This window comes from Numenius arquata, chromosome Z (genome assembly GCF_964106895.1).
Source record: "Numenius arquata chromosome Z, bNumArq3.hap1.1, whole genome shotgun sequence".
In the NCBI taxonomy this organism is placed as follows: Eukaryota; Metazoa; Chordata; class Aves; order Charadriiformes; family Scolopacidae; genus Numenius; species Numenius arquata.
The window spans coordinates 71,259,176-71,331,264 of NC_133616.1; the positions used below are offsets into that span (position 1 = coordinate 71,259,176).

At 41.8% G+C, this 72,089-nt stretch overlaps 2 protein-coding genes across 2 annotated transcripts in view; one reads left to right on the plus strand and one right to left on the minus strand.

The window, feature by feature from the left end:
• Positions 1-5,042, plus strand: part of ACO1 (aconitase 1) — a 25,538-nt gene extending 20,496 nt beyond the window's left edge. Inside the window, exons 17-20 of the mRNA XM_074165830.1 lie at positions 1,213-1,360; positions 1,768-1,890; positions 2,871-3,056; positions 4,335-5,042. Of these exons, the coding sequence (XP_074021931.1) occupies positions 1,213-1,360; positions 1,768-1,890; positions 2,871-3,056; positions 4,335-4,448 (571 nt within the window). The 3' untranslated portion in view covers positions 4,449-5,042. The remainder of the gene's footprint in view (positions 1-1,212; positions 1,361-1,767; positions 1,891-2,870; positions 3,057-4,334) is intronic.
• Positions 5,043-7,289: 2,247 nt separating this feature from the next.
• On the minus strand, positions 7,290-32,433 carry RIGI (RNA sensor RIG-I). The gene is made up of 18 exons (XM_074165858.1): positions 32,328-32,433; positions 32,050-32,181; positions 30,042-30,220; positions 28,544-28,694; positions 26,461-26,586; positions 25,558-25,671; positions 24,439-24,592; positions 23,272-23,530; positions 22,386-22,548; positions 21,864-21,965; positions 19,539-19,696; positions 19,082-19,217; positions 18,099-18,247; positions 16,728-16,818; positions 15,845-16,015; positions 14,184-14,335; positions 9,305-9,451; positions 7,290-7,586 (listed from the first exon to the last, which is right to left on the minus strand). Exons 1-18 carry the CDS (start codon positions 32,431-32,433, stop codon positions 7,290-7,292), a joined length of 2,787 nt encoding a protein of 928 aa, XP_074021959.1.
• Positions 32,434-72,089: the final 39,656 nt, after the last annotated feature.

Sequence of the window (72,089 nt, forward strand, 5' to 3'; positions counted from 1 at the left end):
GAACTTGCATAGAGTGTGCATGTCTAGTGCACTGAAAAGCTGAAGACCTTTGTATGGAGAGAGGGGAAGAAGATAACTTTCAGGCTAGTGTTTGCAGTAATTCTATTCATAAACAATGAAATCAGGATTGTCTCCCTATTGAAGCAAAATGATCACGGGCCTTAATGTGGAAAGTTGGTTTTATACTCACCTCTTCCGGCTTAGGTTTCAGCCCAGCTGTGAAAACTGGCAAAGCTGTTGTAGTTGGGAGTCCAGACTGCAGTAGAATGTTGGTCTTTTTTTATGGCCAGCGTGTCAGTTTAGTACTCTGGGTTCAACTTAGGGCAAGACTAGGACTTGCTGAGTTGCCCTGTTCAGTCTTCACAGAAAATATACTACTTCTATTCTCTGGTTTAGCACCTCTTACAGCTTCAGTGGTGTTTTGAGGAACAGCACTGACATTATTAAAAAAGAAATATTTTCACTAGACGTAATAATTATGGAGAGGAAATTGATTAAACCAGTGTGATATACTGAAAACTATCTGCTGTGGACTCCTTGGCCCTCTTCTGTCAGTTACTTTGAAATCTAAATAGTCCTACACACATTACAAAACCAATGTTGAATGTCATAGCTGCTATTTGGATGTAGCCCAATGTAAACAGTCCAATTCTCTGTCACATTCCAGTAGATGTTTTGTTTACTGGTTAGGCTGGAGTGTCCCCTTATTCCCATATCTCTGCAAATGAACTCTTTCTTTTCTAGTTCTAACTTGCAACAGGGGTTCTCCCTGCCTTTTGGACGTTTAGCACCGTGGCGTCTCTACCTTTATTCAAGATGCTGTGGTAATATAAATAACAAGGAGGATTTTCAGTAGCCGGCTGTTAAGAGAATAATTGTATTGCATCTTCTGACCTAATATGAATTGTATCTTTGCATCACTATCAGATACTGTTTTCTAGGACAAGGGCTGAGAACACTATGGCAGCTGCTTTCTGTGACCAAGTTGTAGGCAGGCTTCTTTCTTTCTTTTTTTTAATTATTTTTTTCCCTTCAAAAAAATCTTAAAAGTAGAAGTATCAGCTAACTGGGTGCTACTGCCATGATGGGAACTATGTGCATACCTCCCTCAGAAACACCAGTTCATTATTTACATTTTTTTTAAAGCCCAGAGTGCTTCAGTCTAAAAACAACACAGTTTCCTTTTTAGTTTGTTTTCTTTTCCCTTAATAGCTTGACTCCTCGAGAGTTCAATTCTTACGGCTCCCGCAGAGGGAACGATGCTGTCATGGCCAGAGGAACATTTGCAAACATTCGCTTGGTGAACAAATTTCTTGATAAACAAGGACCTCAGACCATCCATTTCCCTTCTGGGGAAACTGTAAGTATACATGTGGCTCTGAACTGAGGCTCATTGACAGTAGAGTGGATTAGTACTGGCTTTCCTTCTTACAGCTTAGGTCACTTACTTAATTGCCTTTTAAGTAGAGCTAATGAGGGGACAGGAGCTGTACTGACCTAGGGAAGCAGGTCACACGTACTGATGTAGTGTGGCGCTACCAGGCGTTATCAGTGGAGAGTGTAACCACCTTCTGTAGGTGCAGGTTTGTGTTGCGAGTGAGATCTGGTTAGAAGCCACAAAGCGCTGTATGGTTAATATCCTTAAATATCCTGTTTGGCGGAAAGTGTGGGCTTCAGTTTTTTATGAGGGGACACTTTTTTCTGTTTCCCTGGAACTATGATGCCACCCCCAAAAAGTATATGAAGCATTTGGCATTTTCGTTCCAGCTGGATGTGTTTGATGCTGCAGAAAGATACAAGCAGGCTGGCCATCCTCTGATTGTGCTGGCTGGAAAGGAATATGGTGCAGGAAGTTCCAGAGACTGGGCAGCTAAAGGACCGTTCCTCTTGGTGAGTATGGTAAACTAGGAGGACAATACTTAAAAGTGCGTTATTTGTCAGGAAGAGTAGTTTATGACCAACATCTTGGGTAGCTCTTGCTACCAAAAGTGTGAATGAGCTATTTTGAAATCTCAGCTGTCTCCAACAGCCACAGCAGAGTTGCAAAAGCTATTTAAATATTAATAGATCCTGTTCAGACTGGAAGCCTGGACTAATCTCCAGCTAGAAATCCACAAGGCTACACCGGAAAGGCCAGTTTCTTTACTTCTGCTTCCCATAACCCCATAAACCTCGGGTCTGGTTCCAGCTGCCTCCTTCAGCTCACTTTGCAGGGAGGATAGAAAGTGTATTAGAGAAAATGAAATTTATCATGGCTTCACCATGCAAATTACAGGGATGTTTAGCAGTATTGTTATAGGAGCCTAATAGAAATCCACGTACAATGAGATACCTGTTTCGTTCTTTGTCTGACTTGTCCTACACAGCTTACCAGCCTGAACTCTGATTGAAGCTTTCTTGGTATTGAATTTGTGAAGGCAATAGTATGTGTATTGTTAAACAAAGATCAGAAGAATTGGTGTTTAAAATTACATTTGTCTAAATTTTCGTGGTTTTTTTTTTACCAGTGGTCATTTTTTTTGTCTTAACTGTATTAACATGTAAAAATTCAGAAAGTAATTAAAATGCATCCCTGGAGCTTGTAGTGTAGGAGGGCAACACTGAATTAGCAAGAGTTACAGAGATGACTAGTGGGCGCTCTACGTGAGACCTGTTAAAGGAGGATGCAGGATTCCTGAGAAAGCGTGTGTAATTTTTTGACAATCAGACTTGTTTTCTTTTAAGGATGTTTGAAAGTTAATGTATAATCAAGTCATCCTGGACAGTGTGCTGTCAGACAGACCTGCAAAAACGTGCAAATTTCCCTCCTATTAGCACAGAAAGACTATCTGGAGCCACGAAGATAACTATACCTGTTGTGTATTTCCCAGGGTGTCAAGGCCGTACTTGCTGAAAGCTATGAGAGGATTCACCGAAGCAACCTAGTAGGGATGGGAGTGATTCCTCTGCAGTATTTACCTGGAGAGGATGCAGGGACTTTAGGACTCACTGGACGGGAGCGTTACACGATTATCATTCCTGAAAAACTAAAACCGCAGATGAACATCCAGATTAAGGTATGAGAGACTTAAGGGCTGAATTTTCTCAATCACTGTAATTTCACTCAAAATTAACCGTCTCTTTAAACAATGCGCTTTCATATGGCAGTAAGTTTCTCTCACTTGAGGAAGGGGGAAGAATTGAGATGGTGAAGGGGATGAAAAGAGTCACTGTAATAGGGACTTGCTATAATGGGATATAAAAGCAGCATGTCCAAACTGTTTTATTTAGCACAAAGTAGTCCTGTATTTTGGAACAGTCTTTCAAAAGGCACTATAAATTTTCCTGTCTCAGTTAAATATTTGAAAACTGAACTGTAAGTATGAAATTAAATAAACAAATTTATTAAATGAACTTAAAGAAATTCATTGAATGCTGCGGTGTACTGTATTCTGTCAGTTGAATTGTCAAAGTAAAGTCTAAGCATACCCAGCATAAAATCTAGCTAAACTTCAGGCCCTGTATTTGAAAGACTGCTTTTTGTCTAGCTTTGCTTCCAAGCCTGCGCCCCTTTTTCAAAAATATTAGTGTCTACAACAAAAATTTTGTTTATTCTGTAGTGGAACATCTGTAAAACTGACTAACTTAATGAGATAGCACCAAAGTCTGCTTTTTTACTGTGGTTAGCAAAACAATCTACTTACTGCATGTTCATTTAATTCAGGTGGTCTTCCTGGATTAGTTTCTAGTGATAGTTGTTTACATGTGCCTCATTAACTGCCCTGAAATGGAGAAAGTATATCCCAAAGAGTTGGTCAGCTTATCAGTCACAGATGAACATTCTGCGTTCATCTGGAAGTACATGACTAGGGGAGTCTTCAGTAAAACACATGGGTTTTATTCACTTAATGCACTTGTCTTCCTGCTTTTCTGATTCCCAAACAATAGGCCTCAAAGAAGGCTAATGAAATTAGTATTGCTGCTATACCTAAGCCAGGAGAATGAGTACATACAAGAACATCAAGAATTAGTATAACCACTTGAAAGGATGGCCATCTTTCACGCCTCTAGGCTTATATCAACAATAAATCTTAATGAGGCAAAGCAGAAAATGCCATGCACAGAGACTCCATACCATGTTTATTATGGTTTGTTTTAAACCACTTTACTTTTAAGCAGCTGGCTGTAGTCTAGTGTGGAAAGAAATACTGATGTCCAGTGCCTGTTCACTTTAGCTTTCTATCATGTTTGGTTAAGATGGCAAACAATTGTAATAGTCCTTATTTTACTATTGTAAACGTCACGTAACAGGTGAAAGGTTCTGCTGCTTGAATGACTTTCTTTGACCCCAACAGCTGGATACTGGGAAAACCTTCCATGCCATCATGAGATTTGACACTGATGTGGAGCTCACTTACTTCCACAATGGCGGCATTCTGAACTACATGATCCGTAAAATGGCATCCTAAGCAAAAACATCAAGCAAAAACGTCCAGGTACAAGCCTGCTTCTGGTGAATGCAATAAAACTATGGTAATCATAAATTTGAAAGCGTGAACCATAAAGTGAACAGTTTTTTCATGGATTGTATTAGAAGGCTTGTTTACAATGCTGAATTATTCTGTGTATCAGGAAACTAGACACACTTGCCCAATTAAAGTGAACAGCATTTATGATTTGTTTTTTATGGTGGTTGGCTTGACTTACCTTAGAATACAGTGCAAAAGTCATTAAAATACTGCTGGAATATGTGAAACTGTTTAAGATCATGTGCTGATTTCATATATTTGGTCCATTTAGTTTGGAGTTAAGTTCTATGCTCTATCAGTGGTCCAAAAATTAACTGACAGTATAAAAAATAATTTTTGTTTCTTCCTGATTACCTGATATTGACTTGCTTTCTTACTCACTTGACCAGAATCTGAATCTAATACTGAAATGAATTATTTAGCTGTTTATTCACTCTAAAAAATGTGAACTTTGTTGTTTAAAATCTAAGCCTTTGTGGAAAGGCGGACCTATTGGGGATAATATTTCTAATGCATAAAATTAAATTTATTTTCAAGAAGTTTGGTGGTTTTTGTCATGTTGTCCTCAGTACCGAGATGCAGAACAAAGCTTTGAGTTTAAACTCTTTTCGTTGCCCTTGTAGGAGTAGAGTCATACAGGTTTTGACTTCTTATATTTTAATTCTTGTTTCTTTGAATAATCTGCATGAGACAAGATGAATACAAATACTGTCAGATACTGGCAGTCTTCTGTAACCCAACAGAATACTGCTGTGATGTACTTCCCTCAATTTTGTGACCTCAAGAAGACAGTCTAGCACAACTTCAAGATCCTTGTCAGCAATTTTTATGGCAGTTAGCAGCCAGGGACTACACTAATGCATTCACTGAAGTCAGTGACAATACCACATGAATCTTTTTACAGGGATAACAAATATCTTTTTACTCAGAGATAAACGAGGTTATAATACCAATTCTTACTCTTAACTTTATTTAGAGCAGCTGCCACAACAACATAGTGGAGAAATTCTTTCAAAGTAATCTCCTAATGTATTTTTAGTGCAGTTCACTCCAGCTGTATCTGGAAAAAAACAATGAAAATAGTTCTGGAAGAAGTCAAGAGGTTTAAGGAGGGGATAGAGATTGCTCTGTTCCTGCAACAGGCAATTCCTGCTTGATTGCAACAAATGGAGCTCCTTTAGCGTGTCCAGCAGAGGCCCACTAAGATGTTGCAGGGTATGGAGCATCTCTCATGAGGGCAAGCTGAGACCTAGTATTTTTGGAGGGGAAGCATTATCCAACTATAAATCATCTTTATCCATTGTTCTGTGTTTCCTTTTTGGAAGCAGCTATAAGAACAGCAAATTTACTAGGTAAAAACTAAGCACAGAGTAAGTTACAGTAGGACTAAGATTAAGGCTTCCTGTAAAGCGTGTACAGCTTTCACCATAACAGACAGACAGGGGTGGAACATGAAGCAGTGCTTAAAAAGTTGTTTTGCCTTCAATGCCACATAAGACTGCTTAAAAGAATACCACAAGTCTTGTTTACTAGGGTTTAGGTAGTTTAAATAATATTTGGGCTCTGAGTTAGGTTCCTGTTCAAGGTGGTGTGTTTTCTTCAGTTCAGGTGTTTCAGACACAATTCTTCTACATACATACCTCACTACACTATCAAATGCATAAAGTGAACACAAAATACATTTTATCTTGGGTCCAGAAATATTGAAGGTTAAGCTCTTTGAAGATATGTAGAATCAGCAAGTGCTTTACAGTTTAACTGTTTCATAACTGTGTCTGTAGCAATTTCTGGTTTTCTGAGAGAAGTCTGGGATCTGGGTGTGGAGGAGGGATTTAAACACACTAATGCCTAGACTTTGTTCCAATGCTAGATCGGCTCTGGCAGGAAATCTGCAGAATTAATATTAGCGTCTTGAGAGATTTCAGATGACAATTCATGAGACAGGACACCAGGGTAAATGCTAACCACTAGCTAAATTAAGCCTTCACCCACCTTACAGGGCCTTGCCTTGTCCCCGTTGGGGCTTGTTCAGTTAAGTAACACATAGAAAGGTGTCCATTCTGCTACTTCAGCAACAGCAACTTGATGAATGTGCAGTGATAGAAGAAAACAGTGCTACCATTTTAATCTAGAAGATGCCTCCTTCAAGAGGGCTAGGTGAAGCCCTGCTGCTTTTCTCAGACTGTTGCAGAAGCATTCTCTATTAAAGATGGATTTACAAGATGCAGTATCTTCCTTGCAGAAAAGTTACCGGAAATTTTTTCTCACTTTTCTATATACCAAATTGCCTAAAGCTTTAAAAGTAATTTTTAAAAAGCTTTAAAAGTAGCAAAAGTAGTAGTTAAAGCGTCAGTATGCATAAGCAATGTTGTCTGCTTGGAGGTACAATCTAACCAGAAGTTACCAGTAACAAAGAAGATTCTGATTCACACAGAAAAGCTTGAAGTTGTAGCTTACCACCTAAAATTAGATGTTTATTTAGTCATTCAACTTGATTTTGGTTTTTTTTCAGTACCAACTTCTTCATAGCAGCGAGGGTTAAGATCTAGATGCCTAGGCACTTGTTTGTCTCTGCTTATATTAAAACGTCTAGTGAAACATTTCATTAGATAGCAAATTTTTTTTAATGGCCATATTAGCCTTTTTAAATCTAACCAGATGCTGATGAAGAGCCTAGCATATCAGGCAGAATAGAGAACAAAAATTTTTTCTACATGGAAACAGATCATCTGCTATTTCAGCTTAGTGCAGTAGGGTGATACACTCACTAAACTGCTGAATTCAGCTGGACATTTCTTCATCAAAGTTCTTCAAAGAAAAATTAATATTTTTCCATTTCTGAAAGTCCATTTGTGTCCCAGTTTCAACATCCTCTACTACAAAGCTTTTGATTTTGATCACTGGTAGATTATCAAATGTCTTGTACTTCACTGTGATTCCCCAGTCATGCTGGCAACTAGTATTTTGGCAATGCATCTTGCTTTTTTTCTCAAAGCAATCAAAGTGGATTGCTTTGTGGTGAGGCTTTGTTATGTAGCGCTCCTTGAACGCATCTCCTAGGACAGTGTGATGTGACTCCTGAAACAACACAGGACAGAAGCACTTAATAAGTAAAAACACCATTCCTCCTTTATTTTCCTGACATTCCCTTTCCCCTCACAAATACTATTTTCCTGGTAAAGTGCATCCTGTCGTTCAGGAGGCTCACCTTCCAGCCCCTTTGGTGCATTGCTCTTTTTTCCCCCTACATTAAACACCAGGTACTAGAAAGGTCGAGGCCTGGACTTACCATAACCAAAACTACTATATATCACCATTCACCATCTTAAACATATTTGAACTTATTTAGCTTCTCTAAAACACATGCTTGCAGTGTTTGAACCTTGTGCATAAAACTACTGGTCATCCAGACAACAGACCTTGAGAGACTCCTGCTTCCCGCTGATTTTAACTGTCTGACCCCAGCTTTCCATGAGGGGTGAGGCAATTATTTTGGAGTGGTAGAAAAAGTAACCCTAAGAAGGTAAAGGAGTTACAGTTGTTTGTAACACATATAGTCAAAAATTTAAAAAATTAACAACTTAAAGCATATGTACAAGTTGAGCTGAAAACGCTAGTTCCTCCTGGAAATGCAACTTCTGTTAAATATGTAGGCTAAACTATAACAGAACTCAGTTTGTAGGGATTATTTAAAATATTGTGAGGGATTATTTGCAGAGTACTAACCAAAACCTCTTTTTGAAGAGTTTTCTGAATTTTCAGGTCTATTTGTACAGGTATAGGTGATAAGCCAGCAGCATAAAATGGAGTAAGGGTCAGAGGTGCGCGTTAGGTATCCCGTGTTACTTGTAAAAGAAATGTAACTAGGTTTTCACAAGGCTGAGTTATACCCAGCTCCTCGCTTGTGGACCTTCCCTGTGCAGAGGAGTAGTGAACTCCATCTACATTCCAAAAACAGCTGGTAAAGAAAAGAGGATTTTCCTGATTAAAAAGGGAACTGCCTTAAGGCAAGCACTCTGCAATGCTCAGCTGTGGCCTAAAGCCCCTTGTCACATCACAACTGCACTTTTCAGAGTAGCACAAATAGAAGCAGCTCAAAAGAATAAATTTCAGAACTAGAAGGCTCAAAGTGCCCAGAAAAGGCTCTCTTCCATAATCACTACTTTCCGTGTGTAGAGTATTGGGCCGACAGAGAAATTCTTCAGTTCCAGAAAGAGTACAATAAAAATGTCCCCATGAGATACATAGAAGCAATGTGAACTACCTAAAGAATGGAAAACAAAGTAATATTGAAGAATAAAAGGGCTCCTCATGTAAAACTATGGTCTGCCTTGCCTATCACAACTGAAAACTGGCCCATAAGCCAAGGAACTAAACAGTGAGCTGATGTCAGTACTTTGTACAGATAATTTTCAGTCAACAGAAATGGTGGAAGAAATCTCTCAGCTGCAGGAAGACTTCCAATCTTATGCTAATTGAGAAAGTAAATATCTAGCAGTTACACCAGTAGATTATGTCATTGAAGATCACGTGATTTTCCACAAAATTCATCAATTTCTAGCAGAAGGGGCTTCAGGAGAACTGAAGTGGTGCCTATCATATCACGTATTTACACACCTTGGACATCATCAAGAATACTTCATATATCTATACAATATATAGTACACACTCAGAATTGTTTTATGCTCCATTTTGCACAAAATAGCCTACTTTCCACACAGATAATCAATGCTGTTAGTTCAATAATGCTTACTTCTCTGGTGTTCATGGATGTAGGTTTCCATACAGAGACATACCTTTATAATTCTGATGTCATCTGTACTGCAGGCATATGCTTTGCATTTTCCACACAGAAGATTTTTCTTCCCTTTCACTACCTTAGGTCTTGTTTCTTTCTTCCTGGAATCTCGTAATACCTTTTCCTTCATTTGCAAGTCATGTATCTTTAATAAAGAAAGAAAAATCAATATGATTGTAAAATTAAGAGAAGCCCCAATGTCTGTCTAAACGTGACTCAGGATATGTAACATCTGGGAATCGATTACTTCAAAGCAAACAAACGAAACATGCCTTGTTCTAGCAACTCATACCAAAGAAAGAGCATGGTATGCTTGTCAGGTTAAGAATGCAGGGCTAGAATGAGACTACACGATGGACAGCATTTATGTCATCTGTTCCTTACCCCCCTCCACCCCACTATGGCCCCTTCGGTCATTATGCTATTAAGTCATTGTGAAGACTAAGTCGTATGAGACTCCCTATAGCAGAAGCATCTCTGCTGCTCTGGGAAGATCACCATTTGGAAAGTAGGCTCCAGAGACCACAGAAACCGCACTCAGAGAAAGAGGCAACAGCCACAGCCTGGAGCTGGGAACCTGCAGCTCATGCAGAAACAGAACCCTTTGAAAAGAAGCAGGAGGAGCCAAACCAAGTCTTGGAGGTGGGAGAAGAAATTTCACAAAGGCTAGAGGGCCTTGGACATCCTTTGTTGCACAGCTCAGTCTCTCGCCTGGAAACATGGAGTGATCTGCAAATCCACAGGGATATGGCAGAACTCTGTACAAAGCCTTTTTACTTATATTGGCTGCCACTGGCTTATTTCAGTCTTCTCTGGGAAATTTGTTACAAAGGTCTAGGAAGACAGAATCATAGAGTCATATAAGTTGGAAAAGATCTTTAAGATCATCAAGTCCAACCGCAAACACTGCCAAGTCCCACTAACTGCATCCCTAAATGCCACGACTACACATCCTTTAAATGCCTCCAGGGATAGTGACTTAACCACTTCCCTGGGCAGCTTGTTCCAGTGTTTGACAACCCTTTCGGTGAAGAATTTTTTCCAAATAATCAATCTAAACGTCCCCTGGCGCAGCTTGAGGCCATTCCCTCTTGTCCTATCTCAGCCTCCTTTTCTCCAGACTAAACAATCCCAGCTCCCTCAGCCACTCCTCAAAAGACCTGTTCTCCAGATCCCTCACCAGCTTCATTGCCCTTCTCTGGACACACTCCAGCACCTCAATGTCTTTCTTGCAGTGAGGGGCACAGAACCGGACACGGCACTCGAGGTGGGGCCTCACCAGTGCAGAGTACAGGGGAACAATCACTTCCCTACTCCTGCTGGCCACACTATTTCTCATACAGGCCAGGATGCTGTTGGCATCCTTGGCCACCTGGGCACACTGCTGTCTCATACTCAGCTGGCTGTTGACCCACGCCCTCAGACCAACCAATTTTTAACCCAGCAAAGAGTACTCCCATCTAAGCCATGAGCAGCCAGTTTCTCCAGGAGAATGCTGTAGGATACTGTGTCAAAGGTTTTATTGAAGTCTAGGTAGACAACATCACAGCCTTTCCCTCATTCACCAAGCGGGTCACTTTGTCATGGAAAGAGATCAGGTTTGTCAAGCAGGACCTGCCTTTCATGAACCTGTGCTGGCTGGGCCTGATCAGCTGGGTGTCCTGTATGTGCTGTGTGATGGCACTCAAGATGATCTGCTCCATAACATTCTTCGGCACCAAGGTCAGGCTGACAGGCCTTTAGTTCCCCTCCTTCTGACCCTTCTTGTAGACGGGAGCCACATTCACTAACTTCCAGTCAGCTGTGACCTCCCTGGTTAGCCAGGACTGCAGGTAAATGATGGAAAGTGGCTTGGTGGCACATCTGCCAGCTCCCTCAGTACCCTTGGGTGGATCCCATAGATTTGTGTGTGTCTACATGGTGTAGCAGATCGCTAACCATTTCCCCTTGCATTACGGGGGCTTCATTTTGTTCCCCATCCCTGTCTTCCAGCTCAGGGGACTGGGTACCCAGAGAACAACTGGTCTTACTGTGAAAGACTGAGGCAAAGGCGGCATTAAGTACCTCAGCCTTTTCCTTATTCTTTGTCACTGTTTCCCCTCACATCTAATAAAGGATGGGGATTCTCCTTAGGCCACCTCTTGTTGCAAATGTATTTATGTAAATATTTTTAATTGTCTTTAATGCAGTAGCCAGATTAAGTTCTAGTTGGGCTTTGGTCCTTCTAATTTTCTCCCTCCATAACCTCAAAACGTCCTGAGTCCTCCTGAGTTGCTTGCCCCTTCTTGCAAAGGTCATGAACTCTCTTTTTTGCCCTGAGTTCCTGCCCAAAGCCCTCTGTTCAGCGAGGCTGGTCTTCTTCCCTGCCAGTGGGGTATGTCCTGCTTCTGCACCTTTAAGATTTCCTTTGTGAAGAATGTCCAGCCTTCCTGGACTCCTTTGCCCTTCACGACTGCCTCCCAAGGGACTCTGTCAACCAGGCCCCTAAACGGGCCAATATCCAGAAGTCCAAGGTGGCAGTTCTGCTAACCCCCCTGCTTACTTGTCTGAGAACTGAAAACTGTCATTTCATGATTGCTCCGCCCAAGATGGCCTCCAACCATCATATCACACACAAGTCCCTATCGGTTCTCCAACAACAGGTCCAGTGAGGCGCCTTCCCTAGCTGGCTCCCTCACCAGCTGTGTCAGGAAGTTATCTTCCACACAATCCAGGAACCTCCTAGACTGTTACCTCTCCACTGTATCGTATTTCCAACAGACATCTGGTAAGAGTCCCCCACGGCTAGGGCTATTGATCCTGAGACTTTGGCCAGCTGCTTATAAAATATTTCATCTACCTCTTTATCCTGGTTGGATGGTCTATGACAGACTCCCACCTTGGTATCAGCCTTGTTGGCCTTATCTGTGATTCTCACCAATAAACACTCAACCCTTTCATCCCATTGTCAAGCTTTAGACAGTCAAAACACTCCCCTACACACCTCTACTTCCTTGCCTATCCCTTCTGAAGACTTTATAGCCACCCACTGCAGCCCTCCAGTTGTGAGTCATCCCACCATGTTTCCATGATTGCAACTTTATCATAGTTTTCCAGCTGCACAATGGCTTCCAATTTCTCCTGTTTGTTGCCCATGCTGCGTGCACTGGTGTAGATGCCCTCCAGTTGGGCTATTGGTCCCACCACCTTTTGGGGGAAGAAGCCCTAATTCCTATGTGAGTGTTCTCGGGCGCTACAATGGTTTCTAACACGTCAATAACCCTTGTGTCTTTGCTGCTGCGTGGATCTCTATCCCCTTCATCACTGAGATGGCAGACCAAAGGACCTCACTAGCACACTGTCCCTCAAACATTGGTGTGCCGTCCCCAGGCTTATCTCTAGCAAGCCTGGTTTTATCCCTTTTCCCCTTCAAATCTAGTTTAAAGCTCTTTCAATGAGCCCTGCTGATTCCTGTGCAAAGATCCTTCTTCCTTTTTGAGACAGGTGTACCCTGGCTGTTGCCAGCAGGCCTGGTGTCGTGTAGACCAACACATAATCAAAAACCCCAAAATTCTGCCGGTGACACCAGGCTCAGAGCCAGGTATTGATCTGCTGGCTCTTCCTGTTTCTTCGCCATCATTCCCTGCAACTGGAAGGATAGAGAAGAACACTACTTGTGCTCCCGATTCCTTAACAAGTCATCCCAAGGGCCTGAAGCCCCTCTTGATTGCCCTCAGACTTCTTGGTGCAACTTCATCACTGCCTACATGAAAAATCAATAATGGATAAAAATCCGAGGGCCATACCAGGGTAGGAAGTCTTTTCTTCACATCTTTAGCCCGTGCCCCACAGAGGCAGCAGATTTCCCTAAGAGGTGGTTCTGGTCAGCATGTTAGGCCTTGTGTTCCCCTTGGGAGAGAGTGTCCTATGACAATGACCCATCTTTTTTTCTTCATGGAAGTGATTTTGATGCAGGGCATAGACTAACTTAACCTTGGCGACACCACTAAGCTAGATGAACCATTGTCCTTGTCATTGTTTGATTCCACTTGCAGAGCCTCATACCTATTAAACAAGGACACCTGGGAAGGCAGGGTGGTCACGGAGGAGACATGCCTGCTGCACTAGGCAGGAACCTGTCTGACCAGAAGTCCACCATTGGCTTAGCCCGAGACACCTCTTGCATATCACCTCAGCACCAGAAGTTCTTGACACTTCCTTCCACACTCATGATGTTTTCTGATCACACTGAATGTGTGCTGAGGTGTTCTACTAGGCTTGTTCATTGTCCTGACCTTGCATGAAGCAAAGATGAACAGTACTGTAGGCAGTACAAAAGAAGTCACCAGGAGAAGAGCACATACAACCCAAAACGTCATCCTATTACTGTCCCAGGCAATGGTTTCTTGAAATCTCCCAGAAACCGCTGCTCTGAAATAAATAAGCACTTCGCATGATGACAAATGACTTTAGAAAAGCACTTGTACTGACCTACAGCAAAGATAAAGTGCTTCTGAACATGAATATGAATGGACATATTACCACCATCTGCACAGCTTCCCATCTCCCTGTCCACTATCCCAAGCAGGCACAGCCATATTTTCCTTCCAGTGCACAGATTAGTTTATATCTTATTTCTAAGCTCTAAGAAATATTTTGTTTCTAAGTTTATATAAATTCTACCTCAACTTTTAAGTATTTTACAGTTACAGTACAGATGGCATTCTGCAAGCTAGCATTACACACTACCCCTTCTCTGCTGATCTAGCCTTGGTCTGAAGCCAAATGCAGTGAAGACTTTCCTCAGGTTATTACTTTGTCCTAGATAGAGCCCTAGCAGATGAAGGCCGATATTATGCCTGTAGATTTGAGTATGAAAATTCCACAGAAGTACCAACCTTTCTTAAAAATGTTGTTTCATCCCAATTCTGTAGCTTCTCAATAGCTTCATTCATCATTTCTTCCTTATAACGGTTGTGTTTCTCGTTCTCAACCACTTCTGTTTTGCTTGTCACAAGGATGCACTTGCTCTCTCTTGCCCTTCCACGACCTATACAGCAACACATTTATCCTCTTTAGTTACTCTTAACAAGATGTGCAAAAGCAGCAGCTCTGCCATAAAAGAGCATTAAGAACTTTCCGTATGGCTGCTTTTGTTTCCTACGTTCAGATTCACATAATTCTGCTTCTAAATAGCGTTCTCTCAAGCTCTTTCTTCTTTGATCACAAACCAGAACAAGATGCCCCCTTCCAGGTATCCTCATGGATATTCCCCAGCCACTGCTGTACTGCCTGCTTCTGTGATGTGCCTCAGTTCGGCTCAGGCACACTCGACACTTCAGTTATTGTACAGCATCTCGCTGCCTTATTGTGGAAGCAAAAGCCAGAGGAGAAAAGCTCATCTTTAGTCTTACTTTCTGCCCTGCTAATTGGTGTTTGCTAAAAAAAAAATAGTAAATCTATCACAAAAAATCTGTGGAACTGGAAAAACAATGCTGGCAAGAAAAGAGATAACAACAGCAAGTGCCATCTCTTCCACCTGTCTATGCCTACTGCCTGCCTACTCTTTGCTGCTGTGACACAGGCAAACTAAGAACTACAGGGATCTCATACCAGTTTAGAAGTATTTCAGTTAGAAAAAATGCTCATATTTGCCTTTGAGCTCCCATTCCCTCCAAATCATGACTTTATGTGGTTTAAAACTGACACAACCTATTTTCTTCCCATCGTTAATGGCTTGTTAAGAATAAACACTACCCTTTCACTCATAAATGTGAATTCTGGACCAACTATTTCATTGTAAGACAAAAATAAGAAAATCACAGGACGCAAACCCTGAAAGCAGAGGACTAAGTACAATGGAGATAACTGCCGTCAAATTATGAAGTTAACTGCTCGGGTGATATGATAAAATATCGCAGACACACCCCTGAAAGATTTAGGCAGTTTTATGACATTTAGGAATGTGAAACAGAAGCCAGTATTTGGTCTGGCTCTTCATTCCCCTCTACTGGCTGTATTGTAAAATCACCAAGATTGAAGACCGAAGTCTTTGGTTTGGTTTTGGTTTGTTTTTTTTTCGCCTGCCTTGAATGTTAGAGACCTAAATGTGAAGGCCTCGGGTACCCATGAGTAGCTGGGATGGGAATAAGCCGCTGGGCAGAGGTAGGTCTTCACAAGCCAAGGCAATACATGAAAGTCCATTGCAGGAATCCTTTGTAAATTGTCACAGTCAGAACAATTTGTGCTATTTCTGACTACAGCTCTTCCAGCCATACTTCTGCTTATATGTACAGTGATCCACTTGAGGAATCAGTACTCAACAATTCAATAACCCTGTGCAGCATGGCTAATTTGCATGGCAAAAGAAAAGTCACACAATATCAAGGACTCAGTTCTGTGAACAAATTTGTCATGTCCGATGCCATCATTCATCTGACTTTGCTCAGCAAGACATGTACATATTACTACAATATTTGCAAAGTGTCATTCAGTAGCACTTTACGTCTATTTCTAGGCCAAAACAGGTTTCTAAAGTAATAGCTCTGAAATTCCATACCTCTGACTTGGATCATTTTGGTGACGTTACCAAAGTATTCATAGAGCACAACAAGGTTGCATGCAGAAATATCAATGCCTTCGTCAGCAACAGATGTGGCAATTAGCAGTCTGCTGTCCTTGCTGGCTTTGAATGCATCCAGTATCCCCTTCTGCATTGGGAGGGTCATACCTACAGTACCAAGAAACTGTGTCAGGAAGAAAATACTGAAGAATTCCTTGAGCCAGATCCCTGCATTTGCTCTTACTTAAGTGATTAGAAGTGAGCATGTCATTTTGATCTAGAAAAGTACTTTAAGTTTGAATATCCAGCTGGCTGCATGCTATACCCACTGCGCAGGAATTACTGTTGATGTACCACAAGAACTGTCAGCCTGGGAAACACCATTGCAGACACAACACTGAGCTCATTTTTATTAGAGAGACCCATACAGCCTAGTTATTTTAAGCCCAAGCTAAGTCTTAACTTAAGTCATGCATAATTCATTTCAGCTCTAGCTTCCATTCTACCTTAAAATGTCTTTGTGCCACCAAACACAAAATAACAGAGGAATCTGTAAAAGGAACAGAGAAAATACCACTAGAAGTAATCACAATAAGCCAAACAGTTTCTAAACTTCTTTTGAACTAGGGAAAGAATCCTGCAGCAAAGGGTCACTGGCAGTGTTACTGCTGCTTTAACCAAAGATTCTGGACAGAAAAAGCAAGCATCTCCTTAGAATTGGTTAAAGGTCTTCTAGATATGGAAGAAAGCATACTGCAAACTTGCATGGCCTTCCTCTGTTCAAGAGAACAGAAGAGGAACACAGGAAGAGTAGAACAATTTTGGCAGCATGACCACCACAGGTCTAGCAACCGGTATTCCTCAGTGCAAACCTGCATACTTGTTTTTTGATCTCTTCTTCCACGACCCATCAACACATCTGGCTTTATGTGGCTAAGTAGAGGGTTTCCTTCTACCCACTTCTTCAAAGCCTGGAAAGCAAATCAGGGAGTTAGACCTCTGTCCAGATGAAATGCTAGTTTGGGATAGAAAGGTAGATCCTGCCCATGATTGCCTAGACAATTATTATTTCTAAGAACCAAAAGCAGAAAGGAAGGTGGAAGTGTGCGTTGGGAGGGAACATCTACTAACAGGTAAGAAAGCACAGGTCACAGCCATGATGCCAGATCCAACCATGCCACAACTGATTTCCACTTTTCCCACCCCTGCAACTTAAAGGCTGGCTAAAGGGCAAGCAGCCTTTCACTGATAAAAAGTATGCCTTTTTCTCTTGTAAATCAAATGCTGCACCTCTGGGATCTAAAGGAAATGAGCTGCTATTTACAAACTGCACTTCATCACTGCACAGTGAAAGTAGCACCTTCAAACTGCTCTTACCTAAGAATAAAATTCAGCCAAGCTACAGTAGGCTTCCACATCTATAATGGAAAATTGCCAGCAAATGCTTGGTGTTGTCAGTTTGGACTTTAGTCTGCCTTTAATTTTTTTTTCTGGTTTGCAGTTCTTCCAGCATTTCTATACACAAGGATAAAATGGGGGTTGGGACTCTCAGCTGATAAATCTGTTTACAGTAGCCAGAGACTGTGTTACCTCACAGTAAATGTTTAAGAGCTGCTGAGGCTAATGATTAGCAGCACACTTACGTCAAGCACGGGCTTTTTCTGGGAACAGGGTATAGAAAGGGAGAGAAAAGATCATCCAGCCTAGATCCTTGATCCTAGGCAACTATGAAATAGACTAGTGCATCAGAAGGGTCCAGAGAACATATGCTCCACAAAGACTTTCCTTTTTCTTGATCAAGAACACATGCTAGGGAACAGACCTCCTTTGGGCCCATAGGAATCGTCTGGGAAACCTCTAAATACCTCCTGATGTGCAGTAAATAATAGAGCAGAGCTGCTGGTTTGTAACACTGCCACATTAGAGCCAAAAACCTTGTAACACATCTTGTTAAAACTGACTTCAGACCTAAAGTAAAAATCTGAGGGCTTAGTGATCAGCTATGATATGTAGCAAGAAGAAGGGATGAAAGACACCACCCCTGTAAGGCAGTTTTTAGAAAAAGAAAAAAAACCCGCATCCTGTCTCAGCTGTCTCAGTGCTTAGGAAGACATAGAAAGATAAGTATTTTCTTAGGAAGGTCAAATACATGCATATTTTTGTATTTCCAGATCAAAATGCGAAGGGTAATAGATAAGGCATTATATTCTCTCACTTTCCATTTTAGGAGCTTTAAAAAGAAATGTCTTACAGCTACTAAGGCTCTCGTCTTAGCAAAGAGAAGAGTGCGAGTCTGTGGGTTATAGCGGTATGCTTCATCCAGGATGCAAGCAAGCTCTTCCAGCTTGGGATTCTCATTTGATTCGTCTTTTGAAAGGGCAGTCAGTTCTGGTTCTTTCTCTGGAAGAAAACAGCAATGTCTTGAATAATTTACCTTTTTTAATGCAGTTCTCATCCAAACCTACTTTCAAATGCCACCCACATTCTCTTTAGAATCTATTTTTATTTTCTATACCATTCTTTCAGATGGAAGCAAAGAAAGCTATGGGTTAAATGCCGCAAAATCTCCAGGAGATAAAAACCACCTGAATCTCTCCCATTTTGTAGCAAACTGAAAGGAGAACCTCTGTAACATACTGTGCATCGGAAGACAAAACAAAACAAGCTCAGTTCTTGCAAAAAGTGGTGCGCTTGCTTCTTAGGAAACAACTGCCGCTAGAGGGCAGACACCCCCGTGATTTAAAATTGCAGTCAACACTGCAACGCAGCAGATCACAGGCTGGTTTACAGCACACTGCTGCTACATCAGAACCTAGCCAGCCCAACCCCTAGCTTCAAATCAGAAGCATACAAGGGATGCCTGCTTCTTCCCAGCAGTTTGGGATTTGTCCAGGAGCACTGGGCAGGAGGAGGCTGGGCAGTGCACTGTGTTGCCGTATCTAATGCTGGAGCAGCCACGATTGTAGGCCGTCCCCCTACTTAAGGACACCACCGCTTTATCTCCAAGACAGGCATGTAAGAACCTACTACAGCATCGAGCTATAATACTACTCCTTCCTTAGTTCCTGCACTAGAAGGCTGATGTTCCCCCCTGCCTACCCAACACTACATTTGCACCCACAGAGACACCAGATCTTCTGAAAAGTGTGTTTCTGGAAAAACAACTGCACTTACTCTGAAGACTTAGATCATCCTACCATAAGCCCTCTTCTCCCCTGCAACTGTGTGAAATACCTTGAAATTTGGCTGTCAGTTTCTTCTCTAATTCTGTATATGGTCCGTTTTTGACATTTGTGAAAAATTCAGTGAGGTAGGCTAAAGCATCTTCAATGCGGGCATCTTCGCTGATGATGAGAGCATCATTGAATTTCTGCTCAGAAAGAGAGACATACACATTTAAACCTCATTTTCCATGGGGCAGAGGATGAGCGCAAATTTTATTTAGCTAGATTAAGTATTACAAACTTGTGTTGTTCTTCCATTTGCACGACAACACAAGCATTACAAAGTCTCCTTCGCACTACATTGTTCTTAGTGAGTACCTTAAGATGCAACTCCTACACGCTATGCTTTAACCTGTGCCAAATAAAATTATTAGGTTCAAAACTTGCTCCTAGGTGAATACACCTATGTCAGAAGGAACATACAGAGGCTCCACCTCTGTATGGAAGGAAAGAGGATATAGACTTACCCGCAGGTGTTCGGTGCAAATGAAAAGGTCCCTACAAATGCTGCTCTCCTTCTCCTTATCTGTCAGTTGCAACAGTCTGCATTTCTTTTGAGTTGCAACTATCCACTGTTCATATTTCTGTGTTCCAAAATCATTCTTGTTGATTTGGGAGATAGTATCTAGTAAAGAAGGAGTAAACAAACATTTTTTTCATCTTGACTTACAAATAACCAGAACAGTTAGCTAGAAAATAACACATTTTCCATGAATGTTGGGTCTAAAAAGCCTATGCAGAAGAACACTGTATGATATAATCACAGAATCACTGACGCCAGAAGGCACCTGTGGAGGTCTTTAGTCCAACACTGCTCAAAGCAGGGTCACCTAGAGCTGGTCGCTCAGGATTACGTACAAATGGATTTTGAGTACTTCCAAGGATGGAGACTCCACAACTTCTCTGGGCAATCTGTTCCAGTGTTTGACCACTCTTACAGCAAAGAACTTCTTCCTATTAAGTATTCCTGTTTGAGCCCACTGCCTCTTGTCCCGCCACTGGGAACCATCTGAGAGGAGTCTGGGTCTGCCTTCTTCACTCCCTGTGTTTCAATATATACTCAGATGTTAGGCTGAAATTAACTCAGTACAATTCAACTGAGGACCTGTGTACATACAAACATCTGCAGAGCCTTTAGCAATAAAATTGGAGCTCACGTATCCTACTAGAAGCCTCCAGTACTCAAGATGCTGCATGTGTGTTGCTCCTTGAATTACCAGCTACTCGATAATTAAGTATTCATTTGCTAAATGGTCCACAGTACTTAAAGGCATGTTATCCAATGGCCTGTTCTTGAGGCAGAACTGGTCAGTACCTCTTTGTCACATATATACTCTGTCTCAGTGCTTCACAAACTTCAGTAATCAGAGGGTCCACACAAGGGAAGCCAATGGCATTCATGCAAGAGGAACAGCAATGCAGAAATAAGCTTCAGAAGTGTTTGCTTAATTTAGAGTGCAGTTTGAAAATCCCACTGTATTTGTTCTTTGTTGGCATTTCTTGGGTTTTAGTTTGGGTTTTATTTGGGTGGCTGGAGTTTTTTTGTTTGTTTGGTTGGTTGGTTTTGGGTTTTTTTTTTGTTTGTTTGTTTGTTTTGGTTTTTTTTTTGGTAATTTTTTTTTAATTCTCCCTCCCTGCCCCAGAATATAATTCACTCTCCGATATCTGGAAAGTGTGTGTGTGTAACCTAGAAAGTATAGCACTGAGGTGAACAAGCCTAAGGCACCCTAGTCAATTTGCAAAAGCCAGTCTAAGCACAGAAAAAAATTCCTGTAATTCAGAGCTGGATAGACCAAGGCTGATCCTGAGCATAGCCATCCCTGGGTCTCTGCTCTGTATCCCCTGTAGCTCTCAAATTTATTGATAACAGCCATTTACTGGACACCACTTAGGAACTCTGCAAAAGCAAAAAAGATCAATTGATTTCTGCAGAATTAGGTCTCATGAAAGTGAGACCTATTCTCTTCTCATGGCCATGCACCTCCCTCTCGGCAAACCTGCAGCTCCTGAGGCTGGAATCCTACAGACAAGTGTTTCCTTTCTTAGGCAGCCATATCTTTTCTCTGGTGGTCTTCATGTTCCACAGGTCCTTCTTTGTAAAATTACCTTAAATGCTTTTCAGTAGGAAATAGAGAAGACCTGGTAAACAGTGGAAATAGGGGTACCCACAGGTATAAAGAGGACAAAATGCTGTCCAGAAAAGGTCGTCAGGGCACCCCTAGAAATAACTCCGAGCACAACTCAGAGAGGCCAGAGAAAATATGAGAAGAAGTGTCAGAGCAGCAAGAGTGAAAGGAAGCTTTTGCTGAAAGGAAGAAATCACAACATGCAGAGTAACACCAGAACAGAGATCCTTTTTGTTTTCCTTAACATAGACATATTTAGGTATGAAGCATTTGGAGAAATGTTAAATAAGAACATAGAGGTGTCTCTCATCAATGAAATCCAGCTTATTGCATTTTGAAAGCAAGCCTTTTGGTAGTCTTGTTTCAGATTCTTTAAACATTCAAAGTGTTTTGACACTGTCAAAAGTATACCATCCTTAGCTGCATGAAACACAAGTAGAAATCCAAGGAAAAATATTTGTGATTATCAAACTAATCACATACAACAGGAAAACAGTTTACTCTTCTACCTGTAATCTCTTATTTAGGAAATATTGGCTAAAGGCAAGTAAAAACAGAGGAGGAGAAAGGAAGTGGAAAAAGAGTGACTGTTCCAGCAGCCAAGAGGATTCATGCTGATGTAATCAAAGACTGAATCCCAGTTACAGGAGTATTACAGTATCTTACCCACTGTGTAAATCTTCCTCATCAACACTTCTGTCTCAGACATCAGAGCTGAGATAATGTCTGCAAAGTGATTCTGAACTCGCATTTTAACCCATCTGACATCTAGAGACAAGAAATGGAAGTCAGTGGCTTAAATAAGTAAAAACATTTCCCTGGGCAGCGCACAACAAAATTCTTGTCTAGAAGAATGCTACATGTGGTGCTCTATACAATCATTATAGTGTTTATTGTTAATGAGCATTACAGTTGCAGAGAAAGGAAGAAACAGCCCTCAATCTTCACTGGCAGAAATGAATAAAAAGAGATTGTGGATCTCAGGAAAGACAAAATTTGCCTGAATGTGCACTGCCTTACTGTGGGACAACAATGAAGCACACGCTTAAACTCCTTTCAAGCTAGCAGCAAGCAAAGCTCCAGCTTAGATTTAAGCTTTTAGCTTCACCTGACCATAGGGGAATTGTATTGTTGCCTTAATTACAGTGCTTTGCATCTCATGGGAAAATAAAAACAAAGAGTGCTTACGTGTTTCTGGCTTGTTGCTGAATCTCTCCAGGTCCTCTTTGTTCTCCCTGACAGTGGATATGGCCTGTATGTCAAGGTAGGAGCAGAGGGTACAGATGTGCTCGATTGTTTCCTTTATGTTCTTGGCATTACCAACTCCAACAGAAGCAGTTAAACCTATAATCTGAGCACACACATGAATAGCAGTGGTTGCTCCTTTGTCACAAATGAAAAAAAATAATCAGGAGACATTGCTAGGAATCTCCAAGTTGTCACCGTCCTCAAAAACAAGGAAACAGAACAGGCATGAGTGCAAGGACTAAATCATGAGAGCCAAGCCTTGTCCCCACTCATGCCCTCTCCAAGGCATTCAAGCTTAGAGTATTCAAACTGGAAATACATTATCCACCCACTAAAATCCATAACCAGCTGTATTTGCCAGTGCTCATCATACACAGAAAGAGCAAATCCACCCCCAGAACGGTCCTCCACATTCATTCAGAGGAGATGTCTTCTCAGCTGGACCAAAACCTCCTGCCAGTGGAGGCAGTGGCCCCATTTTGTTGTTGCAGAAGACGGCAACAGAGAGGTGACAAGAAGATTACTAAATTCTGGGGCACATGCTTTCTTCCCAGCCCAGCAATCCCGTGTGCTCTCAAGTACTCCAGTCTGTCATGCTTGATCAGTCCTTCTTGGCAGCTGGAGAGAGGACGTAACACGGGAAAACAGCCTGGAGGTGTCCAAGAAGAGAGGAAAGAGTTTTCCAGATGCTACCGTTTCAACTTGCAGCCATTGTTAAATGGGAGTTTGAACTGGATTAACACGAAAGGCAGGAGTTCAGGCCTTGGCAACTGCACTGCAAAATATTTTTCTCTAATGTTTCCACCAGTGACAGGCTGGGTCTTACCTGAGGCAGCTGGTTTGCAGGGGAGTCAAATTTTTGTTCCAGGTATCTGGTCATCAACACATTGTAAGGGTGGTTGCCCGTAGTGTTGTGGCACTCATCAAATATCATCAGAGTGAAGATGGAGAGGGAGCTAAGGATCCCTTCCTCGATGCTATTCACAAGAATCTGGGGTGTCAGCACAATGATGTCACTGTTCTGTATAACCTTTTCTACGGAGATATTTGCAACTGTTTCACCACTAATTCCTTGAACAGAATATCTATGAAGAAGAGGCAAAAAATAGGGTATGAAAAAGGATGTCTTTCTGTGCAAAAAAAAAGCTAGAAAGATGGACTTTTGAGCAAGCCTGAAGGGTAGCGACTAAGTTCAAAATGTCAAATTGTTGGGGCTGGAAGTTTGACCCATGGAAGCTGAAAAAAAAAAACTGCTGAGGGTAAACGACTGGATTTTCATTGCCAATTAACTAAAATATATTAGATTTGAAGGGTGGTGATTTTGTACATTTAAGCTGCATCTGTCAGTTCACAGTATTTGGAGATCGTGCCCTTGATCCCTCTTCTGTGTATGCCTGGCAGCACGGAACTGCTTTCTGTCCAGCAACCTCATTTTCCCATAATTGTAAGGATTCATATGTGGATATTCAGTAATCAGTTGCTATCAGAAGCCGTATGTTGCTGATACTCCCCTAAATAATTTTCAGTTCCATCTGAGAGGTGGACTGTCATTTTCTGACTGGAGGTTGAAAAACCAAAGAAGTTTGGGTCCTTCCATTTGAAAAAAAAAAAAAAGAGAGACTCTGCCATTTGAGAATGGCAAGAGGAATCCCACTTGCTGCTGTCTGAAAATGCCTCGTCTTTTGGAAGCCAGGCTGAAAGGAGTCTCAAGAGAGAACACCCTTCACCCTTTTTGAGAGGCAAGCACAGGTATACTTTGGCCATTTCCATCAACGCTGCACAACCAGTGCCTAAACTCTCCAAAAGCAGACTCCAGACTCTCCAGACAAAGTCTACCCTGGTAACTTGCCATTCTTACCACTAGGCATCACCCTTATGTTAATGCCAAACACTCTTGTCACCAGTAAACCCATTACATTTTGCCCTAGCCACAGCTGACCTAGAGGGCAGCTTATTTTCTGTGGAGGAAGCCACCAGGTTGAATTACACTTACCCACTTCTTTCAAAGTGCTGCTTGAATACAGTTTTCTGTTGTTCATACACTGGCACTTTAGTTGCAAGAAAGACAACTTTCCCCTTTCGTCCTGCAGGCATGTTTTGGAAATGGTGTTCACAAATGAGAAGTGCCACAAAAGTTTTTCCAGATCCTTTAAACAAAGAACATGAAAGTCAAAGCTCTAATATGAAGGGGGGGATCTTTGTGAGCAGGAGCCTGTGTCATCCGGATGCCCTGTAACAACGGGGAGCTGACAAGGCGGATGTAACCCTTCAGACTCTCTGGGGACAGATTTGAACACATGCTTGCTGCTTACTCAGGTGGGTAATCATCCCTTTCTCTCTCGCTGTCTCAGTCTGTAAAGACCATATGGCAGTCACCGAGAAGGAAAACCCACTTGCAATTTTATTTGCGTTCTTTGAAATCATTGAGTCTATTTCTGCTCTGAGAGTGTGCTCCCACATCAAATCAGACTATGATACAGGCACCAGGCACTTTCAGTTCCATCCTTCCCCATGCAGCCTTGCTCCTCTCACGTTTCTTTTCCTTCAGCGCTCGGGCTGGCTGTGTGGGCCACCCAGAGGTCCTCGGTGTCCCTGCCCCTGCTACCCCACCTGCTGGCAACATGGAGAACACAGGTGGAGAGAGACGATTCATCTCTTTCGCTGCTGAACTTCAATCATCTTTACTCAGTCCCGAGCTACTACAAAAGTTCCCTGTGCTGTTCTGATGTTGCGGGCGTTGCAGTACAGAAGACAAGGGAGTCTCAGGGCAACTCATCCTATTTTTCCTTCAACTCGCAAGCTCAATTTCTTAAAGATCTGCAGAGATCAGCGAGTGATTTCCACTCAAAAATCCACTCTGGGAAGTGACAAAGCAGAGGTCAGAACATGGAAATCTGAATACAAGCACCGAAGTGCCAAGAGACTCATCTGTCTTGCTCAATCGCTGTGCTGCCCTTGGTCATTAACTTCAGGTTAGAGCTGGATCTACTCCTGCAAGGAAGACTGCTTTTAAAAAAACAGCTAGGAAAGTTTGACTCAACCTTTACCCTTCCCTATTCTTCATAGCCCTCTCCACCAAGACAATTTTTCTAAGAAACATGTGTTTTCTTACCTGTGGGGGCACATATCACTGTGTTTTTCCCACTGATAGCAGGCTGCGCAAGTTCCATCTGGTAGCTCCGAACCTTCTTTGGTTCATAAACAGGTGAAGGCTGCTCAATCCCTCCTAGGAGAGAACCATATTTTTGTGAAGAGTGCTGCAACAGAAATGCATAAAATATATTGCACCCCATACAGTTGCTATCTAAAATGATCAAGGTAGAGTCCTCATAGTCCTCACACAAAGCATTCTCTGAGAGACAAGTCTTTTAACAAGACGTATACACCAAATGAGTTTTGTGTAGCTTTGATGTTACTACTCAAGTGTGCTTCCTAAGATTTCAAGGTCTTGGCTGACAGCTCTCACCTCAACCGGTCATTTTCAACTCAGAAAGAAACACAAGGGCTTATTTTCCCCCAAATATATGCACCGTCTTCTGCTCTACAGACTTTTGAAGTTAATGTTATCTTAAATTGTGGTCTTGTCAGAGGGTTCGCCCTTATGGAACAGGAACTAGACACCACTGGTGGAACAAAATTTGCCATATGAGACATGACAGCCACTCTACAGACCTTTTGCAGCCAAATTCAGCTCTCTAAACTGGCTAATATCAAGTCATGTGAACTAGTTATATCAGAGACAAGATGCATCAACAACACTCTGGTGTTTGGAGATCTTTTTGATTACATGCCAACAGAACAACTTTGCACTAGAAATGTGGTAAGTGAGGGGGAAGCCCTAACATTTGCAATGCCCAGTATGAGAGCCATTAAACCAGAAGACAGTGAAATCAAGTCAGAGATTCATACTAGTTCCTCAGTACCTTCCTTTGTGGCATACTGCATCCGTGTCCTTCAGGAGTCAAAGGAAATGGAGAATTCTCGCCACAAACTGTTTTAAGTTGCTAAGTCTTACCTAAAGCTGAACAGAGATTTTCACTGAGATTATTATCACATTCTGCTTCTTCAGAAAATGTCATCGTGGTTTCAAAGGTGTTCTCAGAGGCATCTGTGATTTCACCATCAACATCTTTGCCGTTATCTGTACAAACACAAAAAAAAGAAACACATGCTGTTGATCCTTTTGATTTCAAAATATTGTATTTGCTGGGATGACAAGGTGAAGAAGTTGGTTGCTAGCATGGAAAAACTACATCAAATGATGCTGCATACAGACTCCCTTTCCAGTAAGATGGATAGCACCAAGTCTTGGGTTTCAAAGACTCAACACACATTTATCTATCCCTTAAAAATCAAGGGAGATAATAGAATGGGAGGAAAGTTATATCATCTGTGTTTAGTGACAAGGTTACAGACTGAACACGGGCATTAACCACAAGCATGAAAAATACTTAGAGTTCAAAGAAGCTCTGTAAATTTAAGACTTCGTTCTCCCTTCCCCTCCACCTTTTGAAGGACCTAGAATTTGTTAGACTATCTCCATCCTTTATCTTACACAATAACCAAGAGAGGTTCCAAAGGTGCTTGCTCAAATTTTTTTTGGCCCTGTAATTATTACCTTCTCAAAGAACCGTCACTGGGCTCTGCATGAAGAGTCTCATTGCAACAGATGATATGATTACAAAGTGCTGCTTTTGGAGAGGGAGAAAGAGCACATTTACACCCTCCAGAAAGCACACAGTATCTCAAATTAACTTCTACTAGCAACACTTCTTAACTGCTGGCATTAAAATGCTTCCAATATGGACAACGTTTCTTCAGTAGACTGACTGTGGCTTTTTTAAGTTGGATGTTAGCAGAAGCTGCCTCAGTTATATCTTTATATTATATCTTTAACTTATATAACTGTTAACCAAATAATATGTAGCCACCACATACATGAAATAGTATGTATATACATAAGTATTATTCTTATATATATGTAATTATTTATAAATTGATAATTAACTAAATATATATTTTTATATATATATAATTAATTCTCCAGATAAGAAATTACACAAATTTGACTACAGCAATAAAAACATTTCAAAATAAGAAACACTGCTTAAGAAGCCACTTAAAAATAGCTTGTCCCAGTTGATGATTAAAAACCATTTAAACAATCACATGGTTTGGGAGAAAGCAAATGTAGATGCAAACAAACACAATCCAGTTTATCTAAAATCACTTGTCTTACACAATTATTTTTTAGTAAAATACTGTAAGTACTCTAAATTCTCCCATGCTGCAGAGTACTCACATAGGTATTTTTCAAGTGGAAAAAGGTAAATTCAATGACAAAAGCAAAATCTTATTAGGGGAAATTTTGCATTTTTTGCAAAAAGTTAACATAGTCACTTAGTCACCCCTCGGTGAACCCAGGTTGACCATTCCTGATAAACTTCTTTTCCTCCACATGCTTAGAGATGACATCCAGGATAAGCTGTTCCATCTCCTTTCCAGGGGTGGAACCAGCCTGTAGTTTTCTGGGTCCTCCTTCTTGCCCTTTTTGCAGACTGGAGTGACACTAGCTTTCCTCCAGTCATCGGGCACCTTGCCTGTTCCCCAGGACCTTTCAAAGATAATGGAGAGTGGCCCAGCAATGACTTCTGCCAGCTCCCTCAGCACTCATGGGGGCATCATGGATTTGTGGGTGTCAGATTTCCCTAAATCATCTCTAATCTGATCTTTCTCAACCAAGGGAAAAATCTTCCTTTCTCCAGACTTCTCTTATCTCCAATGTCTGGGATTCCTTAGGGCGGGCCTTAGCAGTAAAGACTGAAGCAAAGAAGGCATTCAGTAACTCTGCCTAGGAGTCATATGGGAGGAAAAATACCCAAAAAATAATTTCTGACAGTTTGTAGGGTAGTACCTATATTTCATTTTATATAAAAGACATTTTAATTGAAAAAAAAAAAAAGGGTTTTATTTTTAAACAACAATGACCAATGCAGTCTCACGGTATCCTTTTAAATTAGTCTTATTGTCCTGAAAAAGAACTTACTGTCTGGCAAAAGAATTGGAAAAGAGTATCATAAAAACAATTCACAGTTTACCTTCTCTCACATCCCACAGTTCACTTGCATTATAATATCCTGTGCAATCCAGGGCCAGTTGAAGGCTTTTCGGCCAATTTTCCTTATCCGATCGACAGAGGCATTCAATGAGTTTAGTTATCCCAGCTGTTTTGCTTCTGTATTCACTAATCTGCATACACAACAAACAGAAGTTGCTGTAGATTCTGAGCAATCAAAACCACTGTTCTTTTATTGATATTTTGATTTGTTCTGTCTGATGTTCATTTGAAAATTACATCTTGTTATCACAGAATAAAAGGTTTCCAATAAAATTCAGTCACTTACCTACTACTGCTGCAATTCTGCCATAACAGGCATACACAAAATTTAGCTGCACTACATCAGCAGGTGGGCTATTTGCTCAAATATTCACAAGGTCTGTCACATTGCAGAGCTATTCTGTGCATTTCCATCTGGCAAGGTCGTTATAATAAACTGTATCTGCCACAAACCTCTGAGGCCAAACTGATTAAAAAACATTCCAGAATAGGAAAATGCAAAAGTACAAAATTTATGGCAGGCCTGATGTTTGGTTAGATACAATAGTTTTCCAAATGTCGTATCTCCATAGAGAAATACTGCTTTAAAAATAAAATACCTGCAAACAATCCTTCTCAGGAGTCACCAGGAGCAAGAACACCTAAAAGACTCCTTCACACAGCATCAATAACCTATTATTAACCAGTCATAAACGATGAGTGATTGGTAATATCACTTGTTATCAGTCATCAATAACAACACCGAGCTAGAACTGGGTAACAGTACAGCGGCTGCACATTCAAAGACAATGAAAATATTGTTGTTCCTCTGTCATGCAGCATTTCGCTAATGACTCCTGTCCAGAAGTTTCATTTCACTCTACGACCATTGCTTTGGGTGCTGACAAAACTCAAAGAGCCACACAAAGTTTCTAAGGGTTGCCACAGTTAAGGTACTAGACTATGTCAACTCCCATGACAAGCAGGAATCAGCCTAGGCAACATCTAAACACCACTTTGCCTACTTCCATCTCTACTTCTTGGAGCATTAATGCAGCATGAACGCTCACAAAAGGATTCTATTTCAAAGGCATACCAAAGCACTCATTTCACTGTAATGTGGCACCTTCCAGAGGCCCTGAGGTCTCCTCACGGGACCCTGGACTCTGCAAAGATGTACAGCTGAGCACTGTCAATGCCAAAGCCACGCCATCCTGCCTTCCTGCCTGCAACCCTTTTGCATGCTGCCTTATCCATCGAGCTGGAGGAGTGAAGAACAAGAAGTGCAGGTGTCACAGACATCTGTAGGAAGTTGCAGCCACATGGCAAGGCCTCCTCTAAGCAGGAGAAAATGACTTCCCTCCCTGGGTGACCGTGGCTGGCTATCCTCCTCACTCAGCAGCCTAACGGATGGGCACCAATTCTTCCCGCAAGCGAAGCAGCTAGCACTTTTCTGCAGCAAAACAAGGCAAGCGCCGGGATGTCACCTTTAACCGTACCTGCAGGATCTCATCACACTCCCTTTCTATCAGGCACGTGTTTATGTGGGGCATGAGTGCCACCGGATCAATTTCTAGCATCGTTGCTTCTATCCGCTTCAACAGCTGCCTGTGCAGCTCCAGTTTTTCCAGTTTGCTGAAGTCCCAGTTTTCAATGGCTTCTGCCAGTCCAGTGTAACCTTTCAGAAAAAGAGACAAATTGTTACTATGAATTCAATCTTTAGCTAGAATAGGTAGGAATAAACTGGAAAAAACACTTTCTCACCCACACTGGGGAAATAAAAATTATTTTGACCTGTAAATGACAAAAATCTAGGTGAATTGCATACAATTTTTTAATTGACTGCTTTCCTTCACAGCTACATACTTGTATGTATAATATGGAAAACCCTATGCTAAAAGAGCAGTAACACCTGTGAAGGGAAAAAAGAGCTACACGTGTCACAGCTCACATCACCCAAGCAACCGTAACAACACCCTTCCATACAATCCTTGGATCCCTGCAGGCCATGATATTCTTCCACAGGAATTCCCAGAGCACAGGACACTGCTCAGAATCGCAAACACCTTTGGTCCCTTTTCTTTTATTTACCAGCTCTTTACCTTTTAGTCCTGTCCTTGGCTCCACCCTCCTTCAAAAATCCTTCTCATATTGGATTCAAGACAGTCCCTGACTGAAAGCAACACCTGCAGACACCTGCAGCCTAGACAGTCAGCAAACGGCTGAAAATACTGTCCTGGAACAGACAGTGGCAGGAGTCTTATTTATAGGGCTTGTGTGATTTGCTGTGTAGGCTCCAGAGGTGGAAGAAAGCAGGTCAGGGTCCCAGAGGAACTATGGGCAAACAGAAGAAATATGCTTAACTTTTTATTTTCTTCTGGAGGAGGAGAACTGTAGACACTTACTACCACAATGTCTATAATCTAATTATCACCTATCTCTGCATCTGCCAAATATAAGAGTAATGTTATATTCTAGTCTCAGGCACAATTAATAAGTACTTGGGCTAGCACTTGGGAGTCAGCAGGTTAAAGTTTTCAGTTTTCTGCTGAAGGTGCACCAACTGAACGCTATCAACATGTTTAAAGAAGGTATTTTTGCAATTCACAAATTAGGACTGTCACAGGCTGGTATTAGGACTATCACTGCTCTGAACCTAGTATTTGCTTTCAGGGGAGAGTGGGCTACATCAAAGTGATATGAAATTTTATAATAATTGCTCACTGAGATACGGTAACTATCTGTATTTAATAGTGAGATGAGATTTTGGGATTCAAGCTACCTAACAAATCACCAAAAAGATTCTATGACAGAACCTACATGTACAGAGGGAAGATGGCAAATCCTGGTAATTTCATGCCTTCACAATCTCTTCTGTCACATTTTGGAAAGGAAATTGCATTAGGACCTAACACATCAAGCAGTCATAGCTACTAAGGATCATCTCATTTATAAAGTATTAATAGTTTCTTACTTCTTGAAACATACGTCTTTCAAAAGCTCTGAATAACTTTTAAAAATCAGTTTCTAATTTAACACTCTGCCCTTGAATGAAGTTATCCCATGCTACCAGTTAACCCCCTCACAAATCCTGAAACCCATTTGGCTTTCTCTTTCAGAGGATTTAGCTTCCTTTAACTATATTTGGTGAGAACAATGGCTAAGAAATTTCTTCTCTAAGTGCCCCAAGATGGACAAGTCTCCCCTCAATGAGGCTTTGTTCTGTAGCCCATCATATTTCACTGACTTTCCCCATAAACAAAATTGTTCAGCTGCTTCTCAGATGGGCGCTTCCCCGTGGCTTCAAGGAGTTCTGTTTCCATCCTCTGTCATCCTACTTTTTCCCACCATCTCATCCGACGTGACACGGTCTGACAGCAGAAGGCCAAGGATAAGGGAGAGATGCTTCGCACCCCAGGCGTGCTTGGCTGGTCTGTCCAGCTGAACACGGGCCTGGCAAGGGAAAGGGAGAAGGGGAGGAGAGCACGCTTGAGAGTGGGAACTGACCTGCTGCAGCCAGGGCGTCGATGAAGCCCCGGAACCACCCCTCCATCTCCAGCTGCAGGATGGCATCCAGAAACAGCGCGGCGGCCGCCGTCACCCCCTTCTCCTCTTCCTTCCGGATCCTCTCCTTCACCTCTGGCAAAAAAAAAAAAAAAGGGAACCAGGCAAAGACTGAGGGAGGGGGGCAAAAGCAGCAGCGGCGGCGGGGCGAGGGAAGCGCCCCCCCCCGGCCCCGTCCCCGGCCGGCAGCGGGAAGGACGCGGGCGCTGCCGGCCCCTCACCGTCCGACAGCCACTCCGTCATGTTGCTCAGGATGTAGACGGGGTTCAGGCTCTTCTCGATGTACCGCCTGTAGCACTGCAGGCTCCTCTTCTCCTCCGCCGTCATGGTAAGGACGGCTCCGCACCGCCGGCGGCACCGCTCCCGTCCCCGGCTCCGGCTGCGTGCGGGGCGGCGGAGCACCCTGCCCTGGCACCGGGAGAGCCGGCGGGGAGCGAAAGGAAGCTCCTCTGGGCTGCGAGAGGACGGGGAAAAGAAACTTCAGGCCAGAGGGAGAATGGAAACCGAAAGCGGCCCCGGAGGGATGGGGCCGGGCCGCCGGCGGGGGCACCGCGCTGCCTTCCGCTGGCGTCTGCCCTTAGAAAAAGAAACCGGGGGGGATGGGGGGTAAGAAACAAGGAGGGGGGGGGGGGGGGGAAGGCAGCGAGCATATGCGCATGCACAGGGTTGGAAAGGCTGCGGCCAGCCGCCTGCGGATGTCAGGGCGAGGGAGGGCACCGCCAGGTAATACGAATAAAAGCATCGCTCTACGCCCTCTTCCCTTTTGCCCCCAGAAAAGCCCTGAACTGGATTTGCGGGCTGTATCCTGGTTTTTAAAAGACTGAAAAATAACTTTCTACAGCAAAGCAAGTCCGCTGCATGCTCTGAGCAAGTGTTTGCTAAGCTGCTAGCATTAAGTATAGCTTGGGAACGTCAAAATGAGAAGGTCTGTCTGACTGCCCTGGAGCAGGAAAGCGAGCATCACAGGGTAAGGCTCACAGAGGGCCAGCAGGTTGCAGGGCTGAAAGCACCCACAGTTCAGAAGTGCTGCTAAACATGAAAACTCTATATCCAAACCTCCCTTTAACCATTAATGCATAGCGTGGATGCTTCTGGCTGTTTGCAGCTTCAAAATCTCATATTCAAATAGACCACTAGCAGCTACTGGCCCCAATACAAGATACCTACTTTCTAAAGCCATGGTAACACAAGACCGCTGAGTGATGGGCTTGCACTGGAAGGATGGGGGGGAATGAGGGGAGCAGAAGGAGGCACTACCATTGGCACCGCATTTTCTACTCTGTTCCCATCCATCTTTACTCTCAAGTATTTGATATTCTTACTTTTTTTTCTCTTGAGTCTTCTCTGTCGTCTGTCCCACCCCGTTCTAAAGGAATTATAGGAAATCTCATTTGAAACATCCCTTTTACCACCATGATGTAGTATCATTTTCCGTTGTCCTCTCAAAGGGCCCTAGGATGAGAAAGACTTGCATTTGGACGTTTAGTATTAAGCCTACGCATGAAATGGATCAGGGAAATGTCACACTCACCTGAAGGTTATCTACCTCTACCTGGGGAAATGTCAAAAAACTGGGAGAGGACAGCTTCTACAGCAAGACAGGTGAATAAGGCCTAAATGGCACCATCAGTCACCTCTCCGTTCTTTGTACTTCCCTCCTGAGTGTCTCTCCTGCGTTCTGAACAAAGCAGGAGCACCAGGACCTCACTGTGCCAGAACTCAGCTTCCACAGAAAGGCACATCAGCCCTCAATTACAGAAGAACAGAAATAACAACTGGTGAGTTTAATATTAAAATGAGCAAACAGGTGCGTTAAATTTTTCCCCTTGATCATGCCTTGTGCCTTCCCAGGGGAGCACAGATTTCCTAGAACCTAGAACTCAAATCTTCTCCTCCAAAACTCCCAAAATTATTTTTCTCCCTTCAACTACCTGCAGAGCCAATATTTCCAGCCAGAGACCCAGCCCACCCTGCTTCTTAGCTCTGTGCATACCCCCAAGCGCCACATCCACACCTCAAGAGCACATAGATGGTTCAAAATAAATAAATCATATAAACAATTACAGAATTAGTCTGGGATTCTGGTTTGACATTATACCTTCCAGCTCCTTATTTAGTGAGGAAAGAACACTGACCCTTCCTATTCACCTTTATAAAATAAGTGAAGTTGGTGATTTTGCAGCCTAATGATGTGGCAAACCTGAGGAACCTGATGAACTTCAACAAGGGCAAGTGTAGGGTGCTGCACCTGGGGAGGAATAACCCCATGCACCAGTACAGATTGGGGGCTGACCTGCTGGAAGGCATTTCTGAGGAGAAAGACCTAGGAGTCCTGGTGGACAATAGGATGACCATGAGCCAGCAATGTGCCCTTGTGGCCAAGGCGGCCAATGGCATCCTGGGATGCATCAGAAAGAGTGTGACCAGCAGGTTGAGGGAGGTTATCCTGCCCCTCTACTCTGCCCTGGTGACGTCCCATCTGGAGGACTGTGTCCAGTTCTGGGCTCCCCAGTTCAAGAAGGACAGGCGACTGCTGGAGAGGGTACAGCAGAGGTCTACAAAGATTAGGGGCCTGGAGTGTCTGTCTCATGAGGAAAGGCTGAGGGACTTGGGTCTTTTTAGTCTAGAGAAGAGAAGACTGAGGGGGGATCTGATCAATGCTTATAAATACTTAAAGGGAGGTTGTCAAGAGGATGGGGCTGGTCTTTTTTCAGTGGTGCCCAGGGATAGGACAAGAGGAAATGGGCACGAACTTGAACATAAGAAGTTCCATCTAAACATGAGGAGGAACTTCTTCACTTTGAGGGTGGCAGAGCACTGGAAGAGGCTGCCCAGGGAGGTGGTGGAGTCTCTGTCTCTGGAGACATTCAAACCCCACCTGGACAAGTTCCTGTGCAACCTGCTCTAGGTGGACCTGCTTTGGCAGGGGGGTTGGACTAGATGATCTCCAGAGGTCCCTTCCAATCCCATGCGATTCTGTGATTCTGTGGTTCTGTGAAACAGCCTCCTTTGATTTCTCAGGGATCGCTTTTAGTTTTGTTTACCCATTCTGTTGCCATAAGTGGATCCTGTAGGGCTTAATTTCCTTGTGTGTACCACGGTGGAAGTGTGTCAGCCTTCAGGCTGACCACCCAGTTCACCCTGCAGAGTGCAGCCATTGGATGAGCAGTAACAGACACAGCAGAGAGCCTTTCCTGCTCAGCAGCTGACTTCAAAGCTGTTATCACTTTCACCCAGTGACAAGTGATTTTAGCCCTCAAGCTTTGTCCAGCACAGAGAGAGCACATTCTGAGACCCAAAAGTCAGTGGTGCAGGTGGGTAGGAGACACCCTGCCATGCAGAAACCCAGTTGCATGCCTTGTATGAGAGCAAGAGGGAAACAAGCTCCTTACCTGATGCTTCTCCAGCCTTGCAAATTGACACGCTGCTCTCACTCAAAGCTGGCACACACTTGCCTACAGGAGATGGGATGAAACCTAATGAGCAGGGTGGGTCCCGCAGAGAGTGTGGGCCAGTCCCACCAGGCTGGAGATGTGCCTGGTGAGAGCAGGCAGCTCTCCCAGGTTTGTCTCTGCCTTTACGTTTGCAGGGTGGCTGTGCAGCGAGTCGGGCTGTGTTCTGTTGACCCTCTCACAACCATGTCCATTGTGGCTGTTTTATGGTGTCTGGGTGCTGCACTGAAAGCGGTGGGGTTGTGGCAGCTGGGAGGGTGCTGCAATTGTGTCCTGGGAGAACAAACTGTGGTGCTGGAAATGCCTTAACCTGCTCATGCTGCTGCAAGGCATGGTGCTGAGGAGTTTCTTGGAGATCTTTCTAGGCCAGGCTGTAGGAAAAGTATTAGTCTTTCCCTCTGAAGCACTAGTTTCAGGGATCTCATCCAAGAGCCTCCATTCAACGTATATTATGGAGATAAAGGAAAAGGCAGCAGACATAAATCCTGTGTGTCAGCCTTGTTTGCTGATAATTACGCTCCTTGACACACGTTTTTGTACGTAAGACAAGCACTCACAACTGGGAACTCTAACATGGAAGAAAAATTTCGAGTAACAATGTAGAAGAGACACCTCCCGCTCTGCAGGTAAAATAATCCCAGTTGCAGGGAACCGACCTGGGCTGGAGATGGCGCTCACTTTCTGTGGGTCTTTCCAAGGTTTGACTACTGCTGTCCCCTGCAGGACCCAAAGTCTATAAAGAGAAATGCTTTAAAATATTGTACTGGCTAACGTTAATAGGCAAGAAAAAAGCCTAAAGCAGACCTCAAAGTTCAGCTATCATGGGTGTTCCTCAGAAACTGAGATTTCTGCTGAACATCTGTTGCATATCTCCCAGGTGTCAGATGCTGAATGTTCCTGCTCAGAAATCCAGAGCCCTTCCCAGGACTTGTCCAAAGCAGTCACTTTCATAGTTAACCCTTTCCTGACATCGTTTTGCCTCCAGGTACCCCTGGTAAAGTTCCATTGACTTATCAGAGGTGAGAGCCCATCCCATAATATTTTAGTACCTTGCCTTTTCTCATTGAAATTGAGGTCAGAATCAGACCTGAAATCAGAAGAGTTTGGGGTTTTTTCCCAACTAGACTAGGCAGCAACAAAACCTTGATGAAATTCACTAATATAATGGCCAATACAAACCTTAATAAAGGATGGGAATAAGAATTAAATATTGAATCAGAAAGAGGTATTGGTAACATTTTCCATTTGTAGATAAAATATGACAAATATGCAAAAACTTGCATATTTGCATACAAGGAAACTTGCAACCCAAGACACAGTTCAGTACTAGGAGGTGTTAAGTAAGTTCTGCAAGTCTTTCCCACGCTGCTCAAAATTGGGAAAAAAAAAATCCATCTTGATCTATTAATTTCTAAATCAAGTGCTTTTGAATAATGACGGAAATGGTTTTGTTCAGAAATAGTATATACAAAGGAATGGATGTGTTCTCTGCATAAAAAGTAGTTAAAGTGGAGTGAAGGAATTAATTACTTGGAAATATGATTTAGATAATTTTATACATTTGAAAAAGCTAAAAATCCTACATAGAGGCCATACTAGGAGCCCACAGCAGAAATGAGCAATACAGTGCCATCTTCTAAATTAGAAACTTCAAAATGACATTCTGATACTTCAGATTTGACAAGCTAAACAGAATCTGGGTCCTAATGTTCAGAAAATAAATCTTCATGGCTTTGCGAAATCTCTTGTAATAAGACACCCAAATCATGGCAGCCAGCCTTCCCAATGCCTTCTCAGAACCTTCATTCCCATTCCTCAGCCTCAAGGTTAGCTGTGTCTCTCTTCTGAGCTCCTCAAATTATTCCCATAGACTTAAAACACATCACACCACTGGAAAATGGAAACTCAGATTTTCAGTGTGTTTATTTGGAGTGACAACATTTAAAGAGGTAGATGGGGGTGGGGGAGAGTTAGCTTATCATTAAAACTGAATGATAGAGTACAGAGATCTTGTTACGTTATATAGAGAAAAAATTAGGAAGGCAAAAGCCCAGCTGGAACTCAACCTGGCCATTAATATAAGGGACAACAAAAAAAGTTTTTATAAATACATCAACAAAAAGAGAGCCAGGGAGAATCTCCATCCCTTACTGGATGCGAGGGGAAACATTGCGACCAAGGATGAGGAGAAGGCTGAGATACTTAATGCCTTCTTTACCTCTGTCTTTAATAGTCAGACCAGCTACCCCCAGGGTGTTCAGCCTCCTGGGCTGGAAGATAAGGATGGAGAGCAGAACAACCCCCCATAATCCAGTAGGAAGTAGTTAATGATTTGCTTATGCACCTGGACACGCATAAGTCCATGGGGCTGGATGGGATTCACCCAAGGGTACTTGGAGAGCTGGCGGGAGAGCTCACCAAGCCTCTCTCCATTATCTGTCAACAATCCTGGTCAACAGGAGAGGTACCAGATGACTGGAGGTTGGCCAATGTGACGCCCATCTACAAGAAGGGCCAGAAGGGTGATCCGGGAAACTATAGGCCCGTCAGTCTGACCTCGGTACCGGGAAAGATCATGGAGAGGATCATCTTGAGTGAGCTCTCACGGCAAGTGCAGGGCAGCCGAGGGATCAGGGCCAGCCAGCATGGGTTTATGAAAGGGAGGTCCTGCTTAACCAACTTGATCTCTTTCTATGACCATGTGACCCGCCTTCTCGATGCGGGGAAGGCTGTGGACGTTGTCTACCTGGACTTTGGTGAGGCCTTTGACACCGTCCCCCACAGCGTTCTCCTGGAGAAGCTGGTGAATCATGGCATAGACAAGTGTACTCTTCACTGGGTAAAAAACTGGCTGGATGGCCGTGTCCAGAGAGTTGTAATTAATGGGGTGAAATCCAGTTGGCGACTGGTCACCAGTGGTGTCCCTCAGGGCTCAGTTTTGGGGCCGGTCTTGTTTGATATCTTTATTGATGATCTGGATAAGGGGATTGAGTGCACCCTCAGTAAGTTTGCAGATGACACCAAGCTAGGTGGGAGTGTTGATCTGCTTGAGGGTTGGCAGGCTCTACAGAGGGACTTGGACAGGTTGGATCAATGGGCCGAGGCCAATGGGATGAGGTTTAATAAGGCCAAGTGCCAGGTCCTGCATTTCGGTCACAACAGCCCCAGGCAATGCTACAGGCTTGGGGAAGAGTGGCTGGAAAGCTGCCTGGCAGAAAAGGACCTGGGGGTATTGGTGGACAGCCGGCTTAACATGAGCCAGGAGTGTGCCCAGGTGGCCAAGAAAGCCAATGGCATCCTGGCCTGTATCAGGAATAGCGTGGCCAGCAGGAGTAGGGAAGTGATGGTGCCTCTGTACTGGGCACTGATGGGGCCTCACCTTGAGTACTGTGTTCAGTTCTGGGGCCCTCACTACAGAAGGACATTGAGCTGCTGGAGCGTGTCCAGAGGAGAGCCACCAAGCTGGTGAGGGGTCTAGAGAACAAGTCCTATGAGGAGAGGCTGAGCGAACTGGGCATGTTTAGTTTGGAGAAGAGGAGGCTGAGGGGGGACCTCATTGCCCTCTACAACTACCTGAAAGGAGGGTGTAGAGAGGTGAGTGTTGGCCTCTTCTCCCAAGGGAATAATGGCAGGACTAGAGGAAATGGTCTGAAGTTGCGGAAGGGGAGGTTTAGATTAGATATTAGGAAGAATTACTTTACTGAGAGAGTGGTCAGGCACTGGAACAGCCTGCCCAGGGAGTTGGTGGAGTCGCCATCCGTGGAGGTATTTAAGAAACATGTAGACATGGCACTTCAGGACATGCTCTAGTGCCCGAGATTGTTGGTTTGTGTCTGTTTGTGGGTGGGGTGGTGTGTGGCTGTGGGCGTTTGTTTTGTTTTGGTTTTGGTGTTTGGTGTTCTGGGATTTTTTGGGTGTGGTTTTGTTTTGTTTTTGGTTTTGTTTTTTTTTTGTTGGTTGGACTCAATGATCTCAAAGGTCCCATCCAACCAAAAATATTCTGTGATTCTGTGATTCTGTGAAAATGAGAATTTGAGGAATTGGTGTGAACTAGGTTAACTTAGTTCATCTTAGTTGGTGAACAAACGTGTTTCAATAAAGCTGAAGAAAATGTTGACAGGAGTCTCTGAAAACTAGCCTGAAAATTAATCCTGATCTGCCTGAATCATTTGAAGATAATTGGATTTTAATAGGTGAACTGTTCGGCTTTCTAAAATGAAACTTGGTTTAACTAGTACTTAAAATCTCTGTTGATCAGTAATTATGACGATGACAAAAATATTCCAACTATGGAACACACCAAGCGAAAAAAGAGCCAGGGAAACAAAATAACAATGCAGAAGCAGCTTAGAAAAGATGTGAGAAAAAAATACATGTAAAAAAAAAGCAGGCTAAAACTTGCTTGCTGGTTTCTAGTGCGAAAATAAACTGTGCTTTCTTGCTTTCTAATACCCTAGGCAAACAAAGCATTTAAAAATGCCGCAATTCAAAAGACTATTCATCTGAGATGTTTGAACGTCAGGGTGAGGAATGGGAATTTTACACCTCTGCAGCCCAGCACTGGCTTGCAGATGCTTATCACTTGTTTAAGCACCATACTACAAATGTGTCATCATCATTTGGATTCCAGCTTTTTGCATCATCCTAATACCTGCTCAGGAATGGTCTGGCTGCTTGCCTCAGTGTTGATGATGACAGCAGCCCCTGCAGAAAGTGGCCAGAGTCCTTGTCCATCCTCAGCTGAGAGGGGCAGCCATTCCTCCCACATCTCACCTTAATCTCAACTGGAATTGTAATTACTCCACAAGGCTGATAACAGAGTATTTCTTGAATATTCAGCCAGATGTAGAATGGCTTGATTTCCATAGATGAGAAAAGCATACAGTTTCCCTGTCCTATTTACTTTTTAGATCCCAATCATCTTCACACCACTTTCATATTACCTCCATTTCAAAAAGACGAAACTAAGGCATAATTAATGCCCACAGAGAAATGTCCATATTTTGCACTCTCTACCATTTCAGTGGCTTCCAGGTAGGGGTAAGGTCCTGCCTGTCGGGTTGCCTATGCTGCCACACATAATTTATGGCACTGGTGGAAGACATCTGCCAATTTAACCATCTTCTTCCAATGTAAGTCAACAAGGAATGCAGTGCACAGCAGTTGTAAAAAAAAAAATATCAGAAGTTGAGGCTATGATGACTACAAGGCTTTGTGAATTATGTATCTCTTCTGAGAGATCCATATTTACTCTTGCTGAAAGTTTGATCTTCCTCTGACTATTCCCTGTCACTTACTCCTTAATTTCTGTTGGAATAGCAGAAGGTAAAGTTGGATGTCTTTCTCAAACGTTATGTTTGTAGTTTAAATAAAAAGTATTTGACTTGAAGGGAAAGTGTTTTGTGTTCTTCAGTCTACATTTTACAGGATGTCAGACCAGATCAGCTTAATAGTCAGTTCTGGCCTCTGCATCAAGAGCATATATAGTGGCCATACATTTACTGAAAACATCAGTTAAATGCAAACCTCTTGGTTATAACTTGGCATCTGCTTAACAGCAATATTTTAATTTGTGAGTTAGGATGGAGCAGTGCACCAGCTGATGAGCACCAGAAGTCTTTGGAAGAACAGAATAAGCCAAGCTCTGAATTTTGGTCAGGACAGTAAATCTAATCATTCCTGTTAGGACTTTAAATACCCACATTCCCTCATGAGCCAATTCCGATGTTTTATGTCTCAATTAAACATTAATCACTTAAATCCCATATCAGTACCTTGATCAGATCAGGTCACCACTGGGGGTATGGAGCAGTATTCCATAGAGAAGATGCTCTTTTCTTAAATACCCCTTGTTTCAACATGAAAGATAGAGAGACATGGAGTCAAGTATTTCCTCTCAGGCCTTTCCATCAAGGTAAGTGGCAGGCAGCTACATTTTGATGCAACACAGGAACATGTTTTCTTCCACAGCTGTTAATTCTGTGAATTATGTCTGCTTTGTGGTCACAGGAAAGGGAAAGGAAAGGACATGTTTTCTCTTGTGGAATCAAGGTATACAGAAATGCTGTTAACAAAAGCTTTCAGCTAGACTATTTTTTAATTTGTAAGTGAGTAAGATGCCTCTTAGAGAAGGGAGATTGCTTCAAGGAACCTTCCTTTCAGTGTTTACTCAGCACTAATCCAAAAAAACCCTGCCACAGGACCAGAAGACAGACAAAAGACAAATTACACAGTTGTTGAGCAGCTTGTTTTTCCAGATGGCCGACCCACAGCTACAGTTCATGGGCACATAATGTCTAACTTGTACAGAGAAAACAAGCCCTATAATGTCACCAAGTCAATTTAATATTAAAAAAACCCCACAAAATGTGTTCCTCAAACAAATTATTTCAAAATTTGAAAAGTGCTCTTAGGTGTAATGGAATGGAAAATGGAATGGCATCAGCAGAGCTGAATGAAATACTCTGTTGCTAACAAAACAAAGCTGTAAGCATTTCTTTTTCCACTCACAGATCTGTCTTTTGTTTCACCATCATTGACTCACAAATGACGATTATTCATCACATCTGAAGGTAGTGATATGGTGAAAAAGATAGCTACATGGTGGTCAAAATTGCTGCCAAATTTACTCAGGATTTTTTAAAATTACTTGCATTTTGAAAAATAAAGTACTTTACTGCAGGAAAAGTTCTGTACCTCATTTTGGAAAAAACAAAAGCAAGGAAGGATTTTATCTTCATGCAGAATAAACCCTGAGAAGCCATATCACTACAACTGAAATCAATCTTCCTTTCCTTTTTTTTTTTTTTTTTTTTTAATGCCAATTCCCCTTCTGATTATTCTCACAGTTGGGTCAAAACAAACAAGATCTTGCTCTCTTTCATTTTTGGACTTCGTGGCACTGATGGATGTTATTAGCAGGATGGGTGTCACGTGATCTTCTGATGAAGCGTGCGTCATATACGAATGAATCTTCTGACGAAGTGTGCCTCCTCACAGTAGTAACCTGCTCAGTAGTGCTGATGCATAATGACACACGGCTGCTCATTTCAAGGGGCCATAGATGGACTCAGCATCTTCTGTCAATGGGAATGCAAATCTGAAAAACAGCAAAAGTTTTGCTGAATTTTTCCAGGGATTAGAAGCCAAACTATGTAATTCAGCTTCAACTCAAGCAGATATTGGATAGCAACTACAGTGTCTGTAAAGTTTGCAATAGAAGATAATTTATTTTTTTTTTTTAATTGGGTACGTAGGAATTATATATATCCTATTTCGGTTATATCCTAGGTATAGGATAAGTTTTATAAATGTTTTCTTGGTATGTCTAATAAAATAACTTTATATGTATAAAACCCCCCTAGTTCTTTAATCACTCATCCTATTTATGATTTCCAGAGATGTCTTTCACATTGGTTAATGTGTACACATATTTAGATTCACCATGAACAGGGAAAACATTAATTTCAGCATCTCATCCTTTCTTCCAAGAAATTTCAGCTAACAAAATTTAAAGTCAAGGGGTAAAAATGTCCTTCCAAAACCTCCAAATAAAATTGGCCTGCCATGGGGAGTCTCCACACAATGTAAACACAGTTCCTTTTCCAGAGGGGAGAATTTACCCTTAGGAATTAGATTTTTAGTCTCTCAGCTACAGTCAGATGGTGGCAATGACTAAACCATTATTCACAGTTAAGACTGTACAGAACTATTAATTATGCATCAGCAGCTCTCCGCATTCTGGTGATCAGGAAGCTAATTGTTAGGAAATAGTACCATCCCTGCTGTAGGTGGAGAAGTGAGTTTATGTTTTGTGGAGACAGTTGGCTTGAATTGCCATGTAAGGAATGACATTATATGGCAGAATTCATTGCGGACCTGATTTTGTCTCCCTAGGCCCCCAAACTGCAGAGAGTTGCCTAAAGCCTTTTGAAAAAAGAATGGCAAATACCTTTTTCTATTAAAAAGATGGGGGGAAAAGGCTTGATATAAAGCGTTATTTCACTTTCTTCCCCTCTAAAGCAAAAAAAAAAAAAAATAGAGAAAACCCAGCATTTCCTCATTTTCCTCATTTTCTGACAAGTTCATTAGGTATAATTAGTTCATCTCTGTTGTAGCATATAAATATGAGGTTCATACAACCACACTAAGACATGGATTACTGAAGCCATTTGAGCAACTATTTATATGTTAAGGACTTTTGTACACATCCACCAAAGTCTAGCAAATAAATTGCCACTTATTTTTATTTTGAACTAAATAATAGCAAAGACAAAGGCAACACTGAACTTTAAATTCTACACTGGTACACAATGGCGTATGGAAAGGTGCACCTCAATATTCACCAAGGAAGAAAGAAATAGTTTTCTGGAAAGGAAAAAAAGTGTCTGTAACACTTCCACACAACTACATATTATTCTTTATGAAAAATGATTTATTTTCCCCAGTATGGAACTCAATTTTCTGCATTTGGAAGTTGGCAGTGCAAGGAACTATGTCTACTGGTCATTACTCAAACATGTGCCAGTCTATAAAATTATTCTGCATGATTTTCAGATCTATTTAACCTGTCTTCTATTGCAAAGGATCTTTAAAAAAAATGTTTGCACTTTTTGGACTAGAAATATAAACTTGTGCTTGGTTCCCTTAATGGTTTATGAGTCCTAAACCATTTCAGCAGAGCAGATGCAGACATGATACATTTTACCAACAAGTGCCATTGTTCAGGTCTGGATAAGTACCCCCCTAATGGTAATAGTTTGGAGGCTGCCTGAGTTTAGTCATTTTCAGTCAGTTCTTGTCCCAGTTGCACCTGTTTGCATAATTATATCTGTTCTGCGGGCATGATGAAGTGCAATGTACACAATTGTATTGTAGCCCCAGGTTGCCCAAGTGTTTGTACAGTTACATTCTGGTGTATCTGAGCCGAGCCAACTCAAGGCGTCTTGGCCGAGCAGGTCAGACTGAATTTTGTAACCTCCAGGATAAAAACAAAATAAACCATGCTGTCAGAGACTGCCTTACAAGGGCGTTAAGTACATTTCATCAAAAAAAAAAAAACCCAAACCCTCACATTAGACAGCTCTGTCACTCATCCAGATCTCTAACTGCTAGAGATTAGACAGATCTGAAGCATGACATCTCTTCCAAAATTTGTATCAGCCTTAAATATTGCCATTTCTGAGAATTTAATTACCCTGTGGTTGTCCAGTTCTGCACTGAACCCAGTGCAGAATTTTCTCTCCAGGCTGAGAGCTTCACGAGATTGTCTGCACGCTGCTGGCATGAACCTTAAAGCAGCACTTGCATTTCAGGTCAAATTTTGTCATCAGACATACAGATAAAGGGCCCACAGTTTAGAATACTTGCAGGTAAATCAGGAGACTCTTTCACAGCTTTACTCTGTAGGGCTTTCTTTCATCTGAACCCAAATCCTATGGTTTTCATAACAATGTTTTAAATAACTTTCACTGTAAAATAAAATGCAATTATTCCTCCATATTTCAATCATACAAGTCAATGGAGAGTTAAGAGAACGTGGCCATATTTTGTCTAGAACTGTTATTTTCACACTGCTGGAGACAATGAACACTGTCTCATGTTTCAGCTTATGATCTGTGCCACAAATCACAGAAACCTCAATTTGCCTCTGGCAGGAGACTGGGGAGGTGAAGGCAGCTGCTTTTCCCTCTCTGATAGCCCCAACAATGGGCTATAAAGTTCACTAGGGAGGTTTGCAAAAGTGTTTCTCATGGCTCCTCATGCAAACCTAATGCCAGACAGCATGAACCAGAGCAGCTCTGGATTGCAGCGACGGGATGGGCAAGGACAGCTGGTCTTCCATGGGTAATTGCATTTCCCTTCTGTAAGTAAGAGGATATTAATAGGAAAACCCAGGACTTTCAGAAGCCTTCTTTCCATCATAGTAGTCTTTTGCAGAAAGACTGCTTGTAGGCGGATGCCTCTGCTTAAGGACTAGACTGGCTCAAAACAGGGGAGCAGGGCTGTGGTGGGACAAGGGGATCTGGCAAGGTCCCCGTCGGAGCCCTTTCCCCAGCCCAGCTATTTACATGCATCCCCACCTCGCTCCCCAGGGATCCTCCATTCCTCACAGCATCCTTGGCTGTTTGCAAGGTGCGCAGACTCTGCTTAGGCTTTCTATGACTAATGTTGATAAAGGTAAAGTACACAGGAACAAGTGTTTCTTTGGCACTGGGACCCACAAGAGATCATTGATGGTCCTGAGTGTGTAGTATTGTATGTATGGTGAGTAGTTAAGAAACATTAACAGAAAATATCAATACAAAATGAAGTAGAACCATTAAGTCCCTCGTGTTTTGTGTGGAAGACTTGAACGAGAAGTGATTTATTAAGTTATTCTCTAACTCCCTCTGGTGATCAAGACTTGTATCAGACCTAAAAGTCAAATCAATAACAGCTTTCTGAGCATAGTTTTATTTCTACAGAATGAATCTAAGGTGATCTTTAAAAGTACCCATTGTTATAAGTTCCTCAGTAACTGTCCACTAAGCAGAGAATAATTAATTTAATGTAATCACTAAGTAGTAATTAATGTTGTGTGAGACCAGATGCTAGATTCCATCGTGGCAGGAGAAAAGGTTAAAGTTTTTGATGGAGGACAAGACACGAGGAGGGTTGCAACCCCTAATCCTTTCATTACTGTGGAGTTCATGGGTGTGCTTCAAAATAAGCTGCAGCACCTGGGCTAGGAGCATCGCCACAGCATCTAATGTCTCTGTAGCAGCCTCCACTTGCCAAGGCTCCAGAACATTTATTTGGACAAATACTGTTGTTCTCCTTCCTTGGTGACAGCTCTGTTTGATCCCGTTGAGCCTCCCTGCAGGCTAACCTGTAAGAGCTGCCAATGACCTGGATGTTTCATAGGAAAAACATGATCTTTGTGGTTTAAAATTGCTTTTTGCACCTTAAAAAATGTTCTGCTTTTCTGAAGATGTCTATATTCCATCATTCACAAAAGTATGCGAAGGCACCATGTAAAGCTCCTAGAAAACAATACAATTATACTAGAGTTTATTTTTGCTGTTAGCAAGGCAAAGGATGGGAAATGGAAGAAAAGATTGTTTAAATTAGCTTTGCCTGTACTATGTCAGGAACTCAGCACAGTTCATAAGTAGTTTTGTAAAAGAGAAATGAGCCTTGTTGCCCTCTTTTATCCTGAACAAGAGGAAATGGCCTCAAGTTTCTCCAGGGGAAGTTTAGATTGGATATTAGGAAAAAGGGTTATTAAGCATTGGAATGGGCTGCCCAGGGAAGCGGTTGAGGCACCATCCCTGGAGGTATTCAAAAGACGGGTTGATGTGGTGCTTAGTGACATGGTTTAGTGATGGGTTTTTTTTATCAGAGTTAGGTTGATGGTTGGACTAGATGATCTTAAAGGTCCCTTCCAACCTAGACAATTCTATGATTCTATGATAGTGCTCCCAGCATTCCCCTGTGAAAGTAATATAATTTTTCATTACAATATAATTTTTCTAAAGCCCTTTGCATCCTGATACAGTGAGACAGAAACTACACCTAAACCTAGGAGTTTAACATACGAAAAAACAGAGGGCGGAGCACAGAGGATCATTAATTATGGTGGCCTAAGGGGCAGACCAGGTGAGTGCTGCCAGCAGTGATATTCAGTGCCCTTCACCACAGAACTCTGCCCATATGGGAGCTACACTTATTTTTCACAAGAGTTCTAAAGCTCCTCTGTCAACCAACTCATACGATAATTCAGTCCTGTTTTTCAACATGTGTTTGGCACTGCACAGTCCTCTCCTCCAAAATACTGTAGAAGCTGTTGGCCCAATGTATTTTTTAAATCCTGAAAAGTAGTGCAATAGAATGATAACAGGTATTTATGTCTGACAGCAACCGAAGGACCCAGAATCTTCATTATCTCAATTATTCTATTGTCCACTTTGTCATTAGAAGCCTCACACTGGAAAGCAAGTATCTTGGATAATTGTGTGCATTCCCCACATTATTCAGTGCACACATGTCCCATAGGTAGCAAGAAGCACTTATATTCAACTGACAAATGTTCATTAAAGAGTTTACAGGCTTGATTGGCCACAAAGGCTCCCTCCTGCATGAGGTAATGAACAGGAAATAGTCAGAGTTATTGGCCAATTCAGACTTTATGGACTCTACCTGTGGCCTAAGCAAAAATGTAAAAATAAGTGTATAATGCCTGACTTGCAGATGAGCAACAAAACCAGGCTTCAGACAACACACTGGGCAGGATTTGCTGCTAACCTCATGGCTAGCTGTAATAGACTTTAGAAAGAGAATGCCCTGTTCACTAAATTCTCAAAGACATGTATGTTCATACAGTGGGACCTACATCAGTGTCTTTGAGGGAAAGCGTCTGCTGAAAAAAGAAATTATTACCAAGTCTATCAGCTTCCACCAAGAAAAATCACATTAGCAGGAACTACCTGTAATATTTCCATGCTACAACCTTCTTTCTTTTTTAATAAGGATTTGAATTAGTGTAAAAATTGTGGGATATGTTCAATCTAAGGATATGAGCACATTCAGAGAGTAATATATTTCCTCTTACAGTGCAGGCTGACGGAGAGACGTGAAGAAGTGCACCTTGATAGGTTAAGTAAATCCTAATATATAAGATCTCTTACTTTCAGCTCTCAGGCTGGTGTCCCTTTTGCACGGTCTTGCTTACCACGTAAGTGCATTTAGGCTAAATTTCTTGCAGATCAAGTGTTTTCATGAAACTGAAGCCCACCTGCACCCATGTGAATACTTGGTTCCTACAGACACCATAGGTAGGACAGATATTAAGCCAACAAACACAGATTTCAGGTGCACTGCAACCATTGCAGCCATGTCCAGCCACTGTTTTGTTTGTGCCAAACTGGAGTTCAAACAACAATCCAGTTGGATTCAGTGGGTAAAAGCTGCTGCTATAGAGGTCAATGGAAGCTCTGCTACCCTTCTCAAGGGCAGAGACACTTCACACAGTAAGACTGTTCATGTCAGTAAGTTTGTCTATGTGTGCAAACATAACTGTGTCTGGCTGAGCCTCCTTTGGGTTCATCTTTGGTTGAATTAATGAAAAATGCTTACAATGAGCAAGCATATTACATGCTTACTCAAACATCAGCAGCCCCAGAAAAGTCAAGATGCCTTCTATTGCTACTAAGTCAAAAAAGAAATAAATATTGGCAATTATATTAACTACATAATTGCTTTCTTATATAGCCCTACTTAAAAAAAAAATGCATGACACATAACTCTTCTCCACTACATATTTAATTTATAAATACTTTAAAATCAATAATGACTTCATTTGATTGCAGACTTCATGAAAACTCCTGTTTTTTCTCCATTTTCTGACTTGTATCCTGTAATAAAGTAATTGAATAATTAGAATCCAGTGGCTTACAGGAAGGACACAGCTTTGGCATTACAGCAAGAACAGACCGTACAGCTTCTGTTACAAGAAACTGGAAACAGAAAGTTGCAGCTGTCAGTGTAGTCAGTTTCTTTCATTATGCAAATGGAAAAAGTATTTTTCACTTATATGTGAAGGTCAAAAGACTTTTTTTTTGTCCAAGATCAAACATCCTCAGTCTACTGTGAAATATTCAAAACTGGAAGAAAGCTGGTCATACGTCAACATGATGGACCTTCGATTTTAGTACTACACCCTAAACTGTGAGATTCACTACATTATGTTCAACTCAGTGATGTATGCACACCGCAGCTATTTTAGTCTCAGAATATAGTTTTCCTCTTACAGTGGTATGAAAGAAAGAAGTCCAATTATATTGTCAACTTTTACAGGAAACTCTTAATTTCAATTCACAGATTACAGCAATAGATTTTTTTTTCCTTAGAATCATAGAATATCTCAAGTTGGAAGGGACCTATAGGGATCATAGAGTCAAACTCCTGGCTCCTTGCAGGACTACCTAAAAATAAACCATATGACTAAGAGTGTTGTCCAGATGCTCCTTGAACTCTGACAGGCTTGATGCTGGGACCACTTCCCTGGGGAGCCTGTTCCAGTGACCGACCACACTCTCAGTAAAGAACCTTTTTCAGGTGTCCCATCATATCTTCCCCTGATGGAGCTTCATTCCATTTCCTCATGTCCTGTCACCAGAGAGAGGAGATCAGCAGGTCCCCTTCCCCTGCCCCCCTTGAGGAGGTTTTGGACTGTGGTGGGATCACCTCTCAGCTTTCTCTTCTCCAAGCCAAACAAAAGAAGTCACCTCAGCTGCTCCGCAATCTTCTTAAATCTTTTTCCTTTAATCCACATACAATTTCCCCCTAGCCTTTTCCATTCTCTGATTTGTGCCTTGGTTGAAACCAGTTCAAACAAACTATGCAATACATTTCATCCCACGGTACCTTCAAAAGCAGCAGACTCAGCTATTGAGGGAACCTGTCCTAGGAAAGGACAATATTATCCTGTTCTTGCCAGAAACCATTAGCAGATTTATGGAAAATAAAAATTAACCATATTTTAAAACAACAACAGTAGCCATATCTGTGTCTCTGCCCATGGCAGGGGGGTTGGAACTCGATGATCTTTAAGGTCTCTTCCAACTCTAACCATTCTATGATTGGCTAGTGACCTGAATCAGAAACTGAACTTAACTGCATGCTATGCTATTCAAATTTGGCTGGTTATTCCTTCAGCCATTATCCTGAGTATCTAACTTTTCCCTTCAATATTTATCACAGGATGGTAACAGGTTTCATTTAGAAAGTGCAAGGGAAAAACCTCAATTATGTCCAGAGCTGTCGTCAAGTTTTGAGATTTATTCAGACTCAAAAACTTCTGGAAAAGTGGGAATTGTTGTCTCAGCATCTGTGCTTAAAACACAGTAAAGGTAGTCACACTGGAAGGCGCAAATGAGTTAGTGGACTAGGCACAGGATGACTCACGTGGGTCTGAGGAGTCCTTTAACCTCTGACTGTCTTCTCAGGCTACCTTTCCGCTGATGTGACACCACTGACCTCAGTGGGTGTACCCCTGACCTGCAGCCCCAGCAGCAAGCTGAGCAGCAGTCCCAGGGTCCCTCAGCAGGGACCGGCACTGTGGTCTATTACCCTGAAAGCCGACATTGTTATCCTCCAATAAAATTTCTCTCCGTAAGCACAAATGCAGAGCTCTCATTAAATGAACATACCCAGCAACTTCTCGCGTTTCCTGAATTCCCACATGTGATCCTACTGTCCAGTCACGAAAAGGTTGTGAAAGGAAATGCCATAGCATGAAGGCTAACTTCCCTGTGAAAAACAGAATGCCAGTCTATTAAAACATGTGGAATTCTGCTTTTGTCAACATTGAATTGTACTTGCTAACCCAATTGTGCTTACTGGTGCATTTCAGAAATAATTAATCATTTAATTCCTGTTCACAGTCGTCTGCTGGACAGAAATCTGTGATATGTCATGGATTATGGACTTGGAAACTAGGAAACCAACAATATCTGCTCGTCTCACTGGCTTGTACACAACTGATTTTAATGTATCTACTAGGCGTGGTCCTCCCCTCAGAAAACAGGCTAAGAAATTGGCTGTGAGCACGGAATATCTGAAAGACCTGGGAGGGAAGACAAGGCAGCAGTTCCCATGCTGTCCTGCTCCCACGGTACAGGCAGTGCCTGCCCATGTCTCGCCAGGGCTGAGGGCCAGGAGCACACCTGTGCTGTTTGGCAAACGTTCTCCCTGAGAACATGTCTGTCCACGGGTGATGGACCTCCCTCCACTGGGAACTTGAATTAAACAAGGAAATATTTCTAAAATTTTCATGTTTGAAGTATGATGTTGCTCATACTGACACAGTGGATGAGTATGTATTCCATGGCACTGAAGACCATTCCATCCTCTTCAAATATCATACTTCTAACCACTCTAAAAAATGTCGGAAGTTATTTTCCAGCCAGCATAAATACTTTGAACTTGGAATCCATGCCATCATTGCACAGAGCTCTCAGTAAGTCATACAAAGACATAACTGTACATGGGAAAATACCTCCTCACTCTGTAATTCTGTAATTACAACAATTATTAATGCGTTGAGCAGACATCATTGAGTTTTTAATGGAAAATGAAATTAAGGAGCAAGTTTGTTACTTTTCTGAGAAAACTCATCTAGAACAAAATGTTGAAACACAATAAATCTGCCCCTTTTGGCTGAGCTTGTGGCTGTAAAAAATCTTCTGAACAAATTATGAAGCCCAAAGTAATCAGCTAATCATTTCAAATGTCACAACATCAGGTGATAAAGTAGCGTGGGGTGAAATGTTTTTTGTCAGAGCTAGGGTTGGATCAAACAGCATTTTGTGCTTGTGGGCTGCCCACCAAGCCATTAGAGCATGCCTGAAAAATGTGCACTGTAGTTCAGAGCAGAACTTCATTGTAAAGCTCAATTCCCATGCAACTCTGGGAAAACAGCAGTTTTGAAGGATGTTTTTCAAAATAAGCTGAGTGATCAAAGAGCCAAAGTCCAGATTTGCAAACTAATATAGAACCAGATGGGGTACATGTTGAACTCTCAAAACAGACTTCTGACTTCTGTGGCCTTAAAACCACAGTCATACATTTTTAAATTTTTTTGGTTCTTATTTCCCTTGACAGTTTAATATTAGTGTATTGGGTGTTCCTCTTTTTTATCACTGTGGTCAATCTAAAGTCATCAAAGTTATTCTATATGAAAAGGTATTTCACAGAATGACAGAAGGGCTGAGGCTGGGGACACCTCCAGAAGTTGCCTAGAATGGTACCCTGCTCAAAACAGGGTCAACCAGCACAGGTTGTCTAAGCCTGTTTCCACTCAGGTTTTGAACATTTCCAAGGATGGAGGCACCACAACCTCTCTGGGAAATCTGCTCCAGTGCCAAATTACCTTTGCAGTGTAAAAACCAGTAATTGTACTTAAGTAACATTTCCTGTATTTTATTTCATGCCCATTGCCTCTTGTCTTTTCACTGGGCACTATTGGGCAGAATCTGGCTCTTTACTTACATCTCTAACCATATATACCTGTAAATATTTTCTTTATTTCTCTTTAAATCACACAGAGAAATAAAAAGCAAGTTATGGGACATTTTTAACAAAACATTACCTGTTTCCAGTTGGCTGCTTTTTTTTTTTCCATTTGAGAAACCTTTGTAATGATCTCAGAGTGTTAAATACTTCTCTTTGTTCATCTAACTTTTGGAAATCCAGATGGTAAGGTCTTTCAGGCCTTTAAAGGAGTCTTTTTGCATGGTTGTATTTAGAGAGATATACACATACACATACACATACACATACATACCTTCTGATTAGTCTTTGATGATTTTTTTGGACGTACATCTATCCTCTGTTGTTAAGCCACACATTGATAAGCCAAATCTGCAAAAATGTAGACTTAAGTGAAAGAAAATTAGTGTAAATCCTGCTTACATTTTTCTCACTCAAAAAAAAAAGACACAACTTCTGACTCTGGAGGAATGTGTAACTAGGAACATTTCACTCATTGTTTTGGTTTGTCCATGCTGATAAGCCTGTCTTTGTGGACCTGCACAGAACCACCAAGAACAACCCAAGAGTTCAAAAGACAAGAAGTGAAGTCAGTTTCAGTAATTTAGGCTTGGAACTGCATTTCCCCAGGGTGCGAGGGGAATATATGGCGGAATTTTCAGCACAGCAGAAGAGACCCATTTTGCAAATATACCTAAAGCACTTCTTTGAGCCCCATTACTATGAGAAGCAAGAAGCTTACAATTTCGGTGTCAGAATACCAGGGAAGACATACTGCCTCCATTAACTTGAGCAAAGAAGCCAAATGATGCCGTTGTATTTTACAGCCTCAAAGTCAGTTACGGCTTTTCCCTTTTGGTGTCTGTTGGCAAAATGAGGTATTGCAAGTAGTTGCATAAACAATATTCCTTGCATGGATTAAGTTGCCCATTTTGCATGCGTAAGAGTCATCCATATTCTGAATTCTTTGGAATTGCTCAAATCACAGCCTGCATATACAAATTTAGCAAAACATGCCTTTAAAGTCTGTTAAGGTATTTTATCAATCAAAAAGATGGTTTGAATTCTGACCAAAAAAAAAAAATTAAACAACATTCAAACTATTCCTACTTTTTTCAAGCAATTCTAATCACAACATATTGATGCTAAAATTGATGCTATTGTGCATAATTAATTTCTAATAAACAAATTCTAACCCTGTATTTGAAAGCATGACAACCATAACACCTGCAGGTGTTCTAACAACTTACAAAAGTAAAAAACTTAAAGACTCCGTGGTCAACAATGCATGATGATATAGCCAACTAGAAGTCCAGCGATGTTCTCCAAATGATAATTTTCCTTTCTTATCCTACCAAATTTGGTTTTATTTTGCTTACTATGCTTTTCTGAAGGACTCTTAAAAACTTCATGCAATGTGTAGTAACTCAGACTCACAAATGCATGTGTCTTTCACAAGTGGTGCTCCTAACAAGGTGATTAATGCATATGCTTACAATTAGAATGCTAAATTTCCGCTATCATAATAACATCTACAAGCCCCATGAAATACACAGAAAAGTAATGGGTAAAAAGAGAGAAATTGTGTGCAGCACTAAAACTCCCAAGTAGTTTCCAAGTGAAACCCTCTAACAGCAACAGTTTTGCACTCAGTTACTGTCAAAAGAATGGTGGCTACGGGTCAAAAAACAAGTCCCAAACCAGCCTCAGGCAGCCTGGAAACATCTAAGACATATTCCTGCATTAGTTCCATACTTTTTCCTTTAATAAATCCTCAGCATAAGAGTTTGTCCCAAGTGTAACCACCAACTGCACAAAGAAACAGAAGCCAGCAAGCTTTTTTAGGCAACAGGCATTAAAAATGGCTGCTTGCCCCTTTTGACCACAACACAGACCTTTCTCAACGATGTCCAATGCTAACTTAAATTCAGCTTTGTCAAAAGCATCAGTGAGGGCCTGCTGAGTTGGCCCAGCCCAGAGAATGTCCTGAAGACCTTCTTTGGTGCCACTCCTATAATCACCTGGGTCCAGTTTTGTAAACACACAATACCCTATCTCCATGTCTTTCCCCATTCCTAAACCCTAAACCTACCCTAAGCTTAACCATCATGTAACCTATTAACTCAGAAAGCAACACGGTGGTTTGTTAAGAGCCATAAAAGGCACATGGCTCCCCTGCTCACACCACACCACCATCACCAGGATACCTTCCAGTCCTTTCTTGCATCTCCCCACAGTCCTCCCTTTCAAAGGAGAAATAGCTCAGCCATAGTGAGCTGTTTCAGCCCAGGTCTGACCATTGCTCAGTGATCTTAACTATAAGCAGTCCTGAATTAGGGTTGCCTCCACTTTTCAGAGTACTTTAACAACCCAGACTCTAATCCCAGCCTTTGAGTTTACCTACCATGCCTACTCAACTGGAGGAGAGGGCAATAAGGAAACAGCTTTTCGGTAGGAAATGTAAGTAGAGCCCACTCTCCAAGCAATGTGTCCTTGTTGCCAAGAGGGCCAATGGATTCCTGGGCTGCATAGGGAAGAGTGTGGCCAGTAGGTTGAGGGAGGTCATTCTCCCCCTCTGCTCTGCACTGGTGAGGCCACAACTGGAATACTGCATCCAGTTCTGGGCTCCCCAGTTCAAGAGAGACAGGGAACTACTGGAGAGAGTCCAGTGTAGGGCAACAAAGATGATTAAAGGGATTGGAGCATCTCCCTTATGAGTTCCCAGTGACAGGACAAGTGGCAATGGGCACAAGATAGAACACTGGAAGTTCCATTCAAATATCAGTAAAAACTTCTTTACCGTGAGGGTGACAGAGCACTGGAACAGGCTGCCCAGGGAGGTTGTAGAGTCCCCTTCTCTGGAGATTTTCAAGACCCGCCTGGATGCAGTCCTGAGTAATGTGCTCTAGGCAATCCTGCTTCAGCAGGGGAGATGGACTAGATGATCTCTAGAGGTCCCTTCCAACTCTGATGACTCCGCGATTCTGTGATTCCTCTTCCCTTCACGCCTTCCTCTCCCAAAGACAGCTGCCAGTCCTCACCAACATCTTAGCATAGTCACCTCCTCCAACAAGATGTCAACTCCTTCTAATCCTGCGTATGCTACGATCAAATTGTGTTGCTTTCCCAACCTTAATCTGACTCCACCTTCTAAAACTGAAATAAATTACCCAGCTTTGCCTTTCTATCTTCCCAAAACTCTAACCCTAGAGCTCACCATGTCCTTAACCTTAGAGATATAAAGCGGCTGTAGCTGCTAACATCAGCAGTGAGCGCTGTCATGGGAAGCAGTTATTTCATCTCCACTTGAGGTCCAGAACAATTATCTCACGCAAGTAGCGCTCATGGATGGAGTTTAACCCCAGCACAGCAAAAGCAAGTCTGTGCAAGCAGCGAGAGTGTTCAAATTAGCTGTCACCAGCCCTGGCCTCAGCACGGCTCACCTTTTGGAACACACCATAACCACAAGCATTCGGGGAATTGATCACCTTTTGAAGAACCCGGTGCAGGCATGTGGGAGGTGTGTGTGGGAAAGGGAGAGGGAGCCCTCAGCACGCCAGCCAGCACAAGCCGTGCTCAGGGGCAAAAACTGAGCCAAAACACACCCTATCAACTGCCGACTGTTGTGTTGCATGGGCACTGGAGGCACGACTGTGGCCTCTTGTCCAGAGATGTCACCCAACCCCACCACTGGGCGGTCAGCAGATGCTGCCCTGCAGTTCACAACTACAGAAAAACCCATGAAGATGCTGAAGAAAGTGCAGATGTGCCACCTACTGTGCTGGCGATAGAGAGCCGCTGCTCAGGACCTACTCGCGCTTTAACCTCTGCCGATCCCCTCCCCTAACTTCCTTCAGGGCTGTGCGGGCAGCAGAGAGAGCTCCCAGATGAACCAGCCAGACTCGCAGCGCAGTCCTGGGCTGAGCTCATGATAAGAGCTTGCAGGGTGCCACAGGAGGTGGCTGGAGGTCATTTGGCAGGGGTGGGGGTGCAAGGGGATGTGAAACAGTATAGGATTCACAGTACATGGGCTGCCAGCTCCTGTCTTTCAAATGTTAAGAGGCCTTCCAAATCAATCATGAAAACTTGAAATGATCATTTTCTTTCCAGAAATTAACTAAATTGGCAAAAAAAGATATTATGTTACACTGTCCCTTTTGCAGGATGCAAGGCTTGAAGAAAACCTCCAAGTACAACACATCTTGCAAAAAATCTGAAATACTTGGCTGCAAGGCAATACCAGTTACAGTTCTAGTGTAATAACAGAAAGTAAAGTCTAACATCAGTAACAAATACATCCCGTGATGAGTAATCAGGTGAGTGGCAGTAATTTCACCTCCGTTTCCACACCCACGGAATTACTTCATGCCAGCTAAATTGGAAACTTCTCTCCCTGGGATTCCCCTCTTATACTCAGAGGAGTTAAGCCTTTCCTCAAGATCACCTGCTGGAAATGCCTGATTTCCCCAGCTCACTGCCTATACAAGGAAATCAGCCAGTTGATTTTACAGGTCCAGGTGGGTGCCTTGAGTTACAGGGCATGGATTTTTGCAAGTGTTTAAGACTGAGCTGGCTCGTCTTTAAAAGGTGCTGCACCTTCAGGAAAGATGCAACAAGAGTGCAAGCTAGTGTCTATTTCTCATTTATCCACACTGCAAGCTTCATACCTTCCTGCAATATCCATGGTTCTTGCTGAACATGAGAAAAAACACCTAAAACACCCTAAGAACTATAAAACCAGGGTGAAAAATCCTCCATAGCCAATTTCGCAGACACAAGTATGCCTGTGTTTTTTTCTCTCACAAATGAAGTTGTGTATGTTTTTCTCAGGTATGAGTAGAATCAAGCCTTAAGTGTGTATTGCCATTAGATTCAGCATAGCGTGCAGAAAACATTGTATTAGAGAGACATTTGTGGACATGCAGATCTCAGCCTGGCAAAGGTACATGCTCACAAACACTGTAGTGAAATTCAAGGAGGCAACTTGCATTAAGAGAGCTGCCCCTTGCAGAGGGACTGCTCACTTGATTGGGACCAGAACTGCTAACATCTGTCCTATCTTCTGGAAATACCATTAACATGCCCTCAAATCAACTCGCCTCCAGTTCCGTGTGGGTGTTTGAGGAAAACAGGAAAGGAAAAGCATGTGCCTGCTTAAAATAATTGTTACCAGGGATTAACAGAGAAAATTGTTTCACATGTCATTAACCAAGCACGTAAATAGTGTGTGGGGATTAAAACACACACACACACACACACACAGAGCGCACATCACATCACATCACAACACATCACATCACATCACATCACACCACATCACTCCACTCTTTTAACCGTTTCTGAGATTTCCAGGCCAAGACCAGGCTGAGTGTTCTTTCGGGAGGTTTAGGGACACCATCTAGCGTTGGCATTTAGAGAACACACGGTGTGACACAGTCCAGTAAACGCTTGTCCCACCATGGTGGGACAGGTAGAAAGGCGGCAGGAAGAGTAACTGACTCTGTTACTGCATCGTTCATCTGGACAAAGTGTAAAGCGAACAACCTGGATGACAATAAATGACACATCCTGGAGCCCATCTTTTGAGAAAATGATGGATAGCTTTGCTTTACTAAACTTTACGCTTGTTGTCCAGACTGTTCTCAATGAAGCCTTCGGTTTTAGGATAAAAGATTTGTCTTTGCTTTATTTATATTACTTAGAAGAAAAGAAGCAGAGAGGTTTGTTTTCATAATTTCTGAAGACTAAGCATTAGAACATTAGAACAACATCTGAATGCATAGGGATTTCGCAGCAAGGTCTCTCCTGAGCGGTGTATTTCACATATGCATTTGTGCACAGAATAATCACCATTACAGCAGTAGAGATGTCTTTTTCCCAGCTCCAGTCTCCCTCACAACAGGTAACAAGTCTGGCGATATCACTGCTGCCCACTACAGCAGCCTCAGAGGCTGCCACCACACAGAGGCAGCCCTGCAGCATCATTACTTTATTAGCACAGAGGCCTGGGGGTCTAAATGACTCATTTAGAAAGGGAAATGAGCCAAAGCAGAGAGCACCCTGCTCCTGTGCACTTCTGGGTAAAGGCCCTTGAGGCAGCTTGTTCTAGTATCTCTCCAGAGTCTGGAAACATGCTAATTACCAGCAATTAACCACTACATGTGAAAATATCTTCTGTGGGTAAGGCATTCTTTTCTACTACATTTTAGGGAAATGAATGTGTGCATAAACATGCCATTTCTTTTAATGGCTTGGTGAGCTACAGGAGGCAGGGCCAGGAATTCCAGATGCATAGGTGGGAGACCTGTGATTTCCAAAACACAGAACAAACTGCAGAACTGGGCTGTTCTCCTGCTGTATTTAACTAACAAAGCAGACACAAACCCACACTCCAGCCCAATGCCCTCAGTTTGGCTTGAAAGATCCACGTTGTCAAATACTTTGTCCTTAAACAGGCTGATTATACAGATAGATCTCAAACAGCACACAAAGGCCTATTTCTAATTAATGTCATTTTAGGACATCTCCCTAACTTTGTCTTCTCTCTCCTACTTATCTTGCTAGAAAAAGTATAGTTATAAAACTACAGATTAACTTTCTGTTGTTCTCCAGAACACCCTCTTGTATGGCAAAAACTAAAGCCTTGAGCTGTGTTATGAATGCTATTTTAATAAAACAGTTTGAAAAATATGCTTGTAGTCCTCCCACTTTCATTGTTTCAATAATTCTATTTATGGCCACTCGCTTGCTTAAGCCTTTAAGTGCAATGAAGAAGCTGGAGACATCCGTCAGCCTGTAAACCACTTTGATCTTTGTTTTTCTGCAGCAGACTGGGAAATCCCCATGAATAATAGTAAAGGAAATCTAGGGGTTTCCCTGAAGATCAACAGGCTGTCCGAGCATCTTCTAAAGTATTGCGCAGCAGGAACACTAGCAATTGAGCTGGGAATAATAGATACCAGTAGGAGTGGTTCAGTGGATACGCTTAGGCTAAGTTTTTGCAGGAAATTAGTTAATAAATAACACATAGCTCTTTAAGTGAGATGATTTCTTTTTTTTCTTGCTCTCCACTGCATCCAAGGAATAAGGAACCACAGATAATTCTTAGGTGCTTGCATGCAGCAAGCAAGGGGCTGGAACAGAGCTGGACAAAACATTCAAATAAATTGTCACTTCACTGGAAAGAGAAGTAGGACAGGAGGAAAAACTATTCACAAATCATGAGCAAATTTATTGAAATGTATCTTAAAAAAAAGCATAGGAAGATTTTAAATACTTCTCAACAATTCACTTTTCAGCATGTATTCCCTTTGGAAAAGGTCTGCCTTTGTTTCTCATTTTCAAAACAGAACACTTTTACTCCTAGTTTTGAAATGCCTTTTTTTTTTATTGGGAATGGGATACAATTTAAGAAAAATGAAAGAATGGGGTTAAATAATCTAGAAATAAGGAGGAGGCATTAGTGAGAAATATGCAAAATGTTGGGTTTGAGGGAGAACCCAAATAAATTGGGGTAGTTCTTGGTTTGCTTCACAGAAAGTAGTTCTGCTTCAGTAAGACTTGAGTTAATTTCTATTATTTGTTCAGTCAGCAGTTTCTCGCATTCAGTCAGCATGACAAAAGTGAATTAATCATCCAGCCCTACCCTGAAATAACCTTTCTAATTACAACCGAAATTTTTTGTCACACATAAATGCAGAAGGAACAAATAGGTTCTAGACCGTGCCCAGAGAAGGGCAACAAAGCTGGTGAGGGGTCTGGAGAGCAAGCCTTATGAGGAGAGGCTGACAGAACTGGGATTGTTTAGTCTGGAGAAAAGGAGGCTGAGGAGAGACCTTATTGCTCTGTACAACTACTGAAAGGAAGTTGTAGTGAGGTGAGAGTCAGTCTCTTCTCCCAAGTCACAGGTGATAGGACAAGAGGAAATGGCCTCAAGTTGTGCCAGGGGAGGTTCAGGTTGGATATTGGGAAAAAAATCTTCACTGAAAGGGTTGTCAAGCATTGGAACAGGCTGTTCAGGGAAGTGGTTGAGTCACCATCCCTAGATATATTTAAAAGCCGTGTAGATGGGGCACTTAGAGACATGGTTTAGTGGTGGACTTGGCAGTGTTAGGTTAACAGTTGGACTTGATGATCTTAAAGGTGTCTTCCAACAAAAACAATTCTATGATTCTATAAATGCAGGGATCCAAGTCCTCAAGAAGTGATAACATTTTGCTGCATCTCCCTGACTTCAAGGACCATGAGTTCTGGATGCACTTCAGGTTCCACCTGAAATCCTACAGAGGTGTTAGGCAGCCTCCGCCACACCATGTACATCTGTATTTCCAGCAAACATTGTCTTTTCCTTTACTGAGCAGGTTAAATGTTGGCAGGTAAAGGGAGGACATGTTGTTGCTTCATAATACTGTGAGGCAGACAGTATCTGATAAGAGTAATAAAAAGTCTTATATGTTACAGACAAGCTGGCATGAAAACAGGAACAGATGAGAAAGCAAAATGTGGCGTCTTACAAAAGACTATTTGTTATATGGCTATTTGAGTAAACACTGCCGATAGCAAAACCAGTGTAATGGGTGAAAAAAAGTTCAGTGTGTTTTGCTGAGCGCCACCAACACCAAACAAAGGTCAAAGACAGATGACACAAGATTTCAGTCATGAACAGTATGCAATACCTTGTTTTTCTAGTGCCTCCACCATGTTAATGAAAATGCTCCCTCAAAACAGTTCTAGTGGCAAATAAAGAGTACCTAACTGGCCAGTAATAATTCTGTATCTCAGCCCTGATGCAATTACCATTTTCTTATCCTACAATAAAGAGATTTGGAATAAAATAGAGAGTAATTTTTGGAAGAAGGATATGCCTTCTTATCCTGTCTGAAGGCCACACTCGTGTTGTCCCTTTCCCTCTCTGTCCTCGTACATGCCCTTTTGTGCAAGGGCACATGTTCAAGTGTGTTTTGAGAGCAGCTTCTGAATCAGGATACCCCAGGAAAGTAGTCATGCCCCATTTCTGGACTGGAATGAGGTGTGAAATACATGGAAAACAGCCCCCTTCACATTAGGCTTGGTCTTGACCTACTCAGAGATGCAACCCCTGGTTCCTAATAACTTTCAGGTAAAATTGTAGCAGACACTTGCACACTTGGTGCTAGAGGACCAGACACTCTATATTAAGTGACAGCTAGTTCTCACTTTAGCTACCACAATAATTCTTTTGGACCTAACACCAACTTCCAACTGCAAAGTCGTCTTCTTTTCTTGGGGAAGGTCTGTCACTGAAAATGAGGGCACTATAAAAGCAGAATCAACACCAAAAAACTGAGAACAAAGAGATTCAAGAATATTTAAGGTTTAATGTTTGTTGAACATTTAACTCAGGCTTTCTTGTACTGAAAAACTTAGTGCTTCAGGACACAACAAAAAAAATATAAAGTTATACAGTTTTAGATTGACATGAGAAAAGAAAATCAATGGTTATCAATCTCAACATACTGCAGGTAATTTTCCAGTATTTGGTGATCTTATTTGTTGTACTACCCACCTGAAAATGTCTTTAACGAATTCTTTGTTTTATGTTCTTTTCACTTGAGTCTGAACTTATCTTCATGGAAGTCATCTACATTTTCCAAGCTTCTACGGGTTGTACTCACTAACATCTAAGTTAGTGATAATAATTTAAGCCTGCTAAAATTTATTCAGTCATCTGTTGCACCAATTAACACAGCATTAATAGAAATACTATGTTATGGTGAATGTTAGAAGTTCATACATCTAAAGGACATGCCCTGTATTTTTAAGCTAAGTGACTAATCTAATTAGTCTCATCTTTATACACCTCAAGTCCTTCTCATAAATACCTTCCATGTTTGTTACTCACGAGGATTATCTTACACAAAAATCTACCACCATTTACCAAGCAGCCCACAATAATTCACTTTCGAAGTCACCAGACTGTGTATTCGTTTCTCTGTGACCCACGTGCTCTCTCACATAGCCTTTTATCTCCCTCTTTACAAGGAAATTTATCCATAATTTCAAGGTGTGTCCATCCGTATGTGCAGAAGTCAGTTTGCCTTGATGTTGTTGTTGGGACTCCTCAATGTGGAGGAATTCCGGTCTCAGGGTATTGTCATCTTAGACTATGAAATGGGAATTTACAAATTAACTGCAATAGACTCTGATTCATCTTTCTACTGCTGAATTTCACATTCCTCTCTCAAACACCTGAAAAGAACATTCTTAATCATAAAGCAAACTGATTTTCACTCAGACACCCCTTGTAAAAGTGGGAACTTAACTGTTTACTTTCCCTCACGATAACTGTATTGGCTTCATTTCTCATCTCACACTCAGTTTGCACTTTGCTGAATTTTCTTGCTTACTCTCCATGGTCTTAAAGGGTGTACATGGTGCTGTCTCTGCTCATCTCTCTGGAGCTGTGTCATGCAGCACTTAGCTGCAAGCTCTTGCTCTGTCCAATGAACAGGCTGGAGATGGAGTTTTACCGCTTTGGGAAGGCTGAAGAAGACCCTGGAGAAATAATTAATGTGGTGAAAGGGAGGGATATCTCCTGCTGTGGGAACTGTTCAGACACCTAGGAGGAAGTGTGGGAAATGCAGGAAAAGAAATCCATAGACTCATTAATTTGGTATGTGTAGCGAAGAGAAAGAAGATTGAAGGTCATGAGGAGGACAGAGATCCAAATCCAAGTCAGAGATATTCATGGCCCTGGCTGTAGTAGGACTTTCTATATTTAACAGAGATCCAAGGGGGGCTTAAGAGGGATTCTCAGAGGACCATGACCAGAGACAGATTAAAGATCACTCTATGGATGAAGCTGAATGGCTGTAAGGGATCAGCAAGGTCTGAAAAAATCTTCCATTGAAGTTTTGCTTTGGTTATTGACAGGAACATCGGATGCTCTCCCAGTAGCAGGTAACAGTAAGAAATGCAGAAATTAAATGCGTCTTCTACATCCAGAGCTAGCAGTCATGAAGGCCAGAGCAAGTTGCCCTGAAAGAAAGAAAAGGAGCTTTACCATTGTTTGTTTCCTTGAATTTATGAAATAAAAGTAGCCTTCAAGAAAAACATTAGCTGCAATATCTGCCTAGTTTAGGAAATATGGAGGGACAGGTACGTCTAAGGAAGGGTACCTACTTAGATAGCTCTCTTCTTAACACCTATTACTTCTACTGCTCATAACAGCTGTATGAATTATTTTTTATTTGATATCCTATTGAGTTCGAAGTGCAGTGTCACATGGAAATCTGATAGATTAAAGAAGATAGAGGTCATAGTAAAACAACTTTTTGCTAAGGTAGCACTAACCAGATTCCATCAGAAGTCTGAGCTACCAGCACAGATAATGAAGTGAATATATATATATATACAGACATGTATATATATACATATACATATATATGTCTGTGCCCTGAAGAATTTCTGCTCTGGTTGATATTTTTTCAAAATTAGTAGGATTTTTTTATTCCTACCTTTTAAAAATTGTTATTAATTAATATGTTAATTTTTTTAAATGTATGTAATTTAGCTTTCTAACAACACTTCCCATCTGCAAGGCATGTTTTGAAAAGCACCTTTATCAGTGGAGGAATCTCATTGTGAAGAAAATCCTCCAAAATAAACAGGACTTGGTATGTTATGGGATCACAAAATGGTGTACATAAAAGTGAGTATATTATAATTACCATAAAAATGTACTGTCCTTCTAAACATCTATAAAGCCCTCTCAAGAAGCTCTACATCAGCTGGCAATTGGTACCACTTTGCACCTTCTAACAATAAAGCCCTAAATGGTGGGTTGCAGCATCTTATCAGCCAAGAGAAGGCCTGTGCAATCATGCCATTCATTACAGGCACATTTTGTGCTTTATGTCATCTTGTTTGGAAAGAAGGAGAGAGCTTGGAGTCAAATCTTGTTTCCCCAACTTCAGCAAGACACTTGATGTCTGTAACTTGCCTTGTAAGGTTCTCCAGTAAGAGAAAATTTACATAACAGGAGGATATCCTCCACAGATATTGTATCTGAGTGAAATAAGAAATCATAAAAATATCCCTCTGGTAGAGGTGGGAACAAAAAAGAACCCCACCAACATCTGTAAGCCATTTTGGAGGGATCAGATGGGGAGTAGTTCTCACTTACCTTTGAGACTGTGAACAAGGAAGCCAGTTTTGATAGAGCATCATGACTTGATCCAATTTGTACTGAACCTGAATCAAACATGTCTGCTCACTCAAACCAGCACACAAACAGGTTTTCTAATTCTTCTGAGACATTCTGTTATTTAATTTCCTACAATGAAACAAGTCCCATGTAGTGAAGAAAACATCAGTTATGCTTTTCTCCTGATTTCACTCAATACTGGAAAGAGAATGGAGGAAAATACTTTATGCAAAATAGGAAGGAACTCTGTGTTTTGTGATTCAGAATTAATTACATGGCAATAAAATATGACAAGATCAACCACAGTCCTTTACACCCGTGTCAAGACCTTCATTTTGTAGGGCTGTCACTTTGTTTATAACTTCAAATTTCTCCAAAATGTGAAATAGGTTGCAAACCACTTCATGTCAAATTCCTGAACGATGCATGTGACATAGGTGATTAGCAATGGCATGATATTTACAAATAGTTTATAAGATTGCAGAAGTGAGCCTTATATTTTTAGAAGAATAATGAACAACCAAGCCAGCCACTGCAAATGTTGCTATACATTTCGAATGCATCAGGCTCTGTGTGGGAAAATAAGTGTCTAGTTACAGTTCCTAAGGTTACTGAAGAATGCTTTAACACAGCACATGACCAGTTTTCTGTGTATGCCTCAGGACATTTATGGAGAGTCCCTATCAAACTTAAGGATGAATCAATATCCTGTAGAAATCTGCATAGTCCTCTGTAACGGAATCCCAATCACACAAGATGCTGGGTTAAACAGAGTTCAACTTCATCCTCCTGGATAATGCTTTGTACAATTTTTTTCCTTTTTCCAAATTAACTGTCTTTTAAGATTTTTTCCCCTAAATTGCTAGGTTTGAAATTAAAGTGAAACACTGCCCAAATGAAAATCAAAGGGTAGTCTGCCATTTTTACCTCAGCTGAGAAGAATTTCACCAACTGTACTTAACTTTGTTATTGCTAGTATTTTACTGGTTGCAACTCTCTTCATTGTAATTCTATTTAACCAAAGGCTTTGGATGTCACCCAGATGTTCATATAAATTATATTTTACTTAACTTGAGACTGACCTCATTTATGTCCTACAGCCATAAAAAGACTTGGCAGCCTTTTATAAGCCTTTCTTCTTTCCAGGATCAGTAGAATCTCTAATTATATTTTCTAGAAGTGATGTGTGTTCTTATTGTTATTGATAAAGTGACTGTCAAGATAAAGGTCACGTGGAGAATCAACTTCTAAGGCACAGTACGCAGAGAAAAACAGTTGTTATTTCAAAGTACAACACACTTTGCTGCACTGGGTAGGCTATTGGTTTTATTCGTACGGGAAGAGACTCCTACTTAAATAATAAAGCACACTGTAGCTTTGCCCCAAACTTAAACAGTATGGACTTGATTATGTTGCACCAAATACCTGCATAGACATTGCTTACAAGACACGACAGAACAGTGATGTGGTCCATACCACTGCAACACTGCTCCAGTTGTCAGCTCCATCACCAAGTTATTGGTAATGCTGGTGTGCCTGTGTGCTTGGGTAGAGGAGAAGAGGGTGCATGCACACATTTGCCAGTGAAATAGCAATTTGGTTGCTATCTATAAAGAATCCTTTTAAACACAGGAAAAGTATCATAAGAACATCACTTCAAGTTCAGCCTACAGACTCCGTAACTCATCCTCAAAATATTGCACAAGTCTTGGTGTTCCAGGCACTTCCTAGAATTTGGATTTTCTCTATATTTTTAGAAGGTCTGCTTCACTGAGAAGGTTATAAGACTGCTTAATTTTTCTAAATAAACTCACATACCACAATTCTCCAAGGTGCTGTTCAGCTTTACAAGCTTACTGAACTAGTCAGCATGGACTTATTTTATGCCCTTTTTTCCTTCTTCTTTTCTTTTCTTTTCTTTTTTTTTTTTTTCTGCTGCCAGGAAGAAGAGAGTTTTTTCAAAGGGCACTTCTGTTCACTCAATGAGCAGTCAATCAGGCAAATACACTCCAACCGTGTCAGTGAGTGTTCTCCTAATGCTCTTTTGTGAAATAGTTTTATAAAATGTTTGAGATCCCACACAGTGACAGCTTCACTCTGGACATAACAGGAGATCGAAAAACCATAGTTTTAATTCTGCATCCCATTTACCCATTTTGTTAATGTGTTCTATCACAACAATCCAATATAACAACAGGCCCCTGAATGCTCCCTGATTTCAGCAGGGTATAAAGACAAAGAAATCAATGACAATTGCTGAGAAAGCACCACATCTTGAGAAAGCACCACAAGAAATCCACATGACTCTGGGGAATCATATTTCGTCTAGTCCGCTTATGTGTCAGTGGGGCACTAACAGAAATTCAGTAACAATGGACATCTTCCCATCATGTCTTGTGAGATAAGATGCACCTTGACAGCTACTGAACAGTTCACACAGTGGCACAGGTCTGCACATAAGTTCAGCACATGGACAGTCATTCATTCAGGATGATTCCCTTGTTTCAAGGAGCCTTATTTTCTAAATCTTATTTTCTCCAGCTAGTAAGGAGACCCCCCCTTCTAGCAACCAGTGGCACTTCTGAAAAATGATATGTGCCTGCAAAGCGAAAGCACAGAGGATCATGTATATGCACAAGACCTCCACACAAAACAGTAAACCTACAGCAGAAGAAAGAAAGCCATCAGCAGACATTTCCTATGAAATAATGAACTTCCTTATCATTTTATTTTCAAACTGCTACTTTTTCATGGTGTCTGATAATCACAGAGAGCCCTTCTCCTCTCAGGATACACAAACCACAGGATTCCGATGACTCACACCAAAAGAGCTTTCAAACACATGGAGGACGGAAGGGCATGCTGTTTCTGCATTAAAGCTTCCTGCCAAAGCCCAAAACTAAGTATACATAAATGTATTTGGATAAAGTTTTAGCAACAATGAGAAATTCACCTCACTGTAACCCTTCCGGTGAGACAGTCTTGCCCATCTTATGAACTGCCTGATTGCATCCTGTTTGCCATACACTTCCTTTTTGACAATCACAGCTGAAAGCAAAATACTTGTGAAGCTGTTGTTTGCACACAAAGGTGCAATATTGACTTTTTGATGCAAGCATGTAATACCTCTCTTGACTGATGGTCAGCAGAAAAGGTGACTGGGCTGAAATTTTGAGTGTTCTTTGGACGGGACCTGTAATTTATTATATCTTTATATGACCCGTATCACAATATGGTCCTAATTGGTCAAGCTCTTTGGTCTAACATCAATAGTATATTAAAGTAAAGCGAAGTTCTCCCTTCTTGGAACTGTAAAGATAAATCCTACAGCTGTGGCAGCATCTGCTCTCCAAAGTAGAAGTACTAAGCTCAATGCTCTGTACTGTATAGGAATCCTTACGGGGAAACCTTGAAGAAAAAAAAAGGTCTGGTGAGACAAAATATACACAGGGGTGAAAGTACAGTCTGATGCTGTTGCTGTCTTTTCCATGGTGCTTCTCCAGAGACATGCCATTACACCCACCTCCTATTTAACACCTAGATAACACTGCAGGGGACGTAATTAAGTCTGTCCAGCCACATCTTTCTCAAAGCAAAGGCTGAGTACCCCTGAAGTATCTGTTTCACTGAACTTAGGTAATTTCTCAGGCCATGGCTTGGACTTTGATGGAAATGAGTCAATGGAAGTTAAAGCAAAATAGAGCAGGTAAGCATGAATGGTTTGCAAAACAGTAAACTTCAGCAGGGGCCAGCAGAAGACCTGCATTCTCAAATTCTTAAACTAGATTTAGTTGAGGTACTGTACAAAAGTGAATGCCTGCCTTGTGAGGGAAAGGTGTGAATGAAAGTCATGCAAAGCTCTGAGCCGCTGAACTAGACCTAAATGGCAGAGGAGACACCAGTGGGCTTATAGAGGACCTCAAGCTTTGCAACCTGAATTGCATTCTCTGCAGCTGCAAGTGCACAGCTTTCAGTAATTTGAAGTTAATTTGTGTGTGCTGCTGTCCCCAAATCCCAGGTGCCAATCTCTCATTGACAGCAGCTCCATTACTGAGGACATAGGAAGGTGCTATAGCACCCAGACTGCACTCCATATAGGCAGAGTTCCCTAATAGGGACAGTGCAGTAGGGATCCCAAGCAAGGGGGATTGGTGATTTGTGGGGCAGGATGACACATATTTGTTGGAAACCTCTGGGTGGCTGCGTGGATAGAGTACAAGCATTGCAAGGGTATAGTGAAGAAAAGAGGCAGGAGGTCTTGCGCTTTAGGAGGATGATAACCATCTTCTTTATCCACCCAACTCACAACCCCGTTATTATCAGTGTGTGGAAAGCAAATGACAGCAATTTCTCTGGGGTGATGAGTACATCCAGCAGTTTATGCTTTTGTGACTCCCACAGAGAATTACTGTGCTCATTCTCCTCCTCTTATCAGTTGCACTTGCAGCTGATGGAACTGCAAATGATACAGCTTTTAATTATTCTTCTCCTAAGATATCAATGTAAAATTCAGGGAATATAGAATACCATACATGAAAGATTTAATGTGTTTTTCCTCTTGCCATTCTTGCCTTTCATTCTTGCCATTCAAAGTTATTATGGGATATTCTTTCTCCTTTTATCCATGTAGATCCAGGCATATTTTTGGTGCAATTACTATATCAGAACTAAAAAGGACCTTGAAGAAAATAATTTTATAATTGCAGAGTATTATTACTGGAACATTGGATTTCTTTACCCTATTTGTGTAAAACTCCCATGCAAACTATCCCCTATATGAAAGTTTTCCTAAGAAACTAAAACTATAACCTGCTTTTCATGTAGATAATGCAAAGCAATGGTTGCAGCATCAGCTGTTAGTTCCTTGTTTTCTATGTCCCATTTGGTAGTTCAAAATCTGCATCATTCTGGATATTTGAAGGAAGCATAAACTTAATATCAAAGCAAAAGGGGGTATGTGCATGACATAACAGGACAATAGGTCCTGGAAATAAAGCAAAAGCATGCTAGGTGTACTCTGGTATGCATTTCAGCTTTTTAGAGGTCTGGATTTAAATAAGAATTTTGCAAAACAGTCCCATATGAATTCTTTTAAGTGAACATGGTTGAGATTATACTGTTCTAAGATGGTTACTAAACATTTTGGAAAAGCACACTTCAAGCAGTGATGATGCAAATGTCAAACAGGATGTATGTATTGAGTAATTTCCTGAGGTATATCCCAGTCAGGTATTCGATATTCTTTTTAACAACTTAGGTGATAGAATAGTAAATGTGTTTATTGCGCCATCAGTGTGATACGAGCTGCACTGTTAGATGTGATGGAGAGCAAGGTTAGAGTTCAGCATAATTTTTAAACATTACAGAAGAGGTCTGGAAACATTGAGTTCAATTTCAATGACAACTGCAAAATTCTAAACAAACAATGGCAATCAAATGCTTCAAATTCAGGGTGGGAAATGATAGTAGAGTCTAGCCCTGCAGAAGGGCATCTGGGAGAAGGCGGTATCTAAATCAAACAAGCCGAGGTCTTACATTTTGGCAAGAAACATAAAGAGCTCACACTGGGACATATGATCAGGTGTCTGACTTGAGAGACCCTGGTAGAAATTGCTTGTGCTTCACTGATACATCTTCAAATTATTTTTGTGCTCAACTTTAGGCATCTTCTCTTAAGAAAGGTGAAATACACCTACAATTACATACATTATAACTTGAGGTCCAGAAGAGAAGAATGGGGATGAGCAGAGGGCTAGAAAATATAGCTGATAAGGAAAGACTGAAAGAAGTTAAGTCATGTACTTGAGGACTAAAAGGACACTAGGAGAAGAGCAGAAGTGATGAGCTTAGGGAACCTGCATTAATGAAACGGAGATCAGACACTAATGGCGTGGTCTGGATGACTCAAGTCACCTGGGGAGTCTGGAAAGGCTCCCCACTAAATGTTTGTGTAGACACAACCAACAGATAATCCTCACGAATAATTGTCAGAAAGAAGGAGATGAACAAGATTTGTGTCTGAGCCTGCTCCAGGCCTTTCAATATGTCACACGGGCACCACACTGTACAGAAGTGGTAGAAAAGTTTTTAGTACTTCTGGAAGGGAGGGGGGGGGTGGGGGTGGGGAAGGGGGGAATTATACAAACAAAGACAAGCTGCAAGGATATCTCAATTTGGCCAGTCTTGAAGGTCGTGTGTCTAGACCCTCATCCAAAATTAGATCCTCAAAATGGGCCAAAAATCAATTAAAATGAGACAAATCTTAGTTTAAATGGATCTAAAATTAGAACACTTCATTAATTGGGAAAACTCTAAGTAACTAGGTCAGACAGCCTAGAAATAGAAAGGTTTATACGCATTTCTTCCCCTACCCGCTGTGTCTCTGCAGGCAGATCCTCATGTCCATGGCTGGTTGCAGCCAATTCATTGACTTTTTGAGTAGCAGTAGATTATTCCCAGCACTCTCTAGGAAATTCCCTTTTCCAATCCTCTGATGCTCAGATGTCTGGGCCCTACCTAGGCAACAGCAACCTACACTCCTTTTCCTTCCAGAGGGTTGAAAACAACCTCTTCACTTCTTAACGGAACACAATATATTACTGAAAACAGCCAAGCTCACAAACACCATCCATCACACCTTTGTGTTGAAAAGCATACCGAATTAAGATAATAGTAAATAAGGACTAAGCATTCCTAGCATGTAAGGCCAAAGGGAATCACTCCTGTCATCTGGGCATCTTAAATAACACAGATCACCAAATTTGTCTGCATTATTTTTTATCTGACAAGAGCAACAAAATTCCTAATTAAAACTTTGAGTTGAAGAACTTGCCACGTTTTTTAATACACTGTTCCAAATATTACTTAGCCTCGCTGCTGAAAATTTACACTTGATTTCTATCCTTCCTTTGTCTTGCGTCAGTGTCATTCACTAGTTCATGTGATATTTTCATCTGCCAGGTTTAAGAGATAAAAGTCAAAGGCTTGCTCATTATGTGAGTGCTGACAGACTGTGATCAAATCATCTCCTAACTTCCTCTCTGGTAAACCAACTATTTTGAGTGTCCTAGTATGGGAGATGTTTTCCAAGCCATTACTCATCCCTGTGGCTCCTCCATGAACCCTATGTACTTTATCAACATCTTTAACAGTATTGCAGAAATAGTTGCAGCAGTGGCACACATAGAAAAAAAAAAAAAAAGCCAAAGCTTCATTTCAGTTGTTCAGCTGTTCACCCTGGAGAAGAGAAGGATCCAGGGTGACCTTATAGCCCCTTCCAGTATCTGAAGAAGGGCCTACAGGAAGGCTGGAGAGGG

What these genes read in the sequence shown, in the direction of transcription:
- RIGI (XM_074165858.1), bottom strand. Translation starts at nt 32,433, where the DNA reads ATGACGGCGGAGGAGAAGAGGAGCCTGCAGTGCTACAGGCGGTACATC. An exon ending in CAGCAACAAGCCAGAAACAC is followed by an intron (nt 21,966 to 22,385) that starts GTAAGCACTCTT and finishes TCTTGTCTCTAG; the next exon opens with ATGTCAGATGGGTTAAAATG. An exon ending in ACTGACAGCCAAATTTCAAG is followed by an intron (nt 18,248 to 19,081) that starts GTATTTCACACA and finishes GTTTTCTTCCAG; the next exon opens with AGAAAGAACCAGAACTGACT.